This window comes from Meriones unguiculatus, chromosome 5 (genome assembly GCF_030254825.1).
Source record: "Meriones unguiculatus strain TT.TT164.6M chromosome 5, Bangor_MerUng_6.1, whole genome shotgun sequence".
Classification (NCBI taxonomy): domain Eukaryota; kingdom Metazoa; phylum Chordata; class Mammalia; order Rodentia; family Muridae; genus Meriones; species Meriones unguiculatus.
In genome coordinates this window covers 17,416,641-17,488,729 of record NC_083353.1, presented here as the reverse complement: position 1 = coordinate 17,488,729, position 72,089 = coordinate 17,416,641, and the positions used below count along the sequence as shown (strand labels likewise).

The 72,089-nt window shown below is 40.1% G+C and overlaps 1 pseudogene and 2 gene segments (V, D, J or C); all 3 read right to left on the bottom strand.

Annotated features, from left to right (window-relative positions):
- Positions 1-29,941: 29,941 nt before the first annotated feature.
- LOC132654371 (immunoglobulin kappa variable 4-1-like) lies at positions 29,942-30,652 on the bottom strand. The segment is given in 2 exon segments: positions 29,942-30,426; positions 30,594-30,652. Coding segments are annotated over 2 exon segments (534 nt in total).
- Positions 30,653-31,804: 1,152 nt separating this feature from the next.
- Positions 31,805-44,907, bottom strand: LOC132654370 (immunoglobulin kappa variable 4-1-like; annotated as a pseudogene).
- A 1,848-nt stretch (positions 44,908-46,755) lies between these two features.
- On the bottom strand, positions 46,756-61,579 carry LOC132654369 (immunoglobulin kappa variable 4-1-like). The segment is given in 4 exon segments: positions 46,756-46,898; positions 47,409-47,547; positions 61,020-61,333; positions 61,531-61,579. Coding segments are annotated over 4 exon segments (645 nt in total).
- Positions 61,580-72,089: the final 10,510 nt, after the last annotated feature.

Genomic DNA, 72,089 nt, shown 5'->3' with positions numbered 1-72,089 from the left:
GCAAAATATGCAGTTTTAGTAAGAAACAAGCATAAGCTGCCTAAAGTTGCTGACAAAGAAATTAAAATGAAAGAAATTGTGATTGTGAAGAGATTAGAAAATTAACAAACTTCACATTTTGCAATAGAAAAAAAATGAGGTGCATTGATGGCAAAACCATTAAAAGTTTCCAACTTATAAAAAATGAAAATTCATATAAAAGGACAAAATTAAAATGGAAAATTCTGCTCAAGGGATTCTGTGCTAGAAAAAAAAATGGCAAGAGAAATTTTGACCTCGAATCAGCCAACAATGTACACAGAGAGCTTAACAGCTGTGCTAGAAAGGAGTCAGACTATATTCCAAAATAGCAGAATGTAGATGCCTCATCGACATGGTGTGAAATAAGTGAATGAGGGATTTGAAAAGCTGTACACTAATGCCAGAAAGATACTGAGGCCAAGAAATATTTATCACAGTCAGTTTCTCCAGAAAGTATTACCTGGAGGACCTTGTGGGAAGCTATGAAGGTGAAATCTAAGTTGAAGTTGGGCTCAAGAACTGAGAGACATCCACTGAGAAAAGTGTCAGGTATCACATGGAACATATACATGAGAAAGTTGTAGTGTGCTGAGACAGCAAAAACAGAGTTGCTGGGAGACCCAGTACTGCAGGAACTCAAAGATTTCTGCAAGAACACATCAGTGTGCCCAACATTAAATTATGTGAGTTGATTTTACCTTGTTGAATATCAGTATTTCTTTGACTGTCCCTTCTATACTATGCTTCAATTTGTCCTTTCTGAATTGGAAATGTTCATTCTATGGGACTATATGCTGGAAGTATGTAACTTGTACTTTTTTAAAATGAACAATCACAGATAACAGAAGACCTGATTCTCAGAAGAGATTCTGAATTTTATTTTGAACAGTTTTGAAACTCTTAAGTGTTTGGGGATCATTTAAAAACAAATTAAATGTAGGTTGCATCAAGAGATTAAAGTGAGTTTTTAGGGACCAGGAGTGGAATATTATCCTTTAAAAGCAATGGTTTTGGATGTCAGCTTGATAAGACAGGATAAGAAATGATTGACATTACTGGTAAATTTATTGGGTTTTAGAATAATGTATGAGATATGCTTCTAGCCATCTCCTTGAGAGCATTTCTAAAGAGTTTTAACTGTTCCTCGGTTGAGGGACATCTGGGTTGTGTTCAGATTCTGGCTATTACAAATAAAGTTGCTATGAACCTGGTTGAAAAAAGAAAGACTAGAGAAGGCAACCCAGTACAAGGGTCCTAAGAGCAGGCAAAAGAAAAATAAATATAGGGTACAGAGCTTAATAGAGAATTCTCTACAGAGGAATATCTAAATGCTGAGAAGCACTTAAAAAGTGTACACTGTCCTTACTCATCAAGGAAATGAAAGTCAAAATGATGCTGAGTTTCCATCTTGCACCCAGCAGAATGGCTAAGATCAAAAACACAAGTGAGAGCACATGCTGGGGAGGATATAGAGAAAGGGGAACACTCCACCATTGCTGGTGGAGTTCAAACTTAAACAACTACTTTGGAAATCAATCTGGCACTTTTAAAAAAAATGGCAATAGCTGTTCTTCAATATCCAATTATGCCACTCCTGGGTATATACCCAAATGATGCTCTACCATACAATAAGAACATTTGCTCAACTGTGTTCAAAATGGCTTTATTTGTAATAGCCAAAAAATGGAAACAGCCCAGATGTCCTCCAATTGAAGAATGGATAAAGAAACTGAGGCACATTTACACAAAGGAATACTACTAAGCTATGGAAGACAAGGAAATTCTGAAATTTAAAGGTAAGTAGATGGAATTTGAAATGGTAATTCTGAGTTACATAACCCAGACCGAGAAAGACACATAAGGTATATACTCACATCTAAAAAGATTTTATCGTATTCTACAGGATATCCATACTACAATTCACAGACTCAAAGAATTCTTTGAAGTAACAAATAGGGTCGAAAAGAGGATGCTCAAATCTTATTAAGAAGGAGAAATAGAATAGGTAGCAGACATGGTTGGTGAGAGGAATCCAGGTGAGAAAGGGAGCATAGAGAATAATGAGATTTGGTATCAGACTTGCGGAGAGGAGGAACAGGAGCATAAGAATGCTTGCAGAGAGGAGAAAATTTGAGTGTAGGTATCTCTGACAAGCCAGAGACCTATGACAGGGTAGGCTCCTAGGAGGATAATAAGGTGACTCTTGCTAAGTTCCTAGTAACAGGGGTCATGGAGACTGAAGAGGCCACATTCTGAATAGGCAAGACTCCTAGTTGTGAGTGAGAAACACCAACCCAGCACAAAAACTTCTAAAAATCTGCCCCTGCATACAAGATGTGTAGGGACAAAACAATGCAGAAATTGATGTAATGTCCAACCAATGACAGGCCCAAAGTGAGACTTAACCTATGGGAGACAGCCAGCCCCTGACACTATTAAAGAAACTCTGTTATACTTGCTGACAGAGCCTAGCATAGCTATTCTCTGATTCATTCCACATAGCACCCGCTGAAAAGAGATGCAGAGACCCACAAGTGAACATTGGGTGGAGTGCAGGGAGTCTTGTGGAAGAGTGCATTGAGAAAAGAAGGACCAAAAGGGGAAAGGAACTGAAGAAGCAGTTAAACAGCAACAAATCAATTAATCCCATTAAAAATTGTGAAACAGAGCTAAGCAGAAAAATTTCAATAGAGGGATATCAGATGGCAGAGAAACACTTAAAGAAATGCTCAACATCCTTAGCTATCAGGCACATGAAAATCAAAATGTCTTGAGATTTCACCTTACACCAATCAGAGTAACTAAGATCAAAAACTGAAGTGATAACACATGTTGTAGAGGATGTGGAGAAAAGGAAACCTTCCTCCAATGCTGGTGGGAATGTAAACTTGTACAACCACTTTGAAAATCAATCTGGCATGTTTTCAGACAATTATGAACAGTGGTACCTCAAGATCCAGCTATACCACTCCTTGGCATGTATCCAAAAGATGCTCAAGTATACAACAAGGACATTCACTCAATCATGTTCATAGCAGATTTATTTGTAATAGCCAGAGGCTAGAAACAACCCAGATTTCCCTCAGTTGACAAATGGATACAGAAATTGTGGCACATTTACACAATGGAATACTACTCAGCACCAAAAAGTAAGGAGATCATAAAATTTGCAGGCAAATGTAGGAACTAGAAAAGATAATCTTGAGTGAGGTATCCGAGAAGCGGAAAGGCACATGTGGTATATACTCAGTTATCACTTCTAAGTGGACTTTAGACATATAATATAGGATAATCATACTAAAATCTATATAGCTAATGAAGCCAATCAAGAAGGAAGACACTGGGTAAGATGATCAATCCTCATTCAGAAAGGCAAATGGGATGGACATCAGAAGAGTTAGAAAACAGGGAACAGGACAGGAGCCTACCACAGAGGCCCTATGAAAGACTCTACTCTGCAGGGTATTAAAGCAGAGGCTAAGACTCATAGCCAAACTTTGGTCAGAGTGCAGGGAATCTTATGAAAGAAGGGGAAGATAGAAAGACCTGGAGAGGACAGGAGCTCCAAATTAGAGAAAAAAAAAATCTAGCGAAAGGGATCTTTTCTGAGACTGATATTCCAACCAAGAACCATTTATTGAGATAAAATAGAACCCCTGCACAGATGTAGCCCATGATAGCTCAGTATCCAGTGTAGACCCTAGTAAGGGGAACAGGGTCTGTCTCTCACTTGAACCCAGGGTCTTGCTCATTGATCACCTCCCCTTGAGAGGGCACAGCCTTTCTGGGCAAAAGAGGAAGAGAATGCAACCAGTTCTGATAAGTCAGTAATAAACTGCCAGGTCTTCAGCCTGCACACTGCTGATTGAGAGAGTGAAATTTGTCCCATATCCACTGCCTGTGAAGCAATCAGAGACCCCAGTGTGCTGAGTGGATGCCCAGTAGATCAGCAGCTTAGGGGATTGCCCTGGTTTCTGCTGGTACCAGGCCAAGGAGTTCTTTTGGTTTCTGATGCTTAAAAGACTCAGACTGGACTTTTAACTGGTGGTGACCTACTCTCCTGCGGACACAGCCATGGAAGATGGAAACTGGGTCATTATGATGTCCCTATTGGTACCTTCAATAATGAGCAGATATTGAAAATCAATACATACATAAACACAGATTATGATATGACTATTGAAATTTGTTATGTAATCCCAGCACTCAGGATACAGAGGCAGGCAGTTGTCTGTGAGCTAGAAGCCAGCTTAGTGAACAAAGTGAGTCCAGGACAGCCAGGGGTCAGTTAAACAGAGAAACCCTGCATGAAAAACCAAAAAGAGGAAAGAGAGAGGTAAAGAAAAAGAAAGAGAAAGTTAAGAAATTTGTTATATAAATATCCTTATCATATTGTCAGGAAATTATTATGTAAGAAATCTACGCCCTGGGACACACTGTAAATTTCTTTCATACAAAGATGTGACCATGAAATGATAATAACACTTTTACGTTTCTCCACAGACACCCAGAACAGTGGCAACCATAGGACCTGGGTCTGTGACTCCATCTTGCTCTTCCTGACTGTCTGATGTTGCTCAGTTCACAGGGAAAAATGCTGGTTTGTAAATTCTGAGCAGCTGTGCTGTGCTGGAGAAGCCCATGCAAAGCAGTCAGCAAATACAAAAGCACATCTCTGGGCAGTGAGGGAGTGTCTGTGTAACAATGGGTGGAGACAATCAAGAGCTAAAAATACTATCAGAGAGCATGAGCATCACAGAATGTGAGCAGTTAGCATGTTTCAAGCAAAAATGTACTAGGTGCTCAAAAAGCAGTTTTGTGTAAAAGTCCAAGACAGCAGCTGACCTTTTCAGTAACTTTAGGGGAGTTATCTCACACTGACAGTCTTAGGGAAATGATGTATTCAAGAAATCACAACAATAGCAGAAGAAGCACAGACTAGGAAAACATGCAATAAAAGAAAGTAAGGGCAGAGGTGAGGAAAGAGGAAATGCAAAACACAGGAAATTGTGGCTAAATTTGTTCATTGTCTTCCACCTGCAAAGCCACTCATACTGAGCACAGGGAACAGTGGCTCAGACAAGTGGGCTTCTGTTTCCTGGCTACACATGGGGTTCAGACAAAAAGAGAAGCCAAGTTGTGCCTTCATTTTCTTTGAATTTAGGAAGTCTCTAATTCCTTTTTTTATTTCTTCCTTGACAAGGAAGACCCTAGGGGAAGATTCTCAATCCTCATTCAGGCAATAGGCTTCAGAAGCAGGAGAAGACAGGGAACAGGACAGGAGCCTATTACAGAGGGCCGCTGAAAGACTGTGCTGATCAAAGTATTGATTCAGAGGCTGAGATTCATAGGCGAACTTTGGGAAGAGGATAGGGAATCTTATGAAAGAAGGGGGAGATAGAAAGACCCAGAGGGGACAGACATTTCACAAGGAAAGCAATAGAGCCATAAAAACTGAGCTCTGGGGACACTAAAGGTAATGGTACCCCAACCAAGGACAATGCATGCAGAGGAGCTAAAAGGCTGGCTCAGATGTTGTTCATAGACTCTGTCTCCAAGTGTGGTTCCTAGTAAGGGAAGCAGGGACTTTCTCTGCATGAACTCAGTGGCAGGCTCTCTGATTACCTCCCCCTGAGGCATGCCACTTTGCCAGTGCACACAGGAAGACAATGCAACCAGTGCTGAAGGGAATTGGTAGGCTAAGTTCAGATAGAAAGGAAGGAGGACCACCCCTATTAATGGATTAGGGGAGGGATATGGGGGAAAGAGGAAGGGAGAGTAGGATTGGGAGGGAAAATGGGAGGAAGCCACATCCAGGATACAAAGTGAATAAATTGTAATAAATGATAACAATAAAGAAAAGAAAATAAAAGAAGGGAAAAATTCGTCCTGTGGAAATTCTAAGAGACTTTAATTTAATCCCATGACCAGATTAGTTTTAATCTCACAGAAAAAGTACACGCAGCAGAAACTAACAAGTATTTCCACCACAACTTTGTAGAATTGAAAGAGAGCTCTAAACTGAGAGAATGGAAGGGGAATGAATCAAACCAGACTCCCTCATGAAATCAGGGACAAGACAAGGCTGCCCACTCTCTCCATATCTCTTCAACATAGTACTGGAAGTCCTTGCTAGAGCAACAAGACAGTTGAAGGAGATCAAGGGGATACAAATTGGAAAGGAAGAAGTCAAATTATCACTATTTGCAGATGATATGATAGTATACGTGAGTGACCCCAAAAACTCTATCAGGGAACTCCTACAGCTGATAAACACCTTCAGCAAAGTGGCCGGATACAGGAAGTTCAGGAAGTTTTCCCATGTACCAATGAGTTCTAGGGTATTTCCCACTTTTTTTTCAAGCCGATTTAATGTGTCTGGTTTTGTGTTGAGGTTTTTGATCCACTTGGACTTCAGTTTTGTGCAGGGTGACAAGTATGGATCTATTTTCATTTTTCTACATGTAGACATCCAGTTAGACCAGCACCATTTGTTGAAGATACTATCTTTTTTCCATTGTATGGTTTTGGCGTCTTTGTCAAAGATCAGGTGTCCATAAGTGTGTGGGTTTATTTCTGGGTCCTCTGTTCGGTTCCATTGATCCACCATTCTGTTTCTATGCCAGTACCATGCAGTTTTTAAAACTGTTGCTCTATAGTACAACTTAAGATCAGGGATGGAGATACCTCCGGAAGACCTTTTATTGTAGAGGATTGTTTTAGCAAGTCTGGGTTTCTTGTTATTCCATATGAAGTTGAGAATTTTTCTTTCCAGGTCTGTAAAGAATTGTGTTTGTAATTTGATGGGCATTGCATTGAATCTGTAGATTGCTTTTGGTAAGATGGCCATTTTTACTATGTTAATCTTGCCAAGCCATGAGCATGGGAGATCTTTCCATCTTCTCATATCTTCTTCTAATTCTTTCTTCAGAGATTTGAAATTTTTTTCATACAAGTCTTTGACTTCCTTGGTTAGGGTTACTCCGAGGTACCTTATGTCATTTGTGGCTATTGTGAAGGGTGTTGTTCCCTCATTTCTTTCTCAGCCCTTTTGTCTTTTGTATACAGGAGGGCTACTGATTTTTTTGAGTTAATTTTGTATCCGGCCACTTTGCTGAAGGTGTTTATCAGCTGTAGGAGTTCCCTGGTAGAGTTTTTGGGGTCACTCACGTATACTATCATATCATCTGCAAATAGTGATAATTTGACTTTTTCCTTTCCAATTTGTATCCCCTTGATCTCCTTCAACTGTCTTGTTGCTCTAGCAAGGACTTCCAGTACTATGTTGAAGAGATATGGAGAGAGTGGGCAGCCTTGTCTTGTCCCTGATTTCAGTGGGATTGCTTTAAGTTTCTCTCCGTTCAGTTTGATGTTGGCTATAGGCTTGCTGTATATCGCCTTTACTATGTTTAGATATGTGCCTTGTATCCCTGATCTCTCCAATACTTTGAACATGAATGGATGTTGGATTTTGTCAAAGGCTTTTTCAGCATCTAGGGAGATTATCATGTGTTTTATTTCTTTCAGTTTGTTAATATGGTGGATCACATTGATGGATTTCCGTATATTGAACCACCCCTGCATACCTGGGATGAAGCCTACTTGGTCATAGTGGATAATATCTTTGATGTGTTCTTGGATTCGGTTTGCAAGTATTTTATTAAGTATTTTTGCATCAATGTTCATAAGGGAGATTGGCCGGAAATTCTCTTTCTTTGTTGAGTCTTTGTGAGGTTTAGGTACCAAGGTGACTGTGGCTTCATAGAATGAATTTGGTAATATTCCTTCTGTTTCTATTTTGTGGAATAGTTTGAAGAGAATTGGTGTTAGCTCTTCTTTGAAGGTCTGGTAGAATTCTGCGCTGAAGCCATCTGGTCCTGGGCTTTTTTAGGATGGGAGACTTTTGATGACCGCTTCTATTTCTTTGGGGGATATAGGACTATTTAGTTGATTTACCTGGTCCTGATTCAGCTTTGGTAAGTCAAATCGATCAAGAAAATTGTCCAATTCATTTAGATTTTCAAATTTTGTGACATATAGACTTTTGAAGTAAGTCCTAATGATTGTTTGGATTTCCTCAATGTCTGTAGTTATATCCCCCTTTTCATTTCTGATTTTGTTGATTTGGGTGGTGTCTCTCTGCCTTTTAGTTAGCCTGGCTAAGGGTTTGTCGATCTTGTTGATTTTCTCAAAGAACCAGCTCTTGGTTTCATTGATTCTTTGAATTGTTTTATTTGTTTCCAATTGATTGATTTCAGCCCCGAGTTTGATTATTTCCAGCCTTCTACTCCTTCTTGGTGTGTCTGCTTCTTCTTTTTCTAGGGTTTTTAAGTGAGCCATTAGGGTGCTTGAATGAGCTGTCTCGAATTTCTTCTTGAAGGCACTTAGTGCTATGAACTTTCCTCTTAGCACTGCTTTCATTGTGTCCCACAAGTTCGGGTATGTTGTGTCTTCATTTTCATTGATTTCTAGAAAGACTTTAATTTCTTTCTTTATTTCTTCCCTGACCCAGCTGTCATTTAGTAACAAGTTGTTCAGTTTCCATGTATGTGTAGGCTTTTTGTTATTTCTGTTATTGTTGAGGTCCAGCTTTATTCCATGGTGATCAGACAAGATACATGGGATTATTTCAATCTTCTTGTATCTGTTGAAGCTCGCTTTGTGACCCACTATATGGTCTATTTTTGGAGAAGGTTCCATGAGGTGCTGAGAAGAAGGTAAATTCTTTTGTGTTTGGGTGTAAAGTTCTGTAAATGTCTGTTAGGTCCATTTGATTCATGACCTCTGTCACAGACATTGTTTCTTTGTTTAATTTATGTTTTGTTGACCTGTCCTTTGTTGAGAGTGGGGTGTTGAAGTCTCCCACTATTAATGTGTGTGGATCTATATGTGCTTTAAATTTTATCAATATTTCTTTCACAAATGTGGGTGCCCTTGTATTTGGGGCATAGATGTTCAGGATTGTGATGTCTTCCTGGTCGAATTTTCCCTTGATGAGTATGAAGTGTCCTTCCCCATCTCTTTTGATTAATTTTGGTTGAAAGTCTATTTTATCAGATATTAGAATGGCTACTCCTGCTTGCTTCTTGAGTCCCTTTGCTTGGAAAGTCGTCTTCCAACCCTTTACCCTCAGGTAATGTCTATCTTTGTGTCTTAGGTGTGTTTCTTATATGCAACAGATTGCTGGGTTTTGTTTACGTATCTATTCTGTTAATCTGTGTCTTTTTATTGGAGAGTTGAGTTCATTGATGTTGAGAGAGATTAATGACCAGTGGCTGTTAGATCTCTTGATTTTGATGTTGGCTGTGGTCATACTGTTGTGTGCTTGGTTGCTTTTTGTTTTACTGAAGTGAGGTTATTTATTTTCTGTCTTTTCTTGAATGTAGCTAGCTTTCTTGGGTTGTATTTTGCCTTCCAGTGTCTTCTGTAATGCTGGATTTGTTTGTAGGTATTGTTGAAATTTGTTTTTGTCATTGAATATCTTGTTTTCTCCATCTATGAGGACTGAGAGTTTTGCGGGTTATAGTAGCCTTGGCTGACATCTGTGTTCTCTAAGGGTCTGCATGATATCCGTCCAGGACCTTCTGGCTTTCATAGTCTCTGTTGAAAAGTCAGGTGTGATTCTAATGGGTTTGCCATTATATGTTACTTGGCCTTTTTCCCTTGCAGCTTTTAGTATTTTTTCTTTGTTCTGTATACTTACTGTTTTGATTATTATGTGGCGGGAGGATTTTCTTTTCTGGTCAAATTTGTTGGGTGTTCTGTAGGCCTCATGTATTCTAATTGGCCTCTCCTTTAGCTTGGGGAAATTTTCTTCAATGATTTTGTTGAAAATATTTTCTGGGCCTTGGAGAAGGGAGTCTTCTTTTTCCTCTATACCTATTATTCTTAGGTTTTGTCTTTTCATATTGTCTTGCATTTCTTGGACGGTCTGTGTCAGGAATTTTTTCGGATTTAACATTTTCTTTGACAGATACATCGATTTCTTCCATTGTATCTTCTACACCTGAGATTCTTTCTTCCATCTCTTGTAGTCTGTTGGTTATGCTTACCTCTGTAGTTCCTGTTTTCTTCCCTAGATTTTTCCTTTCCATTATTTCTTCCATTTGTGTTTTCTTTAATTTTTCCAATTCTATCTTCAGGTCTTGAGTTGTTTTGTTTACTTCCTTCACCTGTCTGATTGTACTTTCCTGTTTTTCTTTTAGTTCCTTCAACTCTGTTTCTATCATTTCATTCAGTGTTTTAAGCATTTCCTTTCTATAGGCCATAAACTGTTTGGCTGCAGCTTCCTCTATTTCTTTACGGATGACAATATTCTGTTTGAGTTTATCTTCCTCTATGTCTTTACGAATCTTATTTGTTTCCTCTGTTATCATCTTCATGAGCATACTTGTTAGGTCATCTTCTTGGATTTCAGTTATGGTGGGGTGTCCAGGGCTACTTGCCCCTGGGTAACTGGGTTCTGGAGATGCCATATTGCTGTGTCTTTTGTTGCTTGAGCTTTTACGCTGGCCTCTACCCATTGTGTTATCTTAGGTGTTTGGGGTTATTTTCTGGTGGTTCCTGGGGATCCTGTGGTGGAGAGAATCCCCTTTGCAGAAAGCTGGTTTTTCCTGAAGGATGTCTTCTCAGCTTTTTGGGTATAGTCCCTGGATGGCTGGTGTTTTTTCAGGAGTTGCTCACCTCAGGGATATAGACCTGAGTGGTAACTGTGGTCTTTGTTAGTCGAGAGGGTTCTCCTCTCACCCAGGGAAGTCCTGAGGGCAGCTGCCCTGTTTCTGGGTTTCTTGTTGTAAATTTTATGATTAGCTGCTGTGACCCAGTTGGACATCAGGCGCGCCTCAACTGTTTGTGCCTGTGTCTGGAGCACAGCTGAGTGCTGGCGCCTCGGCCCCACTAGACTGCTAGACTTTTTCTAGGGAAGGATTGGGTGATTTAGGTCAGTAGTTTCCTTCCTTCCCCGTGGATTCTCTGGAGACACGGACTCCCAGTGTGTTTTTTTTGTCCTGGTTCACACTGCTCAGTGTCTACCAGCTGGCTGACCGCAGAAACTGCCTGTTCCTGGAGCACAGCTGTGTGATGGCGGCTCAGTTTCTGCCAGCTGTCTGGTGCGCAGAAACTGCCTGTGTCTGCCTTTGCGGCTTTTGGGAGCCTGAGTGCCTCTCTAAGCTGGGTAATTTTCCGGGGACCTTTTCAGGTTGGGGGTGAGCTGAGTGCTCTGAGATCAGACCCACCTTTTCTAACTCCGGCGGCAAATCAGGCGCGCAGGCATGCAGGGCTCTGTGCAGGAACCTGGGTCCCCGGCTCTGGCTCCGGGCTGGCTCCTGGGATGCCTGTGGAACCCGCCCGAGTCTTTTCCAGGGGATGTCTGGGTGACCTAAGGCCAGTCCCAATTGTTTCCTGTACCCTGGGGTTATCTCTCGACTGAAAATTCCAGTCTCTGATAGTGTGGTGCACAGGGTTCAGTCTGGGACCTTGACCAGAGACACTGGCTTGTGGCTCTGCGCTGGAGCTGGGGCTGGTGGCTGGCAGCCAAGCATCTGGTGGAACCGGGATCTCTTCTGTGGTTTAGCCGGGTGAGTTAAAAGCTGATTGAATCCCCCACCATGGGGTATCCTCTCACCTGGGAAACACAATGACTGTGTTTTTTGGCCGAGAGTTCTGATTGCTGGTCACTGTGCTGATCCTGCTGTGCTGCTGCTCAGAATGAGAGTCCTCCTGGCGCCGCCATCTTGTCCCTCCTCCTGGATGGGAGATTTTGATGAATGCTTCTATTTCTTTAGGGCATGTAGGACTACTTAATTGATTACTTGGTCTTGATTCAGCTCTGGTAAGTGCAATCGATCAAGAAAATTGCCCATTTCATTTAGATTTTCAAATTTTGTGGCATATAGACTTTTGAAGCCAGTAAGTTAGTAAGTAAGAATGTTGGATTTCCTCAGTGTCTGTTATTCATTTCTGATTTTGTTAATTTGAATATTGTCTCTCTGCCTTTTAGTTAGTTTAGCTAAGGGTTTGTCTATCTTGTTGATTTTCTCAAAGAACCAGTTCTTGGTTTCATTGATTCTTTGATTTGTTTTATTTCTTTCTAATTGATTGATTTTAGCCCTGTGGTTGATTATTTCCAACTGTCTACTCCACTTTGGTATGTCTGCTTCTTTTTTCTCTAGGGCTTTGCAGGAGCCAAGGGCAGCTAGTAGAAAGTTACAGACAGCTTCAACAAGGTCTTAGGTGAAAGATTTACGTTTCTGGAACCTGTGAGCCATCTGTGCATCAGGCTAGACATTTTGAGATATCGTAGCTGACATTCTTGTAGTATCTCTTTTAGTAAACATTCTTGCCTTGTTCTGTATCATCATTAATCACTCTTTTGTGTTTTGTAAACTATAATGCTGAAACATTTTCCCTTCTTGCCTTCTCCATACAAAGTTATGTGAAAATTTTCAAATAAATTAGAGCGAGATCAGTTTATAGACTTGCTCTCATTCTTTGTGTCTCCTTGTCTCTATTTCATTCTTTTTGCCCCTCCTTAGGAACTCATTGAACTCTCGCTGGACAGGACAGGGCTTTTAGGTGAGCCATTAAGTTGCTTGAATGAGATGTTTCGAATTTCTTTGTGAAGGCACTTAGTGCTATGAACTTTCCTCTTAGCACTGTTTTCATCGTATTCAAGAACACATCAAAGATATCATCCACTATTGCCAAGTAGGCTTCATCCCAGGTATGCAGCGGTGGTTCAATATACAGAAATCCATGAATGTGATCTACCAGATAAACAAACTGAAAGAAAAAAAATAACACATGATAATAAGAGGAATATCGAGTGACAGAGAAAGACTTAAAGAAATGTTCAATGTCTTTACTCACAGGGAAATGGATATCAAAACGACCCTGAAATGGCCTTTCTGGGCCAGCAGCTGTGCACCCAGCTTTGGACCAGAGGCTGCACACTCCACTCTGGGCTGGTAATTGAGGGTTCCGCTCTGGTCTGGAGGCTGGGTGCCTCACTCTGGGATGGAAGCTGTGTGTCCCGGTCTGGGGTGGTGGCTGCAGGTGCCACTCTGGTCCAGAGGCTGTGCACCCTGGTCTAGGATGGTGGCTGGGGGTGTCGCCCTGGTCCCAATGTTGTGCACTCCCCTCTAGGCTGGCAACTGAGGGCTCCACTCTGGTCTGGAGGCTGGACACCTCAGTCTGGGGCAGAAGCTGTGTATCCCTGTCTGGGATGGCTGCTGCACGCGTTGCTCTGGTCCAGAGACTCTGCACTCCGATCTGGGTTGGCAATGTGTGTCCCCTTCTGGGCCAGAGGCTGTGCATGCCTCTCTGGGCTGGCAACTAAGGGCTCTGCTCTGGGAAGGAGGCTTGGCCCCTCACTCTGGTCCAGAGGTTGTACCTCCTGGTCTGAGACAGTGGCTGGCGTCACCGATCTGGGCACGAGGCTGTGCATGCAGATCTGGTCAGGCAGCTGTGTGCCCAGCTTTGGCCAGACTCCATGCACTCTGCTCTGGGCTAGCAACTGAGGTCTCCACTCTAGTCCGGCGGGTGAGTGCCTCACTCTGGCCCAGAGGCTGTGTGTCCTAGTCCTGGATGGGGGCTGGGGGTGCCAGAGGAGGCGGTGTGCTCCAATCCAGGGTTGGCAGGTGCACCCGCTGATCCCCAGGACCTTTTCCAGGTATTGATTGGGTGACCTTAGGTCTGTCCCAATTGATTTCCACACCTTTGGCTTTCCTCTCACCTGGCAATCACAAACGCTGGTGTTTTAGGCCACAGAGTTCAGTCTCCTGGTTGCTGTGCCAACACTGCTGTCCTGTTCCTCAAACACAAAGTCCTCCTGGAACCACCATCTTTTCCTGCTTCTGGCAGCAACATTTTTAAAATCAAGCAATAATTTTATAGAGATCAATTGAACATAACATCAAAGAATGTTGCCATCCAAAGAAAAGAAAGTTTGAATATGAATGAAAATCAATAACATAAATAAAAGGCTTTGAAAGATTCAGATTATGAAGTAACATATAGACCCAATGCTATGTACAAAGTACAGAAAATAAATAAAATATCATGACAAGGAGCGAAGATTCACATATATACTCTCAGAGCTGGGGAGACAGAAGCAGGAGGATTATGAGTTAGAGTCCAGCGTTGGGTACCAATCAAGTCCTAGTCCAGTTAATCAATGCAGAGACACAACCCTTAAAAACTGTGCCCCTCTCTTTGTTAGAGAGGAGAACCCATGTGTATTTCCCCTTCTCACCACTGAAGCCCATCTAGCTTAGACCTGCACTAGACCTGTGTATGCAGCACAGTATCTGGGAGCTCATATGTGCACTGGTCCAGCTGTGTCTGGAAGACACCGTTTCCTTGATGTCATCCATCTCCTCTGGCTCTCTAAATCTCTCTGTCTCCTCACCAGCAGAGATCCTGAGACCTCCAGGAAGGGGTTTAATGATGACACTCTGTTTAGGACAGAATTCTCCAAGTTCTCTCACTCGTTCTACTTTGTGTACGTGTAAGACTCTATATTAGTTCCCATTTACTGCAGGAAGAAGCTCCTCTCATAAAGAATGAGCAAGAATCTGATCTATGTGTAGAAAAGAATGTCCTTGGGAGTCATTTCATTGCTGTGTTCCTGTAGCCAAACTATACTATCTGGGTTTTCCCAAAGCCCATGGCCTATCTAGATTCAGTTCATTGGTCACCTGAGCAGTGTCTGGCATGGGCTCCATATCCTGGAGTGGACCTTAAAATCAATTAGAATAAAATTTGTTAGTCCCAAAATCATCCTAGACGACAGGGTTTATAATTGAGTTGATGGTTACTTTTCTCTTCTGATAGAATGCAGAGGATCTTTCACAATGAAAAGTAGTCAAAAAGAGTTCAGGCTCTAGTGAGACAGCAGTAATAGTCCTCCATGTTCAATGAGATTATGTGGTAAGGAAATAGGAAGGCAAGAGAGAGAACAAAGGAAGATTTAGCTTGCACTATGGGCCCTTTGAGGGGTCATATAGAAACCTACTTCAGCAGTCACTTCTTACCATTTATATGTATATGAAAATATCTAAATGAAATCACCAAATAACAGCAGAGACAAAACCTTAGCTAGACATCTTTCTCTTCCAAGTGAAACCTCCACTGCCAGCAATGGGTTAGATGTAAATGAGTTGTTGGCCAGAGGGTCCCCATGGGATCTCCCAGGCAACTCTGGCTATTGGTTGCCACCTGCAAATTGATGGATAGCTCTAGTTGCTGAAAAGGCTTGCTTCCTGTTGTTACAGACTGAGGGGAGCCAAGGCCTTTAGTACATGCACACACACACACACACACACACACACACACATAACCTTGTTCTTTAGACAATGTCATAAGATGGTATGGCTGTGTGTAATCTGAATTCTCCAAAGATCTCAGACATTCATTTAATGCATTTCTTTCTTTATCAGTTCATCATTGGTTTATATTCTACACTACATAAGAAGAGCTCTAAGAGCTTGATTTGACCCCCATTCTAGATTTATCTCCATCTCTCAGTATGTGTACGTACTTACCAGTTGGTGTGTTCTTTCAGAAAACCAACAGCTAGTCCAACAGTATGTGCATCTGTATTTCTTAGTCTCATATAAGGTTATTAAGAAGTGTTTTTAATTTCTATAATTTGGGGTGAGGTCTTGTTAGACTAAATTATTGTTTGTTTGTTTCCTTTTCCCCTGCTCCTCAACTGTATTGGAGTATTCTGTCTGGCAGGGTTGGACAAGATACTCATATATTCTTTCTTGCTAACCATTTAAATTTATTCCACTTATGACACCAATATGGGTACCCTGGTAAAGGGAATAGGGGATGACTCTGACATGGACCCTGTGGCCTGCTTTTTGACAACTTTCCCCTGGCAGGATTACCTTTCTAGACCACAGGGGAATAGGATATGTTTAGTCCAGATGCAACTTGGTGCTGGTGTTGGTGTATAGTAGGCTTCTGAGGAGTAGTTAGAGTAAACAGGGAAGGAGGGTGGGACAAGCTGGAGCAGAAGAAGGCAGCTATAGCTGGGATGTAAACTTAAGAAATTAAAATAAATGAAAATTAAAATAAAATACAGAGAGACTGTTCCTGTGGAGGTCATAATCACTAAGTGAGAACCTACCATGGTTGTTTTTCTGAATGTGTATGGCATCAGACTTCTTTGCAATCCTTATATTTATCTTCATAAATGGACACTATTATTAGCATTCATGCAAAGGGCTTATTTGGGCTGTAGAGAATGGCTAAAGAAGAGGCTCACAACTGATCAAAGTGTTGAGAATAAGTGACTGTGGAATGTTCATTCCTAAATGAGATGCATCTATCCCCACAAATCAGGGACTTCATAGAAGAAGAAACAGAACAAATATAATGACCAGTATTGTGAAGTAGTGCTGTGCCACAGTTCCTTTTGGGAATGACATGGCCCTTGTACTCATGAACAAACTGCCACTTTAGCTACTTGCACCAAACTTGATCCATCCAGATCTCTTCATGCAAGGGGAACTGGCCCATGTGAGCCTAAACCTTCACTGAATGTCTCTGGATTATCTCACTCAGGATGATCTTTACAAGTTAAATCCATTTGCCTGCAAATTTCATGATTTCCCTGTTTTTAATTGCAGAGTAGTATTCCATTATGTAAAGGTTCCACCATATCTATATTTCATTACTCCATTGAGGGCCATGTAGGTAGTTTCCAGATTATGGCTATTATGAATAAAGCTGCTATGAACATAGGTAGCAAATGTCCTTCTTGTATGGTGGAACATCTTTCAGATATATGCTTAGAAATGGTATAGCTGGATCTTGAGGAAGCAGTATTATTAATTTTCTAAAAAAGTACCAGATTGATTTATAAAGAGGTTATACAAGTTCACATTCCCACCAGCAGTGGAGAAGGGCTCCACTTTTTCGCACATCTCCAGCATGTGTTGCATAAAGATTTTACATACAAAAATATATGAGATATTTAACCCATATTTTCGTACTCTGCTCTGCAAACTTTTATTACTTTTTCAGGGACACCCCCTTTCAGGCAGAAGGAGAAGTGTGCAGGGCCAGGGCTGTGTGTGGTGCAAGCAGCTGGGGAGAACCTGAAGGAGGTTTGTGTTGGAGGCCGAATCACTGTGGGAGGATTGCTGTTATACTGCTGACAGTAATAAACTGTCAGGTCTTCATCCTGCACACTGCTGATGGAGAGAGTGAATTCTTTCTCAGATCCACTGCCTGTGAAGCGATCAGGGACCCCAGTGTCCCGAGTGAATACCCAGTAGATCAGCAGCTTGGTAGACTGCGCTGGTAACTGCTGGTACAAGGACATGTATGTATTTCAAAATACTCTGACTGAACCTGCAGCTGATGGTGACTTTCTCTCCTGTTGACACAGAGAAAAAGGATGGAAACTGAGTCATCACAATGCCCCCACTGCTACCTGCAATAATTAGTAGATATTTAATGTGCATACATTCACCAACAGAGACAATGTTATGACTTTTAAAATTTGTCATTTAATCCCTGAAGTCAGGTACAGAGGCAGGCTGTACTTTGTGTCTTTGAGGCTAGACTGGTCAATAATGTGAGGCCAGGAGAGCCAAGGGTCATTTACAGAGAGAAACCCTGTCTTGAAAAATCAACAAATAGAAAGAGAGAGTAAGAAAAAAGAGAGAGAGAAATTTGTTATTTAAATGCCCTTATCACATTGTCAGGTAAATTATTATTTAAGATATGCTACACCCTGGTACACATTGTAAATTTCTTTCACACAAAGATGTGACTATGAAATGATAACACTTTAAACTTCTCACCAGACCCCCAGAACAGCAGCAACACAAGGACCTGACTATGTGAGTCAATTTTGCTCCCCCTGGCTGTCTGATGTTGCTCAGTTCACAGGGAAGTGGTGTGGTTTATAAATTCTGAGCAGCTGTGCTGTGCTAGAGAAGCCCATACAAAGCAGTCAGCAAATACAAAAAGCACGTGGTTGGGCAGTGTGGGTGAGAGTTGATGGAGGCAACCAACAGCTAAATATACTATCACAGAGAGCATGAGTATCACTGAAAGTGAGCAGTTAGCAACTCTCAAGCAGAAATGTACTAGGTTCTCTAAAAGTAGCTTTGGGTTAAATCAAAAACATTTTTTAAGCAGTTGTCTTTTGCAGAAACCTTCAGAAAGTTATCTCATATTGATAGTCCAAGGGAAATGATGTGTTCAAGAAATAACAACAGCAACAAAAGAAACAGTATAGGAAAACATGCAAAAAAAAGAAAGTAAGGGTAGAGGTGAGAAAAGAGGAAATGCAAAAGAAGAGGAAACTGGGGCAAAATTTGTTCATTGTCTGCCATCTGCAACACCACTCATACTGAGGACAATGAACAGTCGATCAGAGACATGTGGGCTTCTGTTTCCAGGGTACACATGGGGCATAGATAAAAAGAAAAGCCAAGTTGTGCCTTCATTTTCATTGAATTTTAGGAAGTCTCTAATTTTTATTTTCTTACCTGAAAAGGAAGACATTAGGGTAGATGCTCAATCCTCATTCAGAAGGAAAAATACTATAGATATCGGAAGCAGAAAAAGACAGGGAACAAGATTGGGGCCTACCACAGAAGGCCTCTGAAAGACTGTACTGATTGAGGTATCACATCAGAGGCTGAGACCCATAGCCAAAACTTTGAGCAGAGTGTAGGGAATCTTATGAAAGAAGAGGGAGACAAAAAGACCTGGAGGGAACAGGAGTGCCACCAGGTGACTAACAGAGCCATGAAAACTGACCCCTGGGGTCCCTAAAGAGAATGAGACCTCAACCAAGTACAATGCATGCAGGGGCCTAAAACTCTGGCTCAGATGTAGCTCATAGACTTGGTCTCCAAATGGAGTCCATAGTAAAGGGAGTAAGGACTTTCTCTGGCATGAAATCAATAGCAGGATGTCTGATTCCTTCCCCCTTGGGGGTGCAGCCTTGTCAGTCCACAGAGGAAGACACTACAACTAGTCCTTATGAGACCTGATAGGCTAGGGTCAGAGAGAAGGGGAGCAGGACCTCTCCTATCAGTGGATTAGGGGAGGGGCATAGGGGGAGAAGAGGGAGGTAGGGTAGGATTGGGAGGAGATGAGGGAGGAGGCCACAAATTGAATAAATTGTAATAAATGATAAAATTTCAAAAGGAGATAAAAAGAGAAGCCTAGAATTTTTTTTTTCCTGTGGTAATTCTAAGAGACATTAATTTAATTCCGTGACTAGAGAAGCTTTAATCTTGCAGCAAAGGTAAATGCAGCCAAAACAAGTGTTTTCCCACAACTTTGTGGAATTGAAAGAAAGCTCTAAATTGAGAGACTGGAAGGGGAATGAAACAAACCAGATTTCCCCATGAAATCATCCCTGTAGACCAACATTGGCTAGCATGTGTAACTCCAGAAATTCATCTTCTAGGGTATGAAATTAACATTATTTAAACTGGGTTGTGATGTCCTTGCCCACATAGTAACTAGATTTAAAAAAACATCTCTCCAGAAGGGGGCACACAGCCTTTTCAAAATCAAGCAATACTTTTTAAAATATTTCTTTTAATTTGTTTCTCACATTTTAATCATTATATATCCTGATTGCAGTCCACTCCCTCAACTCCCCCATTCCCACCATCCGTCCCTCTTCTCTTCATCCCCTTCCCCTAGTCCACTGAAAGGGGAGATTTCCATTATTGCCTCTGCCCATAACTGGTTAAGTCTCATCAGGACTGCTTGGATCCTCTTCCTTCATGGCCTGGCAAGGCTGTATAATCACAGGGGAGTAACAGAGAGCAGTCAACCGAATCCATGGTAAAGGCACCATTGATCTCTTCATTCATAGATCCACATGGGGACTGGGCTGCCAATTGGCCACACCTGAGCAGGGTGTCTAGGTGCTTGCCATGCATGGTCCTTCATTGATGCTTCAGTCACTGCAGGACCCCTGGGCTCAGAAATTTTAGTATTGTTTGTCTCCCACAAGTAATATTAGTATTAGTATTATATTAGTATAGTATTAGTATTAGTATTGTGGTCTCCTGTCCCCTCAATGTGCCTCTCATCTCACCTCTCTCGTCCTCCATAAGATTCTTCACAAAGTTTGACCTTGAGTCTCAGCATCTGCTTTGATCCCCTGTTATGTGAATCCTTTCACAGGACCCTCTACAGTAGACTCCCATCTTGTTTCCTCTCTTTCACAGCTTCAGGTGTCTATACTGTTTGCCATCACAAATGAAATTTCATTCATCACTAAGGTCCTCCTTAGTGTTTAGCTTCTTTAGGTCTGTAGATGACTATCTTATATTGTACAGCTAATATCCACTTATTAGTGAATGTATACCATATGTGTCTTTCTGTTTCTGGTTACCTCACTGTAGATGATCTTTTCTAATCCCATCCATTTGCCTACAAATTTCATGATTTCCTTGTCTTTAATAGATGAGTAGTATTCCATTGTGTAGAAGCAACACAATTTCTGTATCCATTCCTCCACTGAGGGACATCTAGGTTGTTTCCAGATTCAGGCTATTACAAATGATATAGCTGCTATGAACATAGTTGAGAAAATGTTACAAGGGCATTTTTTAAGGATTGGTTGGTTTGCTCCATCTTTCCTGAGGACTGTGGATAACATGGGGTATGGAAATACCAAGGAATATTAAGGGCTTTAGATAAGGTCTGGGAAACCTGAGAAATGGATTCAGGATCATTGTCTGACTAGAGGGATGTAGGGATTCCAAAAATGTGGAAAAATCTCACAGGGAAGGGGATCAGAAACTGTCTGAGCTAGTGTTGGGGAATGCCTCCATCCATCACGAGAAAGTGTCCACAAAAACCAAAAAGTACCAGATATGTTTGGCTGCTGGAATGTGGGTAAAATCAAGTTGCCAGTCAGTCCTAAGAAGACAGCCTCTTGCCTGGTAGGTAGGAAAATAGGAGATATAAAATCCTGAGTTAGGATCTGAAGTCTGGCAGATTTTACAAGAGGCAGTAATAGACTTTAGGAGAACCAAGTACTCAGAGTTGAGCTGCAGGTGGGTCTTAATAAAGTTAGACAAGGCTTGGTTTGGATGAATGAGCTGGTACAGACAGGACAGAATCTGACAAATGTTAGGAGATGACAGGAGAAATGTGGGTTGTAGTGTAAGGATGTCTTTTGATGGGTGAGATGAGTCTAGGCCTTAAGGGCTCCAGTTCTAGCTGCCTCCTCAGCCTGGTTATTTTCTTTGGAAATGATGGAATCATCCATCTGGAGGAACATGCAGTTGACTATTGCAAAAGTTGTGGGAAGGTGGGATGCTTGTAGCATGGCCATAGTTTGACCTGCATTGGTTACAGATCCTCCATTTGCTGTAAGTAACCCACACTAACTCCATTTGGCAGCTTGGGAAAGAAGAATATCAAAGGCATATTTAGGGTCTGAATATATGTTAAGGGGTGCCCTGGGCCAATTAGAAGGCATGGGTAAGAGCTGTTAGTTCAGCCTGTTGATTAGTGGTGTGGGCAGTGAGGGCTTATGCCTCAACCACCTCAGTATTTGTTATTATGACATAGTCTGCTTTTTGAGCTCCTTCGTGTACAAAGGAACTGCCATCCATATACCAGGTATAGATGGCCTGAGGCAATGCCATCCTGTATGTGTGAGGGGTGGGACATTAGCTCCTCTAAGGTCTCAATGCAAGAATGAGATGGGGAATGATCAAAGTTAGGTTGAGGAAGAAGGTTTAAAATATTAAGAGGTGGGCATCATTGGAAAGGAAGTGTAAAGTCTACTGTTAGAACCTTTGAGGTGAGTAGAGTTTGTGAGGCTTTAAACATTAGAATGTGAGACAAAATGTGAGAAGAGAAGACAGTAATAGGTTATCCAAAATTTTGTTTTTTGGACTCTTGAATAAAGAACTAGTATAGCACAAATGCAGGGTGTCCATTCCAGGATCATTAGTTTTAATTTTTTGACAGGTATGTTACAGGTGTGAAGGGCTGTTGCAGTTAGAGACCCGGGCCTCCAAAGGCATATCCCTCTTTTTCTATTACATATAGAGAGAAGGAACAAGTTAAGTCTAGGAGATGGAAGTCTGGGGCCTTAAGAAGAGCCTGTTTGAGCCTCCAAAAGGACTTGGTAATGGGCTTAAGAAGGGGTTCATGTAAAGTGCCTAAGGATGCCTCATTTAAGGGGCTGGCAAAAAGGGAAAAGGAAGGGACCTAGGAGCAAAGAAACGAGCCTTTCCCAAAAACATTCAAATTTTCTCATTAGTGGAGCTAACTGCAAGAGACTGGATTAGGTCTTTTCTCTCTACGGTGTTGCCTTTGTTGGTTAGGGTTATTTTTATTCCCTGTTAAGTGACTTCAGTGGTGGACAATTGGACCTTGGCAGGTGAATCCCTATAACCCCTGCTGGATGAGAAATTTAGAAGAACAGAGAGCTGTTAGTGAATGTGTCTGGATTCCCTTGACCTAACCACTGCCTTCAATAACAGGGAGCCATGTCCTTCCTTGTGGACACTGCTTACTCAGGCCTGCTTGAACTGAGTATTGAGTTGGGCCATAGAGGATGGGCCATAGAGGAAAAGGTCATCTCCTTACTGTATAAGGTCATATTTTGGGAGTGATAAGAGATCAGAGTCTAAGGCTTGGCCAAACAGGTGTGGGCTGTCCCTGAATCCCTGGGATAGGAAAGTCCAATAAGCTAGTAGAGACAAGTGTCTCTGAGTCAGACTGGTTGAAAGCAAAGATATTTTGTGACTGAGAGTCCAAGGGGATAGAGAAGAATGCATTCTTGAGATCCAGAACAGAGAAATTGGAGCCCCCTGAGGGGATAGTGGAGAGGAGAATATAGGGATTAGCTACAACAAGGTGGAGGGGAAAAACTGCAGAATTGAGAAGCTAGAGGTCTTGAACCAGGCCATAGGTTCTACTGGGCTTTGATGTTAAAAGGAGAGTAGATAGGGCAAAGAATTTTTTTCTTGCATTGTCAGCAATATTGAGCTTAAATCCCTTGAGAGTCTGGAGAGGAAGTAGGTATTGAGCCTGGATGATATACGTGGTAGGGTCCTGTAGCTGAATGAATACAGAGAAATGGTGCCTAGCGATGGAGGCTTTTTGGGCACCTCAGAATTGGAGGTCCACTTGAGAGGCTGGTAGGCTGGTAGAGTGACTTGTCAGAAGTGATATGGATATTAGCTAGGAAAAGGAAGAGTTTGAGGAGCTGGACGTCAGGTGAAATGGAGGAGTAAAGAAAGTAGAGGCTTGCACTTTGTCTAAAAGGTCCCTTCCCAATAAGTTAACTGTTCAGGTTAGCATCACTAAAAAGGAATCAGTTAAAGAAACAGCCCTGAAAATTCAGTGGAGTGGTGGAGGATGGCAAGGCCATCCCTCTACCTCAAGAACAGAGGAACTACAAGGAGAGGTTGGTCCTCAATACTCAGTTCAAGCAGGCCTGAGTAAGCAGTGTCCACAAGGAAGGACATGGCTCCCTGTTATTGAAGGCAGTGGTTAGGTCAAGGGAATCCAGACACATTCACTAAGCAGTAGTCAGGCACAGGATATCAACAGGAGGGTGATCTGGGAGTGATGCCCCCAAACCATAGAAGAAATGGTGGCAGTCAACACCCCACTGTTCCCCTTGGTGGCATTTTGGACATGGCCCCAGTGGCTTATATGGGTTAGGGAAAACCTGTTCTGTGTAACCTTCTTAACCAGAATTGAAAGAGCGGCCTCATGATCCTTTTGCCTTAAGCAAGGGACTCTGGATAGTCACTGAGGCCATTTGGATGTTCTTAGCCAGCAGTTGGTATTTTTGCATGTGGGCTTTCTCAACAATCCTGTGGTACATGCTCTTTTAAGGCCAGGTCTAAGATTCTGTCAGAGATCCTCTCTCCAAGCTCTTAAGCATAGTCCTGATGTTGGGGTAACTCTGGAAGAAAAAAAAAAAAGGTCATCAGGAGATGCCTATGCTTTGTAATCTCAGATTCTAGATTAGTATGTTTTAAGAGGGCCTTTGTAAGGTGCTCTAGGAAATGAGACATGTTTTCATTATTTTCCTCCTAGAGCTCTTCACACTTAAATGGCTTGAGGGCAGCCTTGAGAATATCAATCAGGAGACATGTCCTGAACTGACTTGTAGCTAAAATGCCTTCTGGGGTATAATAATTCCACTGTGGATCCTGGTTGGGCACCATCTCAGCTAGGCATGCTGTATCTTTTTAGTGAACCTCATCTGTATGAATTCCAGCCTGTTCTCAAACTCATTTGAGCTCCTCAGATAGTAGACTGTTAGTAAGAATTACTAACAATATATATATATATATATTGTATATATGTATATATATATATATATATATATATATATATATATATATATATATGAAGGTAGGACTATAAGAATGAGTAACATATTGAAATTAATGAGTGGCAAGATTAGAGGTATAGGATCCCAGTCTCTTTCCTACTTGAGAGAATTCAGTTATTGAGAAAAGAATATACACCCTCACCAAGCCATCCACACATTTTACCTCCAGTGGGGGAAGAATTTCTGCTGGTTTACACTGAGTAGAAGAAGAGGGATTTGCTAAATAGTGAGAGTTTGTAGAAGTAGGGCTAATAGCTGTTGGTGGGGTAAAATTTTGTGCCAAACAGAGACAATTAGGATGACATTCTCCTGGGGAGGGAGGTGAGGATGCTGGAGGAACCAACCAGTAAGAGGAAGAAACAAAAGAGGAGAACCTTGAGGAATCAGCACAGGGGGTTGAGAAGAAGCCAGAAGTGGAGGTTAAGGATGGTGAGTAAGAGGTTTGTCAGCAGTGTCAAAAGTAGAGGACTCTTGAGTTTGAAACTTTATAGCTAGAAGAAGTTAGGTGGGAGAGCACGAAGAATAGAGAGTAGGATTAGAGCAGAGAAGAAAGAAAGCTTGAACATAAGAAAACCTTTCTTTCACTTACTAGATCAATGACAGTAATTAAAAATATTTCCAAAGTGAGGGAAACAGCAGGTCAGACCTCAGAGCACTTAACCAACCTGCCTCCCCAAAAAGGTCTCTTTAAAATTTCCAGGTTAATACAGGCACACAGTCAACAATGTGGAGAAACTCCCCTGCAATTTCATGCTTTACTCACCATCCCAGACTGAACTGAGTACACAAAAACACCACAGACTGGATCTCTATGTAGGGAGGAAACCCCACCATGGGGGAAACATCAGATCTGACCTCAGGACACCAAGCTCTAGAAAAGCTTCTGGGTTCCTGCAGGCTCCACGCTCTAGCCTCCTGCTGTAGGCATGAGAACTGCACTCATCAACCACTGATAACTTCTTGGGTACTTGGAAACAGAGCTCCAACTTCTGACCTACAGAAGTCTGGGATCTACATGATCAACCCCTTGCTGCATTGTGCAACTTGGCTCACTAACCAAGCTGCCCACCTAAGGGGTCCCTGGCTCTTCACGAGGGCTGTGCTCAGCAAAAACACTGTAAGTGTAGCAGCAGCTCACTAAATTCAGAGCAAGAAATCAAATGGCACAGCAGCTGTCTCCAGTATTTTGCCTGGTGAGAGGAGAGCTCACATGACTACCAACAACTACAGTTACCACTCAGGTACATACACTGGAGATGAGCTGTGGCAATTCCTGAGAAGCACCAGCCATTTGGTGACCATACCCAAAAAGCTGAGGAGGCTGCCTTCAGGAACAACCATCTTTCTGCCAAGGGGATTCTCCCCACTCCAGGATTCCAGCAGGGACAAGAAATTAACAGCCAACACCTGAGACAGCCAGATGGGTAGCAGCCAGCATGAAAACATAACCAACAAATGCCAAAGCAACATGACATCCCCAGAACATAGTTATCCAGGATCAAGTAGCCCTGGACACCCTATCATAAGTAAAATTCAAAAGATGATCTTACATTTATGCTTATGAAGAGGACAATGGAGGAAACACATAAAATGATTAAAGAAATAGAGGAAGATAAATTCTAACAGATTATGGTCATCCCTAAAGAATCAATTATACCTAGAGCTGGTTCTTTGAGAAAATGAACAAGATAGACATACCCTTGGCCAAACTTACTAAAAGACAGAGACACTATCCAATTTAACAAAATCAGAAGTGAAAAATCCGAACAATTATTAGGTCTTACTTCAAAAGCCTATAAAGCCACAAAATTTGAAAATCTAAAAGAAATGGAAATTTTTCTTGATCTATTCCCCTTACCAAAGTTGAATCAAAACAGATATATAAAGTATATAGTCCTTTGTACCCTCAGGAAATATAAGCTGTCATCAAAGGTCTTCATTGCAAAAAAAAAAAATAATTAAATAGTCCTATATCCCCTAAGGAAATGGAAGCGGTCATCAAAACTATCCCATCCATAAAAAGCCCAGGGCCAGATGTTTTCAGTGCAGATTTCTACCAGATCTTCAAAGAAGACCTAACACCAATACTCTTCAAACTATTCCACAAATGAAAAACAGAAGGAACATTACCAAACTCAATCTGTGAAGCCACAGTCACCTTGATATATAAACCTCACAAAGACCCAAAAAAGAAAGAGAATTTCAGGCTAATCTCCAGTATGAACACTGAAGCACATATACTCAACAAAATACTCACAAATAGAATTCAAGAATACATCAATGATATTATCCACTATGACTAAATAGGATTCATTCCAGGTATTCAGGGATGGTTCAATAAATGCAAATCTACCAAATAAACAAACTGAAAGGGGGAAAAAAGCAGATAATAATCTTCTTAGACATTGAAAAGCATTTGATAAAATGCTATATTAGTTAAGTTTAAAGTCTGGAAAGATCAGGGATACAAGACACTTACCTAAACATAGTAAAGGCAATATAGGGCAAGCATATGGCCAATGTCAAACTAAAAGTAGAGAACTTAAATCAATACCACTGAAATTGAGGACAAGCAAGGCTATCCAGTCTTATCTTCAACACTGTTCTTGAAATCCTAGCTTGAGTAAGAAAACAATAACAGGAGATCAAGGGGACTCAGTTTGGGAAGAAAAAAGTCAAAGTATCACTATTTGCAGATGGTATGATGGTATACATGAGTGACCCTAAAAAAATTTTGCCAGGGAACTTCTACAACTGATAAACATCTTCAACAATGTGTCAGGATATAACATTAATGCAAAAAAATTAGCACCCATATGTATACAAAAGACAAATGTGCTGAGAAGGAAATTAGGAATACAACAACTTTCACAATAGCCAAAAAGGATATAAAGTACCATGGTGTAACTCTAACCAAGAAAGTCAAAGACTTGTATGAAAAAAGTTCCAGTCTCTGAAGAAAGAATTCGAAGAAGATATCAGAAAATGGCAAGATCTCCAATGCTAATAGGCTGTCAGGATTAACATAGTAAAAATGGCCACTTTACCAAAAGCAATCTACCAATTTATTGCAATTCCCATCAAATTACCAACACAATTCTTTACAGACCTTACAAGAAAAAATTCTCAACTTTATACATAATAACAAGAAACTCAGAATAGCTTGAATGATCCCCTACAATAAAAGATGTTTTGGAGGAATCTCTGTTCCTGATATCAAGCTATATGATAGAACAACCATAATAAAAACTGCATGGTACTGGTGTAGAAACAGAATGGTTGATTAATGGAGTCATATGGAAGACCAAGAAATAAACCCATACACTTATGGATACCTGATTTTTTACAAAGATGCCAAAACTTTACACAATGCAGAAAGGACAACCTCTTCAACAAATGGTGCTTGTCTAACTGGATGTTTACATGTAGAAAAATGCAAATAGATCCATACTTTACACCCTGCACAAAACTAAAGGCAAGGTAGATCAAAGACCTCCATGTCAAACTAGACAAACAAATTTTGTTAGAAGAAAGAGTGGGGAAGAGTCTTAAACTTGTTGGCACAGGAGTCAGCTTCCTGAAGAGAACACCAACAGCACAGGGTCTAAGAGCAACAATCAATAAATGGGACTTCATGAAACTGAAAAGTTTCTGTAAAGCAAAGGACACTGTTGTCAGAACAAAACGACTGTCTACAGATTGGGAAAGGCTCTTCACCAACTCTATATCTGACAGAAGGCTAATACCCAGTATATATAAAGAACTTAAGAAGTTAATCAGCAACAACTCAAGTAAACCAATTAAAAAATGGGATACTGAGCTAAACAGAGAATTCTCAATGGAGGAATATTGAATGGCAGAAAAACACTTCAAGAAATGTTCAATGTCTTTAATCATCAGGGAAATGCAAATTAAAACAACCCTCAAATTTTCCCTTACACCTATCAAAAAGGCTAAGATCAAAAACACAAATGACAAAACATGCTAGAGAGGATGTGGAGAAAAGGAAAGGCTCCTCCATTGCTGGTGGGAATATAAACTTGTACAACAACTTTGGAAATCAGTCTGGCGCATTCTCAGACAATTAAGAATAGTGCTACATCAAGATCCAGCTATGCCACTCCTTGGCATATACCCAAAAAATCCTCAAATAGGCAACAAGGACATTTGATTAGTAGTAGTCTTGAAATCATCCACATCCTTGATGATTTTCTTAATGCATGCTCCATCAGCAAGTGTGAAAACCACCGGACAGGAAGGATCCGGCTTCTACTCATGACAACATGAGTGGGAGAGTCAGGAATGCTATCAGAGTTGCAGCCTTTAACTAAGTCTCAAGAAAGACTCTATGAGACAATGAAAACAAAACAAAACAAAAATGTTGCACCAACATCCTTACTGGTCTAACAGGAAGATTTTCTTGAGTGTGCAGATGAGAATGCAGCCATAATAATACCTTAAATGTGGTCCTACTAGAAACCAAGAAAAGAATCCAGACATACCCGACTATTATATCAGGACATATCTGATCTACTAGTCTTTTCTAGGGCGGTTTATTTGTTATAAAGTGTGAACTAAAAGTGTGGGTTATATGCATCTGTACTTTTGCTAACTCATTTCATATATTGCTTTCTTTATCATTTTTGTTCATCATTGGTTTATATTGCAGTTTGCTTTGACCCCGATCTCTTGGTAGATTTTCATCTGTCACTTGTCTCTCAGCATGTATAAGTAATTACTAGTTGGTGTGTTTCTTGAGAAAACAAACAATTGGGTACAATTTTTTAGCCTTGTCCAACAGTATGTGCATTTGTATTTCTGAGGTGGGCACACAAAGATCATTAAGAAATAATTTATAATAATTTTTAATTTCTATAATTTGGTGGGGTCTAAATGCACTAAATTGTTATTTGTTTGTTTCTTTTTCCCTTACTCCTCTACTATATGGAATTTTCTGTCTTGCAGGGTTGGACAAGATACTGATATGTTCTTCCTTGCTAACATTGTCCAACTAGTCCAATCATGACATCAACATTTTTCTTTGCTCTCACAATCCAGACACCACTTCTTTTTTCTATACATATAGTATTTTTTTTTATTATCTTCGGAAATGCTGTCTTCATGGTCATGGTCATTTCCTAAATTTGTGCTTTTTTCTGGTAATGTCGTAATTACTTCCTCAACTTAAACTTCAATTTTTCTGGGCAGAGGTAACTTATTTGGCAATTAACTATCAGGATCTACCATCAGGCACTACAAAAAATGGAAGGAAAGAAAAAGGAAGGTAGGAAGGAATAAAGGAAAGATGGAAGGATAAAGAAAAACACTGTATAACCTAGGAAAAGCAAGATATGCATTTTTCCTAGAGCCTAAAATTGAAATAAAGATTTCTATCATCATCACTATGTTGGATATTAGGATTCTAACACTGTAAAAATATAAGTGTCTTAATTTCAAGCAGCAGAGTTTGTAGTAATATGATAGAGAAAGAACACAAAGATAATGTTTAGCTCTTTTTGGCATCTTCATACAAAGATTTTTCATACCAAGACATCAGTATGATTGGATCCATAATTTTGTAAGGGGCTGTACTTCTTCATCATGTTTACAGGCACACCTGCTGTCATGCAGAAGGGGGAAGTGTGTGGGGCCAGGGCTGTGTGTGCTGCAGGCAGCTTGTGAGACTTTCAAGAAGGTTTGTGTTGGAGGCTGAAGCACTGTGGGAGGATCACTGTAAGTCTGCAGACAGTAATAAACTGCCAGGTCTTCAGCCTTTACACTGCTGATGCTGAGAGTGTAATCTGTCCCAGATCCACTGCCTGTGAAGCGATCAGGGACTCCAGTGTCCTGAGTGGATGCCCAGTATATCAGCAGCTTAGGGGATTGCCCTGGTTTTTGCTGATAGCAGGCCAAGTAGTTCTTTTGGTCTGTACTGTCGAAAAGACTCTGGCTGGACCTGCAGCTGATGGAGACTTTCTCTCCCTCTGACACAGCCAGGGAGGATGGAGACTGAGTCATCATGATGTCTGCACAGGCACCTGCAATCAGTGTTACACAATGAACATGCATACAGACACAAACATAGATTGTAAAAATACATGTGAAATTTGTATTTAATGTCTTTGTACTCTCATTTTGACAGTGTTATTATGTAATAATACTCTGGCACCCTCTCTAAATTTCTTATCATAAGTAAGTGACTCACCAGATACCAAAAGCAGCAGGGATATGAGGCCCTGGGATTGTGACTTCATCTTGCTCCCCCTGCTGTCTGATGCAGTTCAGTTCTCACTGCAGAGGGTTGATTTATATATTCTCAGCATCTGGGCTGGGCTGTAGGAGCCCATGCAAAGCAGTCAGGAAATATAAAAACAAATGCCTGTGCAGTGTCTGTGAGTATAGCTGGTGTCAATCAAGAGTCAAAAATACTATGACAGGGAGCATGAGAAATCACTGAAAAAGATTATCTTACAGCTCTCAAACAGAAAAGTACTAGGTGCTCCAATAACAGACCTGGGTTAAAATTAAAGACCTATTTAAAACAATTGACTTCTTTAGAAACATAGGTAGAGCTATCTCAGTTTGACAGTTTTTGGGAAATGATAGGACATGTTCAAAAAAATCACAACAACAACAAGAAAAGTAACAGAGTAAAAAAGCATATCCTAAAAGAAAGAGAGTATAGAGGTGGAAAAAGATGAAAGGAAAAAAGAGATTTGAAGATAACTGTGTTCAATATGACACATTTCTAATGCCACTCCTATATGGAGACAGGGAACAGGGCCTCAGACATTTTGGCTTTAGTTTCTTAGATAAAGTAGGGACTAAGATGCAAAGACTAGCCCAGAATTTACTCTGTGGATATCCTGGCAGACAATAATGTAAAACTGAGATCAGAGAAACTTTAATCTCAAAGCAAAGGATACCGAGGAAAAACTAACAAGTATCCTCCTCACAACTTCAGGAAATTGAAAGAGTTGTCTAAATCTGGGGAAATGAATGCAGAAAAATAAATTTTTCATGAACTCCTTTCTGTAGACCAACACTGCCATGAGATTTCATTCAAGAAATACAAATGCTTGTGTAATTTAGAAATCAGCAGTATTGAAACAGGATTAAGATGGGTTTCTGACATCATGAATAGGCAAGTTTCTCCAGAAGGGGGCACAGCCATCCTAATCTCTATAGAGAACAATAGAACACTATATCAGCGATTGTTGGCATGCAAAGTGTGTAAAAATATTTGCCTAAGAATAAAAAAAAATTAATAGTGATAAAAGAAAACTCAGAAGCTGCCAGGAGCTCTTATTATTGAACTCTGAACATATTTATAAGAAGTAAATTATAAAGCCAGAATCATGTGTAAAGTATAATAGAAAAATAAATAGATGAAATATCATGTCAAGGAGTGGAGGTTCACATCTGTACTACCAGAACTGGGGAGACAAAAGCAGGAGACTCATGAGTTTGAGGACATCCCGGCTAATGTAACAACTTCCAGGCCAATCTAATCTATGCCTAGAGACAATGTCTCAAAAATATGTATCATTAATCACCTGGGTATAAGGAAGCTCCTGACATTATCTACCAATGCAAATTATTTATCTGATATTACTGTATTTTGTTATTAATATTTGCTATTGATATATATATTTATTTTAATTTTTATTAGTTACAATTTATTCACCATGTATCCCCCTGTAGCTCCCTCCCTTCTCCCCTCCCAATCCCATCCTCTCTCCCACTTTTCCACCCAGTCCACTGATAGGAATGTCTTCCTCCCCTTCCTTCTGATCCTAGGCTATCTCTTGAAGAGTGGCTGCATTGTCTTCCTCTGTGTCCTGGTAAGGCTGCTCTCCCCATAGCAGAAGGTGATTTAAGAGCAGATCAATCAGTTCACGTCAGAGACAGTCCCTGTTCCCATTACTATGGAACCCACTTGGACACTGAAGTGCCATGGGCTACATCTGAGCAGGGGTTCTAGGTTATCTCTATGAATGGTCCTTGGTCAGAATATCAGTCTCAGAAAAGACACCTGTGCCCAGTTTATTTGGTTCTGATGCTCTCCTTGTGTAGCTCCTATCCTCTCCAGGTCTTACTCTTTCCCACTTCTTTCATAAAGTTCCCTGCACTCTGCCCAAAGGTTGGCCATAAGTCTCAGCATCTGCTTTGATGCCCTGCAGGTAAAGCCTCTCAGAGGCCCTCTGTGGTAGGCTCCTGTCTTATTCCCTATTTTCTTCATCTTCTGATGTCTGTCCTCTTTGCCCTTCTGAAAAGGACTGAACATCTTATCTTACCCAGAGTCCTCCTTCTTGTTTAGTTACTTAAGGTGTACAGCTTTTAGAATGTTTGTCCTGTATTATATGTCTAATATCTACTTATGAGTGAGTAAATACCCTGTGTGTCTTCTGCTTCTGGATACCTCACTCAGCATGACCTTTTCCAGTTCCCACCATTGACCTGCAAATTTCATGATTTTCTTGTGTTTTTTTTTTTTTTTCTGAGTAATATTCCATTGTGTAGATGTACCACAATTTCTGTATCCATTCCTCAGTTGAGGAGCATCTGGGTTGTTTCTAGGTTGTTTACTAATAAAGCTGCTACAAACACAGTTTAGCAAATGCCTTTGTTGTGTACTTGAGCATCTTTTGGATATATGCCTAGGAGTGGTATAGCTGGATCTTCATGGATCTGGATCTACATTTTTCTCCATGTAGACATCCAGTTAGATCAGCATCATTAGTTGGAAATGCTATCTTTTTTTTTTCCATTGTATGGTTTTGGCATCTTTGCCAAAGATCAGGTGTCCATATGTGGGTTTCCTTCAGGGTCTTCTATTTGATTCCATTGATCCACCATTCTGTTTCTGTGCCAGTACCACACTGTTTTGAGTATTGTTGCTCTGTAGTACTGCTTACGATCAGGGATGAAGATGCCTCCAGAATATCTTTTATTGTAGGAGATTGTTTAACAATTTTGGGTTTCTTGTTATTCCCTATGAAGTTGAGAATTTTTCTTTCAGGTTATATGAAGAATTGTGTTGGTATTTTGATGGGAAATATATTAAATCTGTAGATTGCTTTGGGTAAGATGGCCATTTTTACTATGTTAATCCTGCCAAGCCATGAGCATGGGAGATCGTTCCATCTTCTGATATCTTCTTCTAATTCTTTCTTTGGAGAACGGAAAGTTTTTTGTTTTTTTTTTTTTTTTTCATTCAAGTCTTTGACTTTCTTGGTTATGGTCACACCAAGATACTTTATGTCCTTTGTGAATATTGTGAAGGGTGATGTTTCCCTAATTTCTTTCTTGGTCCTATTGTCTTTTGTATACAAAAGGGTTAATGACATTTTTTAGTTGATTTTGTATCTAGCCACTTTGCTGAAGGTGTTTATCAGCTGTAGGAGTTCCCTGGTAGAATGGTATGCTATCATATCATCTGCAAATAGTTATAATTTGAATTCTTCTTTTCCGATTTGTATCCCCTTGATCTCCTTCAATTGTCTTATTGCTCTAGCAAGGACTTCCAGAACTATGTTGAAGAGATATGGAGAGAGTGTGCTGCCTTGCCTTGTCCCTGATTTCAGTGGGATTGCTTTAAGTTCATCTCCATTTAGTTTGATGTTGGCTATAGTCTTGCTGTATGTTGCCTTTACTATGTTTAGATATGTGCCTTGTATCTCTGATCTCTCCAATACTTTAAACATGAATGGATGGATGTTGGATTTTGTCAATTTTTTTCAGCCTCTAAGGAGATTATCATGTGGGTTTTTTTCTTTTATTTTGTTAATATGGTGGATCACATTGATGGATTTCCACATATGGAACTAACCCTACAGGCCTGGGATGAAGCCTACTTGGTCATAGTGGATGATATCTTTGATGTGATCTTCTATTCGGTTTGCAAGTACTTTGTTCAGTTTTTTTTTTTTTTTTCATCAATGTTCATAATGGAGATTGGCCTGAAATTCTCTCTCTTTGTTGGATCTTGGTGAGGTTTAGGTACACAGATGACTGTTGCTTCATAGAATGAGTTTGGTAGTGTTCCTTGTGTTTCAATCTTACAGGAGTTAGCTCTTCTTTGAAGGCCTGGTAGAATTCTGCTGAAACCAGCCAAAACTATCTGGTCCTGGGCTTTTTTGGAATGGGAGACTTTTGATGACCGCTTCTATTTCCTTAGGGAATATAGGACTATTTAATTAATTTACCTGGTCTTGATTCAGCTTTGGAAAGTGGAATCAATCAAGAAAATTGTCCATTTCATTTAGATTTTCAAATTTTGTGGCATATAGACTTTTGAAGTAAGTCCTAGTGATTGTTTGGATATCCTTAGTGTCTGTTGTTATGTCCTCCTTTTCATTTCTGATTTTGTTAATTCAGATAGTGTCTCTGCCTTTTAGTTAGTTTGGCTAAGGGTTTGTCTATATTGTTGATTTTCTCAAAGAAACAGCTCTTGGTTTCAGTTGTTTTATTTCTTTCTAATTTATTTTTTTTCAGCCTTGAGTTTGATTATTTCCAGCTTTCTACTTCTTTATGGTGTGTCTGATACTTTTTCTTTTCTTTTTTTAGGGCATTTAGGTCAGCCATTAAGTCTCTTTTATGAGATATCTCAAATTTCTTCTTGAAGGCACTTAGTGCTATGAACTTTCTTCTTAGCACTGCTTTAACTGTGTCCTATAAGTTTGGGTATGTTGTGTCTTCATTTTCATTGATTTCTAGGAAGACTTTAAGTTCTTTCTTTATTTCTTCCCCGACCCAGCTGTCATTTTGTAGCAAGTTGTTCAGTTTCCATGTGTGTGTAGGCATTTTGCTATTTCTGTTGTTGTTGAAGTACAGCTTTAGTCCATAGTGATCAGATAGGTTACAAGGGATTATTTCAATCTTCTTGTATCTGTTGAGGCTTGCTTTGTGACCAACCATATGGAGAAGGTTTTGGAGAAGGTTCCATGAGGTGCTGAAAAGAAGGTAAATTCTTTTGTGTTTGGGTGAAACATTCTGTAGATATCTGTTAGGTCCATTTGATTCATGACCTCTGTTAGAGAAATTGTTTCCCTTTTCAATTTGTTTTTTGTTGACCTGTACTTTGTTGAGAGTGGGATGTTGAAGTCTCCCAGTATTAAAGTGTGGGGATCTATGTGTGGTTTAAGTTTTATTAAAGTTTCTTTTATAAATGTGGGTACCCTTTTATATGGGGTATAGATGTTCAGGATCGTGATGTCTTCCTGGTGGAATTTTCCCTTGATGAGTATGAAGTGTCCTTCACCATCTCTATTGATTAACTTTGGTTGAAAGTCTATTAAGAAAAGTTTTTAAGAAATTGTTTTTAATTTCTATAACTTGGGGGGTCTTGGTGGACTAAATTGTTATTTGTTTCTTTCCTTTTCCCCTACTCCTCAACTATATTGAAGTTTTCTGTCTTGTAAGGTTGGACAAGATACTGATATTTCTTTTCCTGCTACCTATTATCAATGTATTCTGGTCATGATATCAACATTTTTTGTGCTCTCACAATTCACACACACTTTCTTTTTTCTCTATGTACAATATTTTTATAGTATCTTCTGTAATGCTGTCTTCATGGTCATGGACATTTCCTAAGTTTGTGATTATGTTGTAATGTCTTTATTACACCCTCAACTTAAAATTCAAATTTTCTAGACATAGCTAACTTATTTGACAATTCCCTACTATCATGATCTGAAATATATTGTTCTATACTTTTCTGCTCTTTAAAGTTTTGAGTAAGAATTCACAAGTCATTCTGATATATTTTCTTTTCGAGTTGAGTTGACATTTTTCCATTATATCTTTGAACATTTTACTTTGTAATTTTTTGCATTATAGACTCAATCTTTGACATGGAGAATTCCTTCACTGGGGATGCCTATTTAAGGAAATAAATACCCTTTTTTTGTTTGTTTGTTTCTCAAGTTTGTCTCTATACATCAAATTTTCTGTTTTCATTTCATTTGCTTTTTAGTCTATAGCTTTGGGTTTTATCTCGGTTTTTCTATATCTTACAATTCTTAGGACTGCTCTTTGCATCAAATGCTAGAATTCTTTGATGCTATAGTCATATACATGTATATACATATATACATATATATATCCATATGTGCATATATATGTATATGTATATATATATATAAACAAACAATTTACATGTATACATATATACATATACAGATATATAAACAAACAATTTATTGCTGTTTTAATGCTATGTCTCTTCTGCTTCAACCTTGATCCTAAATATTCTTTCTCCCATTTTGTTGTTTTGTATATGAGGCATTGAAATTTTAATTCCCAACGTTTCAATTGTTTTTTTCTCCCCACCTCACTTTTTCTGCCATGTTTCTGATTTTTTTTTTTTGCATCTTGCTTATTTTTGCCTATATATCATTAGGCTTCCTTCTACCTTTGATTGAGTGATTTTTGTGCGTGTCTTTTTGAGTAATTCCTCATTTTATGAGTACTTTTTATGAGTAAATTTTCACCCCACATATTACCTATATCAATAGCTTTGAGTTGAATTCTCAAGGGAATTATGATCCTTTGGCATCATTATTAATGATTTGACTTTTTACGAGCTTGTGTTTTGTAGTATGATTCATATCTGTTGATTTAAGTACCACTTTTGGTTAATTTGTCGTTTTTCTAAATTTAGTGACCTAATCTCAAGGGTTCCCTGCCCACAATCACTCAGAGAACCACTCAGTTTTAAGATATCTGGAGATCTCCAGCAATTTCATGTAGTCTGTAACATACCTGTTTCCTGCCATACCTCCAAATTAGATGTTAAATAAGTTCTTCATCAGAATATGGAAAGGCATAGAGTCTGACTCTTCTCTTTTTCTACTTAAACTCTTAATCTTTCAGGATGGCAGGCTTCCTACTTGGGGCCACTTGTCACAAGACCTGAAAAGGAGAGGAGCCTTGGATTTGAACAGTGAACCTCCAGACTTAACGTCTGATGCCTTGCCAACTGAACTTTTTGAATTTTGGCTCTTAAGCTGCAGGAGCCACTCTTTGGCAAAGACCTTCGTTTTTTTTTAAGATTTCTAACATTTTTTTTCCTTGAAATTTCTTTTCACTTTTATTTTTTATGACAATTTATTTGCTTTGTTTCCTCATTGTAGCCTCCTCCCTCTCCTGCTTCCAATTCCTCTAGGCCTCCTCTCTCTCATGCCTCTTCTGTAGTCCACTGATAGAGAGGTCCTCCTCCCCTTCTATATGACCCTAACCTATCACAAGGTCTCATGAGGACTGGTTGTTTCCTCTTCCCCTATGGCCTGGCAAGGCTGCACAACAGGGGTGGTGATCAATAGAGTCAGCCACTGAGTTCATGTCAGAAACAGCCCGTTCTTTTTACTACGGAACCCACTTCGAAACTGAGAGGCATTTGGGCTACATCTGAGGAGGGGTTCTAGATCCTCTCCATGCATGGTCCTTGTGGAGTATCTGTTTCTTCAGGCCCATTTGATAGGTTAATTAAAAAGGAACTCAGAGTTGGATGTGTATAAAATGAATACTGGATCTGTATGACGGTTGTGAATATAAGAAGCTAAACAACGAGGATCCTAAGAAAGTTATTCAATCCTCATTCAGAAGTGCAAGCAGGATAGACATCAGAGGGAGAAGAAGACTGGGAACAGAACAGGAATGTTCCAGAGAGGGCCTCTGAAAGACTCTACTGATCAGGGTATCAAAGCAGATGCTGAGACTCATAGCCAGACTTTAGAAGAAGGATATAGAAAGACTTGGAGGGGACAGGAGATCCCCAAAGAGACCAGCAGAGCCAAGAAATTAGGGCTTCTATTTTTTAAGAGCAGGCTGTCCTAATTTGACTGACAAAGGGCTCCTAGTTTATCTACTCTGGTTACTTACTTCCAAATCCTAGAGCCTGGCCATGAAGCATTTGACTGCTTGGAAAGAAGGCCTTGGCCAAGATAAAGCCTGTTGGAGGTAACTGTTCCAGGTGGGAGACACAACTAGAACTGTAAAAAAAAAAAAAAGAAAAAAAAAAAAGGAATCTCAGCCCACATATTTCAGTGAAGCTAGTCTGCACAGCAACATGCTGGAAGCCAGAAACTTGATTGCAGGAACAGAGAATTGATTCTGGGCAGTTTATCACTATTTACTGGGTCCAGAAGGTCATATCCTGTCTTTTAGACCTGGCTCAACACAGTGGATTCTCTACCATAAAGTCCTCCCTAGGAAGCTGGCTCAATCAAAGCTCAATTGTCAGTGTTTGGAAAGCAAGGGGCAAATGGTTACCAGCTGGCAGAGGCTTGGGTTTCATTAAATCTATGATGATAGCATTGATCTTAACTAGCATCTCCTCTCAACTAGCATCTCCTCTATAGAAACTGCAGCAAATATAGGCTGTCCTCAGAGAAATCTCATTCCTTTTTTTTGTAATAATTTTTTTAATTTTATTTTTTTCTTATCAGTTACATTTTATTAACTCTGTATCCCAGCTGTATCCCGTTCCCTCATTCCCTTCCAATCCCACCCTCCCTCCCTCATCTCCACCCTGCCACTTTCCAAGTCCACGGATAGGGGGGACCTCCTCCCCATATACTGGATATTAGCCCTCTGTCAGATAAAGGGTCGGTGAAGATTCTTTCCCAGTCTGTAGGCAGTCATTTTGTTTTGATGACGGTGTCCTTTGCTTTACAGAAGTTTTCAGTTTCATGAGGTACCATTTATTGATTGTTGCTCTTAGAGCCTGTGCTATTATTGTTCTCTTCAGGAAGTTGTCTCCTGTGCCAATGAGTTCTAGGCTGTTCCCCACTTTTTCTTCTAACATATTTAGAGTATCTGGCTTTATGTTGAGGTCTTTGATCCACTTGGACTTTAGTTTTGTGCAGGGTGATAAATATGGATCTATTTTCATTTTTCTGTATGTAGACATCCAGTTGGACCAAAACCATTTGTTGAAGATACTGTCTTTTTTCCATTGAATGGTTTTGGCTTCTTTGTCAAAAATCAAGTCTGTGGCTTTATATCTGGGTCTTCTGTTTGGTTCCATTGATCCTCCCTTCTGTTTTTATGCCAATACCATGCAGTTTTTATTACTATTGCTCTGTAGTACAGCTTGAGATCAGGGATGGAGATACCTCCAGATGATCTGTTGTTATACAGGATTGTTTTGGAGATTCTGGGTTTTTTGTTTCTCCATATGAAGCTGAGAATCTTTTTTTCAAGGTCTGTAAAGAATTGAGTTGGTATTTTGATAGGAATTGCATTGAATATGTAGATTGCTTTTGGCCAGATGGCCATTTTCACAATTTTAATCCTACAAATCCATGAGCATGGGAGGTCTTTCCATCTTCTGATATCTTCTTCAATTTATTTCTTCAGAGACTTGAAGTTTTTCTCAAACAGGTCTTTCACTTGCTTGTAAAGAATTGAGTTGGTATTTTGATGGGAATTGCATTGAATATGTAGATTGCTTTTGGCCGGATGGCCATTTTCACAATTTTAATCCTACAAATCCATGAGCATGGGAGGTCTTTCCATCTTCTGATATCTTCTTCAATTTATTTCTTCAGAGACTTGAAGTTTTTCTCAAACAGGTCTTTCACTTGCTTGGTTAATGTCACCCCAAGGTACTTTATGTTAATAGTGGCTATTGTGAAGGGTGTTGTTTTCCTAATTTCTTTCTTGGCCCTTTTGTCTTTGGTATACAGGAGGGCTTCTGATTTTTTTTTTAGTTGATTTTGTATCCTGACACTATGCTGAAGGTGTTTATCAGCTGGAGGAGCTTTCTGGTTGAATTTTTGGGGTTGCTCATGTATACTATCATATCATCTGCGAATAGTGACACTTTGACCTCTTCCTTTCCGATTTGTATCACCTTGATCTCCTTTATTTGTCTTATTGCTCTGGCTAGGACTTCAACTAATATGTTGAAGAGGTATGGAGAGAGTGGGCAGCCTTGTCTTGTCCCAGATTTCAGTGGGATTGATTTAAGTTTCTCTCCATTGAGTTTGATGTTGGCTATAGGCTTGCTGTATATTGCCTTTACTATGTTTAGATATGTGCCTTGTATCCCTGATCTCTCCAAGAATTTAAACATGAATGGGTGTTGGAACTTGTCAAATGCTTTTTCAGCATCTAAGGAGATGATCATGTGGTTTTTCTCCTTCAGTTTTTTTATGTGGTGGATTACATTGATGGATTTCTGTATGTTGAACCACACTAGTATGCGTGGGATGAAGCTACTTGGTCATGATGGATGATATCTTTGATGTGTTCTTGGATTCGGTTTGCAAGTATTTTATTGAATATTTTTGTGTCAATGTTCATGAAAGAGATATGTCTGAAATTTGTAGCCAGAACAGTCACCCAAAACTCTCTATAACACTGGAACATCACTTTCAGCCTTCTGTCTCAGAATATTATATAGCCATATATATAAAGCAGGAACTATTTAGGACTTTCTTACCCTGTCTTGGCAGAGTTCGGCAACTGACTTGTCCTGCATTTAAGCTTGCTCATTTTTGCCAGAATTCTGTCTGTCATGAAACAATGGCATTTTATTTTTGTCCTGTTGACTTGTTCGCCACATTTGAAGCCATGTCTACATGGAGGTTCTTCGATGATCATCATCAGTGAGGTAGGTAGGGTGCTGCCAGGAGATGACCTCTCTCATTGTCAAAGAATCTTTAAAATAATAAAGACATTTTTGAATGTCATATTCTCTAGGTCTCTGAAGTTTTTGAAGACTTACCTATATTTACCTAGTTGATCTGTCTATAAAATGATATATATTTGCTAAAACTAGGATGTGTACTGTTGTGACAAATTAAAACTAGTGACTTACATGACTATTGAGGTGAGTACCTAGCAATTAACTTGCATTACCTAATAACCTAAGCAGCTGGTAATAGTACTGCAAGTATTGGAAGTAACTTTTAATTTGTTTCAATATTCTAAAATTTACCAAGGTATTAAAAATAGACTTACTTTGGCATCAATATACAGAAGCCTATTCCACAGTTAAATTAATCTTATTTGAGAATAACAAATAAATCCTTAAAATGAGTAGATTCAATAATCTTTTTGTCTTATTATTCTGATAATATGTCCTGTATCCCCTTTTCTTTCTTTTCACCCCCTTTTCTCTTCACTTAAGGAAGAAAGAGAAAAGAAAAACTAAAAGAGAGAAATGCCTGAGGCTAATGTTTTCTCTCTGAATTAGACCATTAATAATTGATAACCATCTCCCAATGATAGTAAGCATCCGTAGCCACAGAAAACAACCAAAAACCTACCCAACAGCCCTTAAAGGAAACTGGACATCATTCTCATGGATTTCTTCTAACTGACATTTTGGACATGAAGAATTGCTTTTAGGAGGTCCAAAAAAATTGGGAAAAATGGTTAATTCCGGTCTTTGAATGTTGAGAAATTTCAGGCTTAATAGAAGTCCTGTTTGAAACAGTCTAAAACGCTGGATCAATTGAGATTAGTAGCTTCCTTCAAAGCTCTCTTGGGAGCAGGCTTTGATGAGAAATAGCAGTTGAAGCAAGAACAAGAAGAATGCTGGAACATACATGATGCTGGAACAGATATATCAATGTCTCAGCTGGAAGGAGGATTCCTTTCTGTTTTGATCCAGCATGTCTGGTGTTCAGTCCTTTTGTTCTGCAAACATACAACTTCTCACAAACATTATACAGTTCTAAAATTATAAATGTATGTGATGTTCAGGATGAAACTAAACTGTAAAACAACTTTATCTATGACAATTAAAAGAATGGCATAATAAATTTTGAGAATACTATAGCCAAGGATTTATTGGCCATGGGTTGTTGGAGTTTAGGCTAGAGACATTTTAAATTTCTCAGTCAGTTTTAGAGTTATTCCCATGTAAAGAGATCAACAATGTAAGTTACCATTATTATTGAACATACAGTCCTTATCATGTTGAAATCAAAACAAGATTATATAGGTCAAAATATCTTATTTTAGACTCTTGGGAGCCTGTTGTGTTAGTCCAAGCTGCTACCTATCTCCTGAGAGCAAGCCTCCCCTTAGAGAAACTAGCTGGTTGCTTTGAGCAATAGAAAATATATGTTTCATGTAAACTTTATATAAACTCCTTTTTAATTTAGAGTTTAAACATACCCTAAGCATCTTGTACCTGTTTAAAGGTTTAGGCCTAGGCTTTTATATATGTTGTAGGTATTTTTGTCTTATCCCCTATTCTATACAGAATGGGCAGTGATGCATCTGTAGCCATACTTTATGTAAACTCTCCTTTACCTTTTTCATTTCAGCATACCCTAGGCATCTTGTACATGGATTTTTACATTGGTTGTGGCTAATTTGGGGCTTGCCCCCTTTTTGATATAGGATGGATGTTTCAGCCTTTTAAACACATGAATTGTAATATTTGAGTTTCTAAGACTTAAATAGGCTGGCATGTACTTTGCCAACTGTAAGCCCCCCCCCTGTGTCTTTTTTGCATCAGGCATGACTGACATTTGCCCTCCCCCTGGGAAATGTCTCACGTTTGAATGATAAGCTGGCTTTCAGAGCAGTGTGGCACATTTATCTAGTCAGCATTAGAAATGTTTTACATAGGAGACATGCAGTTTACATGTTTGTTTCCCAGCCTAAATTTGAGTTCTTACATTGACCAACAGAACACAAATGGATGTAGAAATTGTGGCACATCTACACAATGAAATATTACTCAGCAATGAAAAATAAAATACTAAGATGAATGATAATGAATGAATAATTAAGTACTTGGAGAAAAATAAAAACTAAGATGCTTCCAGAAATCCCAGATGTCCCCTATATCCCTTTCCCTGAATGACTCCTGACAGGAAACAAGAAATACCAGGAAAAGGAAAGCAAAATGAAGGTTAGTGCATATGTTCAAAATACATGTTCTATTAAAAAGCCATGGCTTTCATGAAATTGTGTTCAATGAATTAACACCCATAAAAGACTTTAAGGGGAGGCAAGTTAATTCATACAGGAAAGACACTTTCCACCAAGCCTGATGTCAAACCTGAGTTTGAACCCCAGAAACAAAATGAAGAGAGAGTCAAGTCTAAATTGTCCGCTGACTTCCACAAATATGCCATGTCATATGTGCACCTATAAATATGCACACACAGACACACTAATGCACACTCACATGCAAGCAGACAAACATAATAAATTAAAATGTAATAAAAATTTGAAGCGTTTATGGAAAGTAAAAGAATAAACAAGCAGATATGGGCACCACCAAGGAAGAAAGGAAGGAGGTAAAAAAAGAAGAATGGAAGGAAAGAAGGAAGAAAAGTGGAAGGAAAGTGCAATATATTCTACAAAAACCAAGAAAGGTACCCTTTCCTAGAGCCTCCTAATTGAAATAAAGTTTTCCACCACCATCGCTATGTTGGATATCAGAACTCCAATACTGTGAAATTAAAAATCTGTTATATTGAAGCAGCAGAGTTGTAGTTATGTGTTAGAGAAGGAATACAAAGATAATACTGAGTTCTGTTTTGCATTTTCATATAAAGGTTATGGGCTGGCTCTTTGATCACCTCCACCTGAGGGAGGAGTAGCCTTACCAGGCCATAGAGGAAGACAAAAAAGCCAATCCTGCTGAGACCTGATAGACTAGGGTCAGATGGAAGGGGATAAGTACCTCCCTTAAGGACTAGGGGAGGGGCATAGAAGAAGAGGACTGAGGATGAGATTAAGAAGGGATTGGGGAGGGGGCTACAGCTGGAATACAAAGTGAATTAACTGTAATTTTAAAAAAATAGACAAAAGAATCATTGAACTCATAATTTAATATAGGGCTCTGTGAATTTTTCATTACTTATTCAGGCACACCTGCTATCAGGCAGAAGAGGGAAGTGTGCAGGCACAGGTCTGTGTGTGGTGAGGGCAGCTGGGGAGACTCTCAAGGAGGTTTGTGTTGGAGGCTGAAGCACTGTGGGAGGAGTACTTTTACCCTGCAGACAGTAATAAATGGCCAGGTCTTCAGCCTGCACACTGCTGATGCTGAGAGTGAAATCTGTCCCAGATCCACTGCCTGTGAAGCGATCAGGGACCCCAGTGTATCAATTGGATGCCCAGTAGAACAGCAGCTTAGGGGATTGCCCTGGTTTCTGCTGGTACCAGGACAATAAGTTCTCTCTGATTACAGTGTGTAAAAGACTCTGACTGGACCTGCAGCGGATCTGACTTTCTCTCCTGCTGACATGGCGAGGGAGGATGGAGACTGGGTCATCACAATGTCTGCACAGGCACCTGCAATTATGAATAGACAATAAACATAAATGTAGCACAAACAGATTGTAAAACAGTTGAAATTTGTCATTTAACACCTTTATACTATAATATTGTCAGAGTATTATTACATAAGATATATTGGGACAGGTATACTCTAAATTTCCTATCTACAAAAAGTGAGTCTGCAAAGATGATAACATATTGAGTTTCTCACCAGACACCCAAAGCAGCAGGGATATGAGGTCCTGGGTCTGTGACTTCATCTTGCTTCCCCTGCTGTCTGATCAATTTCAGCTCTCACTGCAAAGGCCTGGCTTATAAATTCTCAGCAGCTGGGCTGGACTGTAGGGGTCCCATGCAAAGCAGTCAGCAAATACAAAAGCAAATGTTTCTGCAGTGTCTGTGAGTGTAGCTGGTCAACAGTCAAAAATACTATTACATGGAGCATGAGCAATCCCTGAAAAAGATTTCCTTACAGCTCTCAAACAGAAAAGTACTAGGTGCTCTAATAGAAGAGCTGGGTTAAAATCCAAGACATTTGAATCAATTGTCTTCTGTAGAAACATTAGTAGAGCTATCTCAGATTAACAGTTTTTGTGAAATGATAGGATATGTTCAAAAAAGTAACAACAACAAAAGAAACATAGTTAGAAAACACGCCATAAAAGAAAGAAGAAAGAGAAGAAAAAATGAAAGGAAAAAGAGAATCGAGGCTAAATGTGTTCAGTATTACTCATCTCCAAAGCCACTCTTATACTGAAGACAGAGAACAGAACCTCAGACTTTTGGGCTGTAGTTTCTTAGATAAACTAGGGACTAAGATGCATAGAGAAGTCCAGAATTAACGCTGTGAAAATCCTGGTGGACATTAATTTAAGACAGATCAAAGGACCTTTAATCTCACAGCAAAGGATACCTAACAAAAACTAGCAAGCATCCTCCCCACAACTTCAGGAAATAGAAAGAGAGCCCTAAATCTGGAGAGAGGAAACAATAGATTTTTCATGACGTCATTGCTGTAGAGCAATAGTGTCATGAGTTTTATTCAAGAAATAGAAATGTCTGTGTAATTTAAAAATTAGCAGTATTGAAATTGGATCAAGATGGGCTTCTGACATGGTGAAGAGATAGGTCTCTCCAGAAGGGGGCACACCCACCTTGATCTACATAATGATTCTGTAGAGACCAATAGAAAGATACATCAGCAATTGTTGCTATACAAATGGTGAAAATGAAAATTTTGTGTATGTATAAAGAAATCAATAGTGATAAGAATAATCACAGAGGCTGCCAGGACTTCATATTACAGAACTCTGAAAATATATTTACGAAGCAAATTATAATGCCAGAATTATGTGTAAAATACAAGAGAAAAATTAATAAATCAAATACATGGCAAGGACTGGAGTTTCACATCTGTACTCCCAGAACTGAAGAGAGAAAAATAGGAGACTCATGCAGTTGAGGCCAGCCTGGGGTACATAACAACTTCTGGGCCAATCTAATCTACACATGGAGACAATCTCTCAAAAACGTGTATCATCAATCACCTGATTACAAGGCAGCTTATGGCATTATATACCCAACACAAATTATTTATCTGATGTTAACGTTTCACCATTACTCCACAAATATTATTGAAAAATAAATAATCATTTATCCAATATGCATTTCCTTCTATTTGAAGTACATATATTTTATACATCAAGTTTTCAGGTATAAAACAGTTAAATAAATTTCTGATGAGCACATGCAGATCTCCTCTGTAAACCACTAACACAACATCCTATGAGAGAGGTAGACCGTATGTGGATACAGGAAGTTCCTAAACTCAAGGTCTAGAATATGACAGACACTGAGCTGTGCTCCTGTCAGTGTCTAACAAGTTGTCATATGCCATTGATGTTTACTGGTGATCTTTGACACCTGTCCCTAGAAGTACTAAAGAGAAACCCATTGGTGACCCTACAGCTTCAAGAGCTGTGGACAGCATGCTGGTAGAAAAATGGAGATGACATGAGGTCTTCTTTTTAACATTTTTGTGTCTGTGACAATTACGTCTGGGCGTGAAGTATGTATCTGGTGCTGGAGTGATGGATCGTTGTCACCTATCATGTGTACTGGGAGTTGAACCCAGATCCTTTGAAGAGCAGCCAGGGCTCATAATCAGCGGGAGCTTGGATCATGGCCTTCATCATGATTCGGCGGACAATAATGATAACGAACACAACCCATCTGTAGTAGGACCACAATACTAGACAATACCACCGGGGCAGACCAGAGCATGTACATCACCATGGGCTCAGGTGACAGCATGGACAGTACAGGACAGGATAGTCACATTAATGTAACCCTCAGCAGCAGGACAGCCTCAGACCTCCACATGGCTTCAGTTTGTAACACAGACCACGGACTTCTGCATGGCCACATACATAAACACAGAACCAGGCTGCAGTAGGACCATAGATCAAGACATGGCCCTTAGTGACAGCATGTGTCCAAACAGCACCATAGACTCAGGGGGCAGTGCAGGCCACTCATATCAGCTTGGTCCTCACTGCCAGCAAGAACCCAATTCTGCCTCTATCCACAGCACAGGTAATGCTCTGTTTTGCTATCTTTTTCATCTTTCCATCACATATTTTTCATCCTAGTGGGACCTGTGCTTGCACTACCTAAATGCCATAATTTTGATGATCAGAACAGCAAGGCAAGGAAAAGAACAATGGACGCAGGGGCTGTTCCCAAAACTGGAACCTCTCACCTGACACCCACAGCAGCAGTCTCCATAGCAGGAGAGCAGCTGACCCCATCTCTGAGAGCTTGACTGGAGGAGGCTGCTTCTCCGGCATTGGAATGCTGCCTGTAAAGAGGCCTTGAACAATGTACACTGTGGCTAATATCTCAAATGCAAAGCAGCTCAGAAGAGCTTGACTTATTGCTCAAAGGACACCTGCACTTGTGTTACTCTGTGGCAGTTAGGATTAGCAAAGAATTCCCTAGAGTATTTTAAGTGCATCACAATGATTTCCTGGCTCGAATTCTGAAATCATCATGTTTATTATTCTGAGCTTCCATGCCATAGCTCTGCAGTAAGTGTGTGGGGTGCAGGAGCACTTTCAACCCTCAGAACTAAACTTAAAAAAAAATTGTGTTTCTGGGGTACTTCACACATCTGTTTGCCTGCAAATTTAATGATTTCATTTTTTTAATTGCTGAGTATTATTCCATTGTGTAAATGTGCCACAATTTTCATATCCATTCCTAGGTTGAGGGACATCTAGGTTGTGTCCAGATTCTGGCTATTACAACTAAAGCTGAAATGACCATAGTTGAGCAAATGTCCTTGTTGAATGGTAGATCATCTTGTGGGTTTATGCTCAGGAAGGGTATAGTTGAATCTTGAAGCACCACTACTCCCAAATTTCTGAGAAAGCACCAGGTTGATTTCCAAAATGTTTGTACAAGTTTGCATCCCACGAGCAATGGTGGAGGGTTACCCTTTCTCTACATGCTCCCCATCATGTGTTTACAGTTGAGTTTTATTCGTAACCATATTTTTGGATGTGAGGTAGAATCTCATGGTCGTTTAGATTTGCATTTCCCTGATGACTAAGGATGTTAAGCATTTTTTTGTTTGTTTCTCCATCATTCCATATTTCTCTGTTGAAAATTATCTGTTTAGCTCTGTACCTCACTTCTAATTGGATTATTTAGTTTATTGGTTCCTAATTTCTTGCGTTCTTTATGTATTTTGGGTATTAGCTTTCAGTCCGGTGTTGGATTGGTAAAGAACTTGTCCCTGTCTATAGACTTGTTTTGTTCTGTTGATAGTGTCCACCCCTGCTCAGATGTACCAATGTACAGCTCAGTCTCCATGTGGTTTCCTAAGTAAGAAGAACTGGGGTTGCCTCTGTCATGAACTTGGTTGCAAGCTCTTTGATCACTTTCCCCTGGTGATGCAGCCTTGTCAGGCAAGAGAGGAAGATTCCTGATAGGACTTGATATGCTTCAACAAACTGTCTAAGTAAATCTCTGTCATTTTAAGTGATACAGAAAAAAAACATTTAAATTTTAATTTCTACTCTAATTCATCCTCCTTAGATCACAGATGACCTTGATGGTTAAGTAGCTCTAACAGCAGCAAACATCCAGCTGCTTGGTCAGCCCAGTTTACCTTGCTGACAAGCTTCATACTAAGAAAGATGTGAGTTTCTAAAGGTAATGAGACAAAGACAAGTAAGTCATATATGTCAAGAGAAAACCAGAGGAAACAAGTTATGTAGGTCCAAGACATATAGGTCTGTCTTAAGTTAGGATAAGAAATTGTGTTACAGTCTGAAGATATGAAAGCCTCAGAAAGTGTTTTATACATATGGGAGAGTAATTCAAACTGTAAAAGAGTTGTTTCAGATTTTGCTCCTTCTCTCTATGCTACTGTTGAGGCTCCACTCACCCATCTCCCTCACCCATTGTCATAATTCACAACCAGTCCTCCAGGTTCATACATACTTCTCCCTTAAATTGCTCCTTTCAAGGATTTTTGTCTCATTTCCTAATGTCCCATTCCTCTCCTAAAAAAGATGTCTTCTGCAGAATTGACATATCTTTGCCTTTCTGCCCCTGATAATAGCTCCCGGAGACTTCATGTAACCTCCTCTTCCTTCCTCAGACTCTGTACACTTCCAGTCTCTCAATCCCCAAGCCCTTCTTATCCTCTGCCCAACTCTTTAGTCAATCCCACTGTATGGGATGCCACCTCTCCTTCCTCTGTTGAGCATCATAAACCTTTCTCAATTATACTCACAGACTCTTCTGCATACACCTCCAAACTAGATACTCACTACCCTTAATCAGCCTCCCTTAGGCCTCATACCAATCATTTTTATGTTCTACCTCCTCACCATACAATATTAACAGCACATATTAACAGCAAAAAAACCCACAAAGAAATAAACAAAAAACCTAACAAAACCTTGCACCTAGTCTAATATCTTTGTTTCGTTAACTACTCTCTCTTTACATCCGTAAGCTGTCCTCTATCATCGCTGACCATACCACTCACTTTTCACCCCTAAATCTTTTGTTTTTAGTTTTTCTTTTTAAAAATTTTTATATTACAGTTTATTCACTTTGTGTCTCGGCTGTACCCCCCTCTCTCATTTCCTCCCAATCCCACCCTCTCTCCCTCATCTCCTCCCATTCTCCTCTCCAAATTCACTGATAAGGGAGGTCCACTCCCCTTCCATCTGACCCTAGCTTATCAGGTCTCACTAGGACTGGCTGCATTGTTCTCCTCCTCTGTGGCCTGATAAGGCTGCTCCCACCTTTGGTGAGGTGGTCAAAGAGCCCACCACTGAGTTCATGTCAGAGACAGTTCCTGTCCCCTTACTAGGGAAGTCACTTGGATACTGAGCTGCCATGAGCTAGATCTGAGCAGGGGTATTGGGGTAGAGCCACAAAAGGTCCTTGGTTGGAATATCAGGCTCAGAAAAGACCCTGTGTCAGATTATTTGGTTCTGTTGTTCTCCTTGTAGAGCTCTTGTCCTCTCCAGGTTTTACTATCTCCCCATTCTTTCATGAGAGTCTCTGAACGGGGGGTGGGGGTGGGGGAGAGCCAAGATGGCGGTGCCGGGAAAACACCGCATTTGAGAAGCAGGACAGCACTCGCTGTGCAGAGACCAGAAGACTGAACTCTGGGCCCTGAAACTACATCAATCGTGTTTCCCAGGTGAGGGGAGGCTCCCACGGTGTGGGAATCGGTCGGGTCCACTCACGGCTGCCCAGCCAGAACCCGGAAGAAATCCCAGGTAAAGCAGGCTTTGTGTCTCTGGGCTGGAGCCACAAGCGTCCGTGTCCCAATTACTTTCCCAGACTGATCTGTGAGCACAAGAGTGCCTGAGGCTGGGAGTCCCAGTCGCGGGGGGACCCCTCCAAGACTGATCACGGGTCACCCAGTCTTTCCCCGGAAGGTCTCTAGGACGGCAGGTACCCACCGCCAACACAACTGAGCTCCTGCTGCGCAGAGAGCTGTGCACTCAGCTCAGCAGTACAGACAAGCTGTGCGCCCCAGTCTCCCAAGGAAATAGAAGCAGTCATCGAAAGTCTCCCATCCAAAAAAAGCCCAGGACCTGATGGTTTCAGCGCAGAATTCTACCAAACATTCAAAAAAGAGCTAACTCCAGTTCTCTTCAAACTATTCCACAAAATCGAAACAGAAGCAACATTACCAACCTCATTCTATGAAACCACTGTCACCTTGGTACCTAAACCTCACAAAGACCCAACAAAAAAAGAGAACTTCAGGCCAATCTCCCTTATGAACATTGATGCAAAAATACTCAACCAAATACTCGCAAACCGAATAAAAGAACACATCAAAGATATCATCCACCATGACCAAGTAGGCTTCATCCCAGGTATGCAGGGGTGGTTCAATATAAGGAAATCCATCAATGTGATCCACCATATTAACAAACTGAAAGAAAAAACCACATGGTAATCTCCCTAGATGCTGAAAAAGCCTTTGACAAAAATCCAACATCCATTCATGTTCAAAGTATTGATCAGGGATATAAGGCACATATCTAAACATAGTAAAGGCAATATACAGCAAACCTATAGCCAACATCAAACTGAACGGAGAGAAACTTAAAGCAATCCCACTGAAATCAGGGACAAGACAAGGCTGCCCACTCTCTCCATATCTCTTCAACATAGTGCTGGAAGTCCTTGCTAGAGCAATAAGACAGTTGAAGGAGATCAAGGGGAAACAAATTGGAAAGGAAGAAATCAAATTATCCCTATTTGCAGATGATATGATAGTATACGTTAGTGACCCCAAAAACTCTACCAGGGAACTCCTACAGCTGATAAACACCTTCAGCAAAGTGGCTGGATACAAAATTAACTCAAAAAAATCAGTAGCCCTCCTGTATACAAAAGACAATAGGGCTGAGAAAGAAATTAGGGAAACAACACCCTTCACAATAGCCACAAACGACATAAGGTACCTCGGAGTAACCCTAACCAAGGAAGTCAAAGACTTGTATGAAAAAAATTTCAAGTCTCTGAAGAAAGAATTAGAAGAAAATATGAGAAGATGGAAAGATCTCCCATGTTCATGGCTTGGCAGGATTAACATAGTAAAAATGGCCATTTTACCTAAAGCAATCTACAGATTCAATGCAATGCCCATCAAATTACCAACACAATTCTTTACAGACCTGGAAAGAAAAATTCTCAACTTCATCTGGAATAACAAGAAACCCAGAAATGCTAAAACAATCCTCTACAATAAAAGATCTTCCGGAGGTATCTCCATCCCTGATCTTAAGTTGTACTATAGAGCAACAGTTTTAAAAACTGCATGATACTGGCATAATAACAGAATAGTAGATTAATGGAACCGAACAGAGGACCCAGAAATAAACCCACACACTTATGGACACCTGATCTTTGGCAAAGGTGCCAAAAACATTCAATGGAAAAAAGATAGCATCTTCAACAAATGGTGCTGGTCCAACTGGATGTCTACATGTAGAAAAATGAAAATAGATCCATACTTATAACCCTGCACAAAACTGAAGTCCAAGTGGATCAAAGACCTCAACATAAAACCTGACACATTAAATCGGCTTGAAAAAAAAGTGGGGAATACCCTAGAACTCATTGGTACAGGAGAAATCTTCCTGAACAGAACACCAACAGCACAGGCTCTAAGAATAACAATCAATAAATGGGACCTCATGAAACTGAAAAGCTTCTGCAAAGCAAAGGAGACCATCACCAAAACAAAGCGACTGCCTACAGATTGGGAAAGAATCTTCACCAACCCTTTATCTGACAGAGGACTCATATCCAGTATATATAAAGAACTAAAGAAGCTGAAAAGCAGCAAACCAAGTAATCCACTTAAAAAATGGGGAACAGAGCTAAACAGAGAATTCTCTAGAGGCATACCGAATGGCAGAGAAGCACTTAAAGAAATGCTCAACCTCACTAGCCATTAGGGAAATGCAAATCAAAACAACCCTGAGATTTCACCTTACACTCATGAGAATGGCCAAGATCAAAAACTCAAGTGACAACACATGCTGGAGAGGTTGTGGAGAAAGGGGAACACTTCTCCACTTTGGTGGGAATGTAAACTTGTACAACCACTCTGGAAAGCAATCTGGCGCTTTCTCAGACAACTAGGAATAGTGCTTCCCCATGATCCAGCCATACCACTCCTAGGCATATATCCAAAAGAGGCTCAAGTACACAAAAAGGACATTTGCTCAACCATGTTTGTAGCAGCTTTATTTGTAATAGACAGAAGCTGGAAACAGCCCAGATGCCCATCAAATGAAGAATGGATGCAGAAATTTTGGTACATCTACACAATGGAATATTACTCAGCAATGAAAAATAAGGAAATCATGAAATTTGCAGGTAAATGGTGGGATCTGGAAAGGATCATCCTGAGTGAGTTGTCCCAGAAGCAAAAAGACACACATGGTATATACTCACTCATATAGACATGCAACATAGGACAAACCCACTATAACCTGTGCATCTAAAGAAACTAAGCAAGAGAGAAGACCCTAACTAAAATGTCCAATCCCCATCCAGAAAGGCAAAGAGGATGGACATCAGAAGAAGAAGAAAACAGGAAACAACCTAGGAACCTACCACAGAGGACCTCTGAAAGCCTCTGCCCTACAGACTATCAAAGCAGATGCTGAGCCTGATGGTCAACTGTTGGGCAGAGTGAATGGAATTTTATGTAAGAACTGGGAAATAGTAAGAGCTGGAGAGGTCAGGGTCTCCACAAGGAGAGCAACAGAACAAGAAAATTTGAACACAGGGAACTTCCCAGAGACTCATACTCCAACCAAGGTCTATTCTTGGAGATAATCCAGAACCCCTGCACAAATGTAGCCCAGGGCAGTTCAGAGTCCAATTGGGTTACATAGTAATGTGAAGAGGGACTGCCTCTGACATAATCTGATTGGCCTGCTTTTTGATCACCTCCCCCTGGGGGAGGAGCAGCCTTACCAGACCATAGTAGAGGACAATGCAGCCACTTTTGATGTGAACTGATGGACTAAGATCAAAAATGAGAGGAGAACCTCCCCTATCAGGGGACTTGGGGAGTGTCATACATGCAGAGGGAGGAGGGAGGATGGGATTGGGAGGGGAGGAGGGAGGCGCTTATAGGGGGATGCAGAATGAATAAAGTGTAATTGAGGAAAAATTTAAAAAAAGGGAAAAAATAATTTAAGAACCTTAAATGACTTTCAAAAGTGGAGGAAAACATGGAGTTAGTCAATTTACATGGAGCATGTCTTGCCCCTGGGGGCAATGGTCTCCTGAACCTACTCAGACCTCCGACACCACCACTGCTAGTTCTAGAACTGATGCAAGATGTTCCAACGAGGGGGTTAAGGCTTCTCATAAGCCCACACCTGTTTGTTTATATTCCCCTCTTTTATTCATTATTAGCCAGATAGAGCCAAGTAATTGTGGTGATGATACTTGCTTTTTTGCCCAATGCTGGAACGCTAGTAAATTTAGGTATGCCCTGGTTACTCGCATGCCTCACTGCGTGCCTGTGCCCGTTGATGCCCCTCACGCTATGACTCTCTTCAGACAGAAAAGGGATCTTGGAACTACAGCCACTATTGTTACTACCATCTCATTGGCGGCTGTTGGAGCTACCACCAGGGCATTAGCTATGAGTCATACTGTGCAGACTGCTCAGACCCTGAATAATCTTTTAGCCAATGTAGCTCATGCCTTAGATGTACAAAAAGGAATTAATGCTCAACTAAAAGGAGGCTTGATGGTGTTCAATCAGGATTGACCTCGTGCAGGAGCAAATTGATACCCTATGGCAAATCCCTCAACCTGGCTATCAATGAAAGTATGCTGGACTTTGTGTCACCAGCATACAAAATGAGAATTTTTCCTGTGCTGCAAATCTGTCTAAACAATTGTTGAGCTATATTTTAGGTAATTGGACTGGAGAATTCGATACTACGATGGAGCAGCTGAGAGTGGCCCATATCACAGTAAATTCTACTAGAGTGGACGCAGGACCAGCCACAGGATTATTACCATGGATTGCTGCAGCCATGAATCATCTGAAGGAATGGGCGGGCATGGGAGCATTAGCAGGCCTTCTGGTGTTGGTCTCCTTGGTTTGCCCGTGGTGTATATTCAAGATTAGAGTCTCACAGCAGCGTAATGCAGCCATGATCATTCAGGCCTTTACAGCCACTGAAGCAGGACAGTCTCCCCAAGCATTGTTGGCTATCATAAAATGCTAAAATGTTATGCTCAAGATGCGAGGCTAAGCACTGCACTCAGGGTCAGCTGCTTTGGATCCAAAGAAGAGCATGTCTGATTGCATGCGGGTTGATGCCCCAGGTCCCGCCTCTGAGAAAAAGTTATTGGACTGGTCTGATGCTCTTTGGGTGGATGACACTTAATGAACATCGGTGTAAAGTCCCAATTTATTTCTAATATCAGAGATCAGACCTCTACTCTTGCCTGATGTGTCTAAAACAAAAAGGGGAACTGTAGAGAGCTGCGGAATGATATGCCTTAAAGATGGAGCTGGTTTCCGCCTTCCACCTTCCCGATGGTGAGTGCTCTCTGTCACAAACAACTCCACATTTGGCTAAGGCTGAGGATCTGGCTTGCTTCCATGTATGTGGACGTATCTGCATTGCCCACTTGGCATGCTGGGGTTGGCTACCCAGAGGCTATTTAAGCTGTGGGCTGGCTTTCCCCAGGGTCAGATGATTGTTCAAGGTTCCTGAATAAACTGCATTGAAAAAAAAAAAAAAGAGTCTCTGAACTCTACCCACAGTTTGGTTATGAATCTCAGCATCTGATTTGATACACTGGTGCATAGAGTCTTTCAGAGGTCCTCTGTGGTAGGTTCCTGTCCTGTTCCCTGCTTTCTCCTTCTTAAAATATCCATCTCATTTTTCTATCTAAGTGAGGATTGATCATCTTACCCACGTCCCTGCTTCTTGCTTAGCTTCTTTAAGTGTACATATTTTTGTAGGTTTATCCTATATTATGTCTAGTATCCACTAATAAGTGAGTAGGCAATGGTGGGATCTAATAAAGATCATCCTGAGTGAGATATCCCAGAAGCAGATAGATACACACAGTATATACTCAGTTCTAAATCTTAAGGACAGTATAGTCTTAATAATCCTGGATGTCCACTTCCAAAGCATTTTGTCTTCACATATATGGATCCTTATACTAAAAAATCCTAAAAACTGACCTAGTCTGTCCTTCTCCAGGGATTCAAAGACAGTCCCCATCGTCTTGCCCAAGCATTACTATGGACTTAGCCAACCTTCTCCCTTTTCCTCCTTCCTGCTTCAATATATAAATAACCTCCTTCTTCACAGTCCTTCTATTTCTAATAACCCATATGACCTCACTCCTCAATTACCTCATTTTTAGAGGTTTCTGGCTCTCACATTCCAAAGCACAACTCTCCTTTCCCCTAGTCACCTATCTCAGGTTCTCTCTCACACCACCCATAGACACCTCACTTTAAGACCACCTTGCCCATCTCCACTCCCCATTTCTACAGTCTCAGCCAGTGTCCTCCATCATAGATCCCTACATACTCCTGATTTCTTCCCTATACCATGTTACTTCTGGACAGCCACTTACTTCCCATCCACAAACAATTCCTCAAGCATTAAACATTCTCTTTTCTGCTCCAGCCTTCTGCATCCCAGATATATAGAAACCTTTCCATTCTTAAACTTCCAAAATGCACAAACACTGCTCTTTGCCCCATCACGTATCTCTCCACAACTCTAAACAACATAGTCCACAGATGATCATTTCACCTGCACACTCTTTTCACAGCCTCTCTGCTTAGCTCTAACTCTAACAAATAGCTATGGTTTCTCAGAGTACTAATATCCCACCCCACAACTGCTAAAGCTGAGGGTAAAGGCAGAAGCTCCAGGGTCCCCGCTCCAAATCTATTTTCATCACAGTTGTTCTAAACTCCTAACTTACAATGGAATCTACCACCCTTTCCACCTTCTCTGATTTTTTTCTCTCTATACTTCTCTTATAAGAGATTCACCAGTGATACTCCTTTCCTATCCTCCTCCTAATCATTCCACACTTAATCTCCTTGCCTCAACATTTCTCAAATCCTCTACACCCCTGAACAAAGGGAGCTCTTTGAGAGCTCCTATCCCATCCCTTTCACACACAAGATGATCTTCTAGCTACTTCTGCTACAATTTTTATATGGTTATCAGCTCCTTCTTCTCAGAGAGGCACATTAGACTGTCCTCTCCTTTATTATTATTCATCCTCAGCTTCAGGCTCCTGTGCTCTTGAGATAACCAATTCCTGACAAAACTCATATTTCTTCTCACACTCATACTTTTCCTCTGCCCAAATGATTGTCAAACATCTACTGCCAACTGGCTCCCCTAAATTAATTAACTGCTTAGATGTTCTCAGGCATCAGATACACTAAAGAAACCATAAATCCTACACACCCAAATATAAGATGTAACCAACCCCAAACCATCTCCTCTCTCTGTCTCTCTTTCTCTGTCTCTCTGTCTGTCTCTCTCTCTCTCTCTCTCACACACACACACACACACACACACACACACACCACTCTCATGATTAAATCCTCACTTGGGTGAAGGTCATCCACCAAACTCTCTTCAACTCTTCTGACAACTATTTAAATGCCTCCCAATGTTTTCTTTCTGCTTCATCTTCAAATTCGTTGGTTAAGTATAGTTCCTCTCACTGCCAATACCATAGTAACAATGCCCTATCCTCAGTACTGGCTGCTTGCATCCTTGAACATCTAAGTACCTCCTTAGGAACAAAAACAAAGTGCTCTCAACCTGTCCACACCAAACTCCCCCAAACTGTTACTGACTGTTCCTCTTACTGTCTGTCAAGACCCTCCCCAATCTCCAATGTTCTTAAAATATCTCAATTTAAGAACCTGCCTGAACAACACCCGCAAAAGACTATTTTGACACAACCAGAGCTTCTCAAATTATATTCTCCCCAACACAACCAGACCCTGCTTTCATATTACAGTTGCTCCCAAATTAACCTTATATAGCCAAAATAAATTTTTGTGGCTCCTCTCAAGAACAAACGATTTAACAGATTCCAGATAAGTACTCCTGACAATCAACAGCCTAAATTATCCTGCCTATTACCTACTCTGAATGGTGGTTATCTCTCCCCATTTCCCTGGGCTTGGCACTCCTCTTCCATACTACCGGGATCATGAACCTAACAGTTTCAAACGTACACCTAAGATAGAATTTTGTTTTCTAAACTGTTTAACTTTGTTCAGGAGATTTCAAATGAACCACAGACTACTCCAGCACCTCCTACTTATGCCCAGCTATTTTCTCAGGATCTATATCCTGGTCCAGTGTCCCAGGGTACACTTCCCTAGCCTTTTGTCCCGAGGCTCAGAATTGCATTTATTGACACAGGCAATTAAAATGCAGTCCATATCAAAATATGCTTTTAGTGTAAAATACATTCTATAGATTTAGTTCATAGTTTCTTATTACATTTTAAAGTGGCTAAAAATTACAATGTCCTATGCAGCTCTTATCATGCTTCTAAGAGCAACCAGGTGTCCTCACATCACCTGGCTCTACCACGTGGATGGCCAGGAGCACTCAGTGCAGACCACATGTGTGTCTCCATGGACAGATCACTCTCCAGCAAGGAGCTTTAAGAAAGAGTGGGAGAGGAAATGGCTGCAGCTTTGTATCTCACATTTGTGATCTACTTTAAACACTGGTATTGTAAAATTAAATTAGCTATTTTTGTGCATATTTTTGTTTTTTTTAAATGGACATAATATTTCCCTTTCAACAGAAAAAGTTAAACTTCTTACACTGTTTATAACGTTAGAGCTGCCAAAAATTATGACATTCATTTGCGCGTACAGTACCAGATACATTAGTTCATTGCTGTCATTTTATATCAGGTCCAATAAGCCCAGGAAAATTTGTAGTTTTCCTATTCAGAAATTATCAGTGTCATCTACATTACTCTGAAGCTCAGGTGACAGTTGATGAGAGTGTCCCCAGCATGAGACTTACTTTTTTCCACCAGTTTCATGAAAAGGAGCTGATTTTCTGTCAAACAGAAATTGGAAAGGACACATTGAATTCATAATAGGTGACTGAGGATGGGCATCTAGTCTGAGAACCATTCCTTTTGCAGAAAAGCCTGCTAGTCATGGTCTTTTGATATAATGGAGCCTGTTCATAAGTCATCTTGAATGTGATTAGTTAATGTTTTTCAGCAAAATACAGCCAATGTATGTTCTTTCCCTTTTTGGATCAGAGAAGCTTATTCTGGCATGTTACTCCGGTGGTGTTTGCACACAGTTTTGTGGTGAAACCTTATGTTTCAAAAGCTGTCCCAACAGTGGCATGTTTTCATTTGTTTTCCAATGAGGTCACTCAGATCCTAGTTGGGACAAAAATTCTGATGTTTTCCCTTCATCTGCAAAAGCAACTGGCAATGCTACCCGTGTTTTGCTTCTACAGCAGAACATCTAGTGTGAACTCTAATGATGTGCAGAACTTGTCCAACTCCCAATTCTTTAACTGCACAAGGCTCTTCCATTTCTCAACTTTTTTATTTTATTCAGTTACTACTACTTGTAATGTTTGCTCAATAATATCCTGCATTCTTTCTCTGCCTGTTTCTCTCTCTCTCTCTTTCTGCCTGTTTCCATCTCTTTGGTTATGTATTTTTCATTTCCTCCTGCATACTTTTCCTTTCTAATCCCATGAAAAGTTTCATTCCTAGTATGTATTTTGTGGGGTCAGTTCTGTTTTTTCTTCTTTCAATTCTTCTGTGAGTTCTGTAATCTCCTTCTGTAAGATTTCTTCCTGAACTTGATTAAACTGCAAGGGGATCTTGTTTACCCTGCAGCTCATTATGTTGATCTTGTGTTTTTTGTTTTTCCATAACATCTTTCTTGATTATTTGGGAATAACCCAGGGAATGCAGATATTCTTTGTCTGACCTTCCACATGAATCCATGTTAATGTCCATCCTCAATGCCGATGCCAGGAGACCTATTGACCCACCCGAGTGGTCTGCATGAGGCCATGTTGATGTTCTTCAGCTGTGTTGCTGCCAAGGGCTCTGATAGTGTCTGTGGCCCATGGCTGTGGCAGAGGGCAGTGTTGGTGTCTTTTCTGTGTACAGGAGATCATGCTGAGGCTCATGCCATGTACTGATCCAAGATTTCATGTGGCTGTTCACCATCCATACTGTCACCAGATAAAAGGGTGAGGAACATGATCAGTGCCGAACTGAATTATAGTTGAGAAAGATGGACATAGACTGCTTCTGTGACAAACCCTACCACCACCTCAGCATCCCCTCCCCTGAAAAATGTAACAGCCCCAATGGAAATATTTTGGAAGTACTCCTTGAGTTGTGATTTTTTGCAATTCAGTTTGGCCACTTTAGAAGAGAAATTTTGGGAAAGGAGTTCCTTCATTTCCTTCTGATGAGATGCTTTGAGGGGCCCAATGTGTCATCCTTGATACGTCTGTGGTGTTTTCAATTGGTATATCGTTGCTTCAGAATCCCTTTTTCAGCTTATTTTTCTTTAAAATCAATCCCTCTAGCTCATTTTTCAATCTGAAGTTTTCTTATAAAACCTCTGAAGTATGGGACTCAGTAAAGACATGCGGCTGGTACAGCGGGTTCTTTAGGGGTCTAGGGAAGGAGTTTGCACTTTGTCTATTTGAGTACAAAACTTTTCTCTTAAGTTTTTAGCATATGTTTCTTCTCTGCTCTTGGGTCTCTGCTTGAACAGCCTCAGTTTTCTTCTGGGGCTTCTCCCCAGTTTACAAAAGGTCTTGTATCTCTCTTTGGTGCTTCTTAGTTCTTTGTCGAGTCTTGCCCACTTTGCTTTAAAGCCTGCTCTCCCTGGAATTCTATAGACTAAATATCCTGATCATCTTTGTCATTCTTTTTGTTTTCTAAGAGAAGTTTAATTAAACATCTACATCTGTTTCCAGATTTCTTACAGTGATCTGATGGCCTCTTTTCTGTCTTCCAAGTTCTATAGAAGGAAAAGAAAGAAAGAAAATCCCAAGTTCATTTTTACATTTTCATATGAAGTATTTTCATATCAAAAGATAGAGACTTTGAATGCATAATTTGAACTGGGCTCTGCAAACCATTCATCACTTGCTAGGGCACACTCTCTTTCACACAGAAGGGGGAAGTGTGCAGGCCCAGGGCTATGTGTGGTGCAGGCAGCTGGTGAGACTCTCAAGGAGGTTTGTGTTGGAGGCTGAAGCACTGTGGGAGGATATTCATAATGCTGCTGACAGTAATAAACTGCCAGGTCTTCATCCTGTACACTGCTGATTGAGAGAGTGAAATCTGTGCCAGATCCACTGCCTGTGAAGCAATCAGTGACCCCAGTGTGCCGAGTGGATGCATAGTAGATCAGCAGCTTAGGGGACTGCCCTGGTTTCTGCTGGTACCAAGACAAGTAGTATGAGCTGCCTGAAGTAAGGCTCTGACTGGATTTGCAGCTAATGGTGACCTTCTCTCCTGCTGACACAGCCAGGGAGGATGGAGCCTGGGTCATCACCATGTCTGCACAGGTACCTGCAATCAGGAATACATATGAACATGCATATGAACACAAACACAGATTGTAAAACAGTTGAAATTTATCATTAGTTACTTTGTACTATTGTCTTATTAGAGTATTATTATATAAGAAATATTGAGCCTAACACAGTCAAATTTCTGTTGTACAAAGAAGTGGCTCTGTAAAGATTATAATAATTTGACTTTCTCACCAGACACCCAAAGCAGAAGAGATATGAGGACCTGGGTCTCTGACTTCATCTTGCTCCCCCTGCTGTCTGATGCAGTTCAATTCTCACTGCATTGGCTGGTTTATAAATTCTCAGCAGCTGGGCTGGGCTCTAGGCGGCCATGCAAAGCAGTCAGCAAATACAAGAGCAAATGCCTGTGCAGTGTCTGTGTGTGTAGCTGCTGTCAATCAACAGTCAAAAATTCTTTTACAGGGAGCATGAGTAATCACTAAAAAAGATTGTCTTATAGTTTTCAAACAGGAAATAAATAGGTGCTCTAATAGGAGGCCTGGATTAAAATCCAAGACATACTTAAATCAATTGACTTTTGTAGAAACATTAGTAGAGTTATCTCAGAATTAGAGTCTAAGGGAAATGATAGGGTATGTTCAAAAATATCACAAAAACAGCAACAAAAAAGAATCAGTAAGAAAACATAACATAAAAGAAAGAAGAAAAGATGAAAGGAAAAAAGAAAATTGAGGCTAAATGTGTTCAATATTACTCATCTCCAAAGCCACTCTTATACTGAGGACACAGACAGGGACTTGAACTTTTGGTTTCCAGTTTCTTAGTTAAAATAGAATTAAACAAGGGAATAGAATGAAAAGAGCAGCCCAGACTTCACTCTGTGGAAATCCTGGTAGACATTAATTTAAAACTGAGATCAGAGGAACTTTAATCTCAAAGCAAAGGAAATGCAGCAAAAACTAACAAGTATCTTCCCAACAACTTCAGGAAATTGAAAGAGGAGTTTAAATCTCGAGAAATGAAAGGGGAAAAAAGAGATTTTTCATAAATCTTTCCTGTACACCAACACTGCTATGAGTTTTTGTTCAAGAAATTCAAATGCTAATTTAATTTAGAAATTAGCAGTATTCAAACTGGATTAAGAGGTGCTTCTGACATCATGAACAGGTAAGTCTCTCCAGAAGTGGGCACAGCCACAATAATGTACATAACAACTTTATTGACACCAATAGAACAGTACATCAGTGCTTCTTGCTATCCAAATCGTGAAAAAATGGTTTATCTAAGAATGAAAAATCAACAGCAATAAGAGAAATCACAGAACCTGCCAGGACTTCATATTACTGAAATGTTAAAGTATATATAAGATGTAAATTATGAAGCCAGAATTAAGTGTAAAGTACAAGAAAAACATAAATACATGAAATATCATGGGAAGGAGTGAGATTCACATCTGTACTTCTAGAACTGGAGAGACAAAAGCAAGAGACTCATGAGTTTGAGGCCAACCCGGGGTAAATGCCAACTATTTGGGCCAATCTAATCTATACATGGAGACAATCTCACAAGAATGTGTATCATTAATCAACTGGTTACAAGGCAGCTTTAATTAGAAACTGACTATATGCCTTCTGGCTGAATACATTCCTGATTAATATGCCTTCAACTTTGTAATCAGGAAGTCTGAAGCTGATAGCCTTCAGCCCCTGGAACACAGCACCCTCTTCCATGGACACCACTGTGGATGGATGACCAGGGAATATCAGTCTGAGATGCAAATTATCCTGAGACACTATGAGACTGAACAGAGGTTTTCTGATCCAGCACTAAGAATCTTTTATTCTCTGTACTAGTGGCTATTATGACCCAATAGATATGACAATAATTAGTAGACACAGAAAGATTTCTGAAGGAAAATTAGTAGAAACTCTTGCTTTACTAAAAGATTCTGATTAACAATAATGGGTTTATTTAAGAGGTTTTCAAACTGTTGATTCCAACCCCTTTGAGGTCCAAAGACCTCACAGGGGTTGCCTGAGACCATCTGAATTATCAGATACTTACATTATGATTCAAAACAATAGGAACATTACAGTCATGAAGTTTAAGAAAACAATGTTATGGTTGGAAGTCACCACAACCTGAGGAACTATACTTAAAGGGTTTCAGTATTAGGAAGTAATAAATGTTCTTCATATAAACTAGTGGTTCTCAACTATTCTTTGCCACAGGGTAAAGGGAGAGAAGTTTATTGGGAACAGGGAACACAGTTTTCTCTGCTACTTTCAGCTGAGTAGGGTCTTAGGATTTTTTTTTGGGGGGGGATACCAGCACCAGTCCTCCAGAAATTCAGAAATCTAGGTAACCAGCAAATCAGCAAACAGCAAATGCAATAGCAGAGAAGCAGAAGCAATGTTTTCATTTCATTCAATATGTTCCATATGGCTTTACCTTTTATCTCAGGTCTTCTATGTCTTACAATTCTTAGGACTGCTCTCTTCATCATATGCTAAAGTCCTTTGACAGTATAGTCAGACACACACACACACACACACACACACATATTTCCAAATTATTGAGGTTTCAATGTTGTTTCTTCTGCTTCAAGCTTGATCCAAAATAATTTTTCTCCTGTCTTTTTTTTTTCATTGTTGTGGTGATTTCTTTATCCTTGTGTTGTATATAAGACATTGAAATTTTATTTTCCAGCATTTCAATTGAGTTTTTCTCTCTTGCTCACTTTTTCTGCCATGTTTCTGATTGTTTTATCCGTCTTGCTTATTTTTGCCTATGTATCACTAGTCTTCCTCCCAGCTTTGACTGAATGAAAATTTTTGAAACGTTTGTGGTAATCTGTCATTTTATGAGTACATATTTGAAATCTTCACCAAAAATTTTATCTATTTCAATATCTTTCAATTGAATTTTTGGGGAATTGTGATCCTTTGGAGGCATTATTTCTGACTTGATTTTTCTTTTAAAAAATTCTTTATTAATTACTTTATTCACTTTGTATCCCCCCTGTGGTTTCCTCCCTCCTCCAGTACCAATACCTCCCTTTCTCCCTCCTCTGCACGATTGTCCCTCCCCAAGTCCACTGATAGTGGAGGTCTTCTTCTCCTTCCTTCTGATCCTAGTCAATTGGGTCTCATCAGGAGTGGCTGCATTGTCATCTTCTGTGGCCTGGTAAGGCTGCCCACCCGTCAAGGGGAGGTGATTAAAGAGCAGGCCAATTAGTTCATGTCAGAGACAGTCCCTGTTCCTATTACTATGAAACCCACTTAGACACTGGACTGCCATGAGCTACATCTGTGCAGGGGTCCTAGGTTATCTCCATGCATGGTCCTTGGTTGGAGTATCAGGCTCAGGAAAGACCGCTGTGCTCAGAATTTTTGGTTCTGTTGCTCTCTTGTGGAGTTCCTGTCCTGTCCAGATCATACTGTTTCTCACTTCTTTCATAAGGTTCCCTGCACTCTGCCCAAAGGTTGCCCATAAGTCTCAGCATCTGCACTGATGATCTGCAAGGCAAAGCCTTTCAGAGATACTCTGAGTCAGGCTCCGGACTTGTTCCCTCTTTTTGCCTTCTTCAGATGTCCATCTGCTTTGACTTTCTGGATAGGGATTGAGCATTTTAGCAAGAGTCCTCCCTCTTGATTAGTTTCTTAGGTGTACGGATTTGAGTAGGTTTATCCTATATTATATGTCTACCTGACTGAGTATATACCATGTGCATCTTTCTGCTTCTAGGATAACTCACTCAGGATGATCTTTTCCAGATCCCACCTTTTTACCTGTAAATTTCATGATTTCATTGTATTTTTTAAATTTTTTTATTTTTTAATTTTTTTATTTTTTTATTGCTGAGTAATATTCCATTGTGTAGATGTACCAAAATTTCTATATCCATTCCTCTATTGTGAGACACCTAGGTTGTTTCCAGGTTCTGGCTATTACAAATAAAGGGGCTACGAACATTGTTGAGCAAATGTCCTTAATGTCCTTGAGCCTCTTTTGGGTGTATGCCTAGGAGTGGTATTGACTTTTTACGAGCTTGTGTTTCTATAGCATGATTCATATCTGTTGGTTTAAGTACCACTTTTGGTTAATTTGTCTTTTTTTTAAATTTAGTGACCTACTCTCAAGGGTTCCTTGCCCACAATCACTCAGAGAACCACTCAGTTTAAATGTATCTGGAGATCTCTAGCAATTGTCTGTAGTCTGTAACATACTTGTTTCCTGCCACACCTCCAAATTTGATGTTGAACAAGTTCTTCATGAGAATATGGAAAGGCATAGAGTCTGACCTTTCTCTCTTTTTTTTTTTTTTTTTTTTTTTACTTAAACTTATTAATCTTTCAAGCTGGTAGACTTGCTACTTGGGGCCACTGGTCACAGGAACTCAAAAGGAGAGGAGCCTTGGATTTGAGCCTTGAACCTCCAGACTAGAGGTGCCTTGCCAACTGACATTTCAGCCTTTTTTTTCTCTTAAGAAGGAGGAGCCATTTTCAGCTAAGAGCTCCTATTTTTTTTTAACAGCAAGCTGTCCTAATTTGATTGACAAAGGGCCCCTGGTTTGACTAATCAGTTTACTTATTTCCAAAATGCTAGAGCCTGGGCCTTGAAGCTTTTGACTGCTTGGAAAGGAGGACTTGGCCAAGCGAAAATCTTGTTGGAGCTAACAGCTCCAGCAGGGAGAAACAACTAGAACTGTAAAAAGGAATCTTAGCTTCCCCTTCTTTCAATGAGGCTAGCTTGCACAGCAGCTTGCTGGAAGCCAGGAACTTGATTGCAGGAGCCAAGAAGGGACTCTGGACAGTTTATCACTATATACTGTGTCTAGAAGATCATATCCCATCTTTGAGAGCAGGCTGAATACAGTGGATTCTGTATTATGGAGTCCTCCTTTGGAGGCAGGCTCAGTCAAAGTTTTATTGACTGGGTTTGGAAAGCTTCGCCCAAATTGCTACCAGCTGGCAGAGGCTTGAGCCTCATTAAACTTACGATGATGGTGGTGATGTTAACTAGCATTTCCTTTGTAGAGACTGCAGCAAACCCAGACTGCCTCCTGCAGAATCTTCCTCCTTACCATATCCATTTATCAGCCCATAAGCACACATAAAGAATTGATCACTCATATAGCCCTGTACATATTTATTCATATATTCAATGGATGAAGCATAAAAGGAGCTCCTTACATACAGACAAATTGACAAGCATTTGTGTAACATGTACACAAAAACAGATGGACACATTTACATGCAAGCACATTGTTAGGATAGTGTGGCGGAGTTCTACACAAATCATAAATCACATCACACAACAGGTTCCACACAGGAGGTTTTATTAGGGGAAGCAGAGCTGGGGGCCTGTGGTTGATTACAGAGACTGTGTCTGGGCAAAGGGGGAAGGAGAGACAATAGCAGTGGTAAGTCCTCTTAGAAGGTGACCCAGCACATGCTCAGAACTAACATGTGGTTGCAGGTGGTACAAGTAGTCAAGTCATCTCTGATTCTGGAGGTGGCCTTACAGATGCTGATGTGCAGCTTGTCAGCTCCCCTGAGGAGTCTTAGATATGCCTGCTTACTGATCCCAACACACGTATGTATATACATATTTACATATATACAAATTATTGATGAAGAAAATTCCATCGAGCTTCAACGTTTATTCTATGAACTTAGTTGTATGTATACCCTTTACCACAGAGTCCTTACCACAGAAGAATAACTGCTTCACAGCAATTAGCAGGATAAGGGATTACATGGTATTCTAAACACACTGCTTTCTGATAGTTTCATGGTAGGTACAGAATATTAGAAATTCATGTCATGTGTTAACAAAGTCCACAGATTAATATATGGCCAGATAATTGTTTATATGTTTTTGCATTAAGAGATTCCTTATCTATCTCTGGTTCCACAAGTTCATCTAATATTTAAAGCAATAATTTCCAGATGCCGTAGTGCAAACTGAGACCCACTGACCCAGTGGAATTTTTACTTTTGGGAAAATAAATCTGTTTCAGGCATAAACTCTCTTTGTTAAGATTTATGTACTTGGCATCCGGAGGCTCACAGAGCTCTTTAATGTAGCTATAACTTTCTATCAACTCTCTCACTTCTTAACATCTAACATTTGTTTCAATCAAAACAGGAAGTGTATAAAATCATTCTCAGGCATTGTGAAATCATTAGTTCATCTGAACAGCAGTAAATCTTCATAAAGATCCTGAAGGAGATCTCCTCAACCAGGACAGGTAAATACCCAAGGAATGATGGCAGTGAAGGCCTCTCTAAACCATGGAGTTTTGAGAGTTACAGCAATAGCAGTACAGAAAAAGTGGTGTCAATTAGAGAAAGTTATTCTAGAGCCACAATCTCCGCCTCAGATTTATCTCTACTGAAGACCCTAAAAAAAAATACAAATTTAAATTAAACAAACAAAACAAACAAACAAACAAAAAACACTAAGATATTTCCAGGAAGCCCAGATGTCTCCTGATTCCCTTTCCCTGAATGTCTCCTGACAGGAAAGAAGAAATAGCAGGAAAGGAAAGGCAAAATGAAGGTTAGTGCATATGATCAAAATACATGATATATGGGCAAGACATGCCTTTCATTAAAATTGCGTTCAATTAATTAACAACCATAAAAGACTTTAACAGACAGCATGATAACTCATATGGTGCAGACACTTTCCACCAAGCCTGATGTCAAACACAAATTTGATCTCCACAAACAAAGTTGAAAAAGAAAGTTTCAAGTCTAAATTGTCCTCTGACCTCCGCAAACATGCCATGTTATATGGGCACCAAAAAATATGCAAACAAAGATATACTAATGCACATTCACATGCATGTAGACAAATGTAATTAACTAAAATGTAATAAAAATGAAAATAATTTATAGAAAGTAAAAGAATAAACACAAAGAATGGCTAGCAGGAAGGAAAAAAAGGAAGGAAGGAAAGAAGAAACAAAGGAAGAAAGGAAGGAAAAAAAGAAGGAAGGAAGGAAGAAAAGCACTCTATATTCTAGAAAAACAAGAAATATACTGTTTCCTAGATCCTCCAAATTGAAATAAAGTTTTTCATCATCATCATATAGGCCAAGAGTATTATATTGGATATCAGAACTCCAACACTGTAAAAATATAAATCTTTTATCTGTAAGCAGCAGAGTTGTAATAATATGTTACATAAGAAATAGAAACATAATAATGAGTTCTTTTTTGCATTTTAATATAAAAGTTTTTCATACCAAAAGACACAAGAGACATTGAACCCACAGTTTTGTACTGGGCTCTGTAAACATTTTCATTACTTTTAAAACACACCTGCTATCACACAGAAGAGGGAAGTGTGCAGGGCCAGGACTGTGTGTGCTGAAGGCAGCTGGTGAGACTCTCAAGGAGGATATTGTTGGAGGCTGAATCACTGTGGGAACATTGTTATAACCCCGCTGACAGTAATAAACTGCCAGGTCTTCCGCCTGCACTCTCCTGATGGTGAGAGTGAAATCTCTCTCAGATCCACTGCCTATGAAGCGATCAAAGACCCCTTTTTCCAGAGAGGATGTATAGTAGATCAGCAGCTTAGGGGACTGCCCTGGTGTTTGCTGGTACCAGGCCACAAAGTTCTTTGGATCTTTGCTGTATGAAAGTCTCTGACTGGACCTGCAGCTGATGGTGACCTTCTCTCCTGCTGACACAGCCAGGGAGGATGGAGACTGGGTCACAACAATGTCTGCACTGGCACCTGCAATCAGGAACACACAATGAACATGCATAAAGACACAAACACAGATTGTAAAACAGTTGAAATTTGTATTTATTATCTTTGTACTATAATTTTGTCCGAGTGTTATTATGTAATAATATTCTGGCACCCTTTCTAAATTTCTTATCACAAATAAATTGCTCTGCGAAGATTATAAATAATATTTTGAGTTTCTCACCAGACACCCAAAGGAGCAGGGATATGAGGACCTGGGTCTGTGTCTCCATCTTTCTCCTCCTGCTGTTTGATACAGTTCAGTTCTCACTGCAGAGGCTGATCTATGAATTCTTAGCAGGTGGGCTGGGCTGTAGGGGCCCATGCAAAGCAGTCAGCAAATATATAAGCAAATGCCTGTGCAATGTCTGTGAGTGTAGCTGGTGTCAATCAACAGTCAAAAATACTATTACAGGGAGCATGAGAAATCACTGAAAAAAGATTGCATTACAGCTCTCAAAGAGAATGATATTAGGACCTCTAATAGCAGGCCTGGGTTAAAAATCCAAGACATACTTAAATCAATTGACTTTTGTAGAAATAGTAGTAGAGCTATATCAGACTGACAGTCTTAGGAAAATTATAGGATATATACACAAAAAATCACAACAACAACAAAACAAACATAGCAAGAAAACATACCATAAAAGGAAGAAATGGTAGAGGGAAGAAAAGATGAAAGGAAAAAAGAAAAATTGAGGCTAAATGTGTTCAGTATTACTCATCTCCAAAGCCATTCTTATACTTAACACAGAGAGCAGGGCCTCAGATATTTGAGCTCCAGTTTTTTTTTTTTTTTAGATAAATAAGGGACTAAGATGAAAAGAGTAGCCCAAAATTAACTCTGCATATAACCAGGTGGACATTAATTTAAGACTGAGATGGAAATATTTCCCATGATCATAGCTTGGCAGGATTAATATAGTAAAAATAGCCTCCTTACCAAAAGCAATCTACAGATTCAATGCAATTCCTGTCAAATTATCAACATAATTCTTGACAGACCTTGAAAGAAAAATTCTCAACTTCATATGGAATATCAAAAAACTCAGAATCACTAAATATAATTGCTCTACAACAAAAGATCTTCTGGAGGTATCTCTATTCCTGATCTAAAGCTGTAGTAAAGAGGAATGGTAATAAAATTTGCATGGTACTAGAATAGAAACAGAAAGGGGCATCAATAGAATCGAATAGATGACCTAGAAATAAATCCCATACTTACAGACACCTGATTTTTGACAAAGATGACAAAACCATACAGTGGAAAAAAGAATCTTCAACAAATTATGCTGGTCTAACTAGATGTCTATATGTAGAATAATGAAAATAGATCCATTCTTATCACCCTGCACAAAACTAAAGTCCAAGTGGATCAAAGACCTCAATATAAAACCAGACACACTAAACCTGTTAGAAGAAAAAGTGGTGAAGATCCTTGAGCTCATTGGCACAGGAGACAACTTCCTGAACAGAACACTAACAGCACAGGCTCTAAGAGCAACAATCAATAAATGGGACCTCATGAAACTGAAAAGCTTCTGTAAATCAAAGGATAGTATCATCAGAACAAAACGACAGCCTACAGATTGGGAAAAGATCTTCACCAACCCTGTATCTGACAGAGGGCTGATATCCAGAATATATAAAGAACTTAAGAAATCAAATAGCAACCAATCAAGTAATCCAATTAAAAATGGGGTACAGAGATAAACAGAGAATTCTCTGTAGAGGACTATAGAATGGCAGAGAAACAAAGAAATGCTCAAAGTATTTAGTCATCAGGGAAATGCAAATCAAAATGACTGAGATTTCATCTTACATACCAGAGTGGCTAAGATCAAAAACTCAAGTGACAAAGTTTGCTGGAGAGGATATGGAGAAAGAGGAGCCTTACTCCATTGCTGTTGGGAATGCAAACTTGTAAAACTGCTTTGGAAATCAATCTGGAACTTTCTCAGAAAATTAGGAATAGTGGTACCTCAAAATCCAAGTATATCACTCCTAGGCATATATCCAAAAGATGCTCATGTATATAACAAGGACATTTGCTCAAACATGTTCAGAGCAGCTTTATTTATAATAGTAAGAAGTTGGAAAAAACCAAGATGTCCCTCATTTGAGGAATGGATACAGAAATTGTTGTACATTTACACAATTGGATACTACCAAGCAATTAAAACAAAGAAGTTATGAAATATTCACAATAATTGAAGGATGTAGAAAAGTTCATCCTGAGTGAGTTTTCTCAGAAGCAAAAAGACTCACATGGTATATACTCACTTACAAGTGGATAATAGACATATAATATAGGATAATTGTACTAAAATCTGTATTGCTCAAGAAGCTAATCAAGAAGGACTCTGGGTAAGATGATCAATCCTCATTCAGAAAGGCAAACAGGAAGGACATCCGAAGAGGGAGAAAACGGGGAACAAGATAGGAGCCTAAAACAGAGGGCCTCTGAAAGACCTTACCCGGCAGGGGAACAAAACATATGCTGAGACTCAGCCAAACTTTGGGCAGAGTACATAGAATCTTATGAGAGAAGGGGGAGATAGAAAGACATTGAGGGGATATGAGTTCCACAAGGAGAAAACAAAACCATAAAATATCTGGGCACAGGTGTCTTTTGTGAGACTGATACTCCAAACAAAGACCATGCATGGAGATAACCTAGAACCCCTGCACAGATATAGCCCATGGGGCAGCTCAGTGTATAAGTGGAATTCCCTAGTAATGGGTACAGGGACTGTCTCTGACATGAACTCAGAGGCTGGCTTTTTGATCATGTCTACCTGAGAGCAGAACAGCTTTAACAGTCCACAACAGAAGACAATGAAGACAGTTGTGATGAGACCTGATAGACTAGGGTCAGATCAAGGGGAGGAGGACCACCCTTTCATTGTACTGGGGGAAGTGCATAGGGGAAGAAAAAGGAGGGAGGATTGGATTGGGAGGAGACGGAACAGTCTTTCAGAGTCCCTCTGTAATAGGCTCCTGTTTTGTTCCCTGCGTGA